The following is a 72,089-nucleotide window of genomic DNA, read 5'->3' as shown; positions in this document are numbered from 1 at the left end:
GAAGTTAATAACTAAAAATTATTAGATAATTTAATATATTTAACTAAATTATTATTATGTAATGATTTTTAATTATTAGTTTTATATAAAAATAGCTGCACATAAATTTCTATATTTCTGTAAAATATTTAAAGTAACTATTATAATAAAAATATATAACAACTAATTTAATACTAATTTTTAGTATTCATATAGAATGTTTTGTATAACTAAATATTTATATAAACTTTTTATAATTTTAATTCATACATTATTTTTCTTTTTGGCAACCGTTGTTTAATGAATTGATCTTTTTTCGAAGATGCTTCCATTATATAGAGATATTACTGTTGATCACATGCAAATGCGTTCAACTACCAACCGACTAAATTGCTCTCCAGCTCTTGCAAGCAAACTAGCCAGCTTGGAGAAGCACATGTGTCTTTCTATCATTTTTTATTTTTGATAATGTACAACGCATTATTACTAATGACGCATTTTCTAATGTAATAAATAATTTTTCCATTTTTGATATTATTGCGTAAGCGTCATCATGCATGGTTGAATCTCACCAATCAATAATATCTCTATTTATACCTGTGGGCTTTAATTTAACCATTGAATATCGGTGCATATATTTGGGGTTTCTTATGATTATGAAAGATACTCGCATTATCGTTATTATTAAGTAAATATAATTGAACTCTCTCATCCACCAACATTTCAAAAACAATATATAGAAAACTAATTAGTGGCGCAGTTAATTAAAATAAAAAAATTAATAAAAAATGTCTCATAAAAATCAATTCTAATTTCATCCTAACGCCATTAATAATACATAATTTAAAAAACAACCACATAAATCTTAGTTCTCTCTTTCCAAACGCAGCAACTTCTGTTTTAGTCATCTTTATCTTCCTAAATTTCGGATATTTTAATTTTGGATATATATATTTTTTTATTTTAGATTTTTTTACTAATTTTGAATGTTTTTTTTTCTTAAATTTTAGATTTTTTTATGTTTTAAATAATTTTTTTGGGTTTTAGAAATTTTTTTAAATAATTTTAGATGTTTTTATTTAATTTTTGAATGTTTTTTTAATATTTTTTTGATGTTAGATTTTAGAATTCTTAAAATGATTTGAATATTTATTTTTGTTAGGTTTTGAATGTTTTTTTAGCATTTTTTGGATTTTTTTTATTAAAAATTTTTATAATAATTTTAAAAATAATTTTAGAATTTTAAAATAAATATTAAAAATTTTAAAATGATTTTAGATGTTTTTTATTTAAATTTTAGATGTTTTATACGATAGTTTGAATTCATATTTTCTTTAAAAAAAAGTCAATTGACTATAATTAACTACATCTCTAATTAATTATCTAACGGGATTAAAAAACAAAATTTTACTAATTGATCACTTCGCATAAAGTGATCCATTATTAACAAAACTTGTATTAGTTAAGTTTTATATATATATATATATATATATATATATATATATATATATTTGAAACTCAATATGAATATTCATATATATGGTTTTGAACATGAATGGGAATGCGAGAAGATTAGGGTTTGAGTAGTTATATATTTTGGTACGTAATTTCTTTTAAACGTCATATAAGTTTGAAACTTCTTAATTTCTTTTGTTAAGTATATATTAGTATTCAATTATTTAAAAAAATTATTAACTTTTAATAAAGTTAGACGTCTAAATTTTTTAAATAAAATTTTATATACGTATTATTATTCGTTGTCACGATCGTCGTCTTCCTTTTTTATAGGCTTCTTTTTTTGATGTTGTTGTCACTGCTGTCACCTCTTTTTTTATTATTATTGTTTAATTTCTTTTTCTCTTTCTTTTTTTCTTTTTTTATATAAATTCAGTAAAATACTAAATATAAAAATTTTGATAAACAATACATAAATTTTAATATACATCATAAAAAATTAATACATAATATAAACAAAATTATGTGTTATTTGTATTCTATGTAAAAATTTATGTATTATATCTATAAATTAAATTTATGTGCTATGCGCAAAATTTTTTATGCTGTGTATAATAATTTATGTGATGTGTAATTAAATTTTTGTACTTTGTAATAAAATTTTTTGAGCTAATAAAAAAAAGTCACTATTAAATACAAATAAATAATAAATTACAAATTTTATTCAAGAACAATATGAGAATATTAAATAATGTATTCAAAAATTTCTAAAAATAACTTATTATTTTTATTTTTTAAAAATATTTTACTAAAAATTAATTGATTGATTTTTAAATTTTATCAAGTAATTAAAATTACTGACATGATATTATTAGAAAAAAATATCGTTTAAATTTAATATAAAAATTAATATCAACTTTTATATAATAAAAACAAATTGGTTGTACATTTTTTAATATAATAAATAATTTTTGATTTTTTGATATTATTGCATAAGCATCATCATGCATGGTTGAATCTCATCAATCAAAAATATCTATTTATACCTGTGGGCTTTAATTTAACCATTGAATATTGGTGCATACATTTTGGGTTTCTTCTCCCGGTTTTGTCCGCAGCATTCTTATCAACTTATGATTACGAAAGATATTTCTATTATCGTCGTTAAGTAAACTAAAAAAGTTCGATATACGATTGAACTCCCTCATCCACCAACATATCAAAAATTCCATTAGTTGATCATTTCGCATACAGTGATCCATTGACAAAACATGGATTAATTAATTAATCTTGTTGAATTGGCTTGAAATTGAACTAAGTCTAATATATATATTTGGAACTCAATACGAATATTCATGACTCTTTTAAGGTTCGAGAAGATTCGGGTTTGAGTAGTTTTATATTTGGTATTTCTTTTAACGAAAATTATATAGAACCAATTTCTTATCCGCCAAAAATAAAACAATTTAATTAATTATAATTAATTTTATTAATTTATAATTTAAAATATTTTTTAAATTATTATTAACCACATTCGAATTTAAATGGGAGATATGCTAGTGATATTCCAGAAAAAAATCACGGAACAGGCCATTGAGCCTTCGGTTTCACTACCCTCCTTCCCTCTCCAACTAGCGCCGTCTTCTTTTTCTCTTTCCCAAAAACATAGCCGCCTACCTCCTCCATCATCTTCACCCAATAACTCAAGTTGTGTCGCCGTCGTCACTCCTCCATCGTACTTGATCGCATCATATACCTATGTTCATTTGCAACAGTGAATATTATTTTGTATTTATTCAACTTTATTCTCTTCACATATTTACAGAAATTGTTTGCTTAAAACTAGCTAAAAGATACACCATTAAAGATAGGTTGAAACATGAAAGACTTCATAATAAAGGCGTTGACGCCTCTATAGCGAGTGAAGATTTTAAGTAGTTGAAATAATCTACCATAGTTTCAAGTGAATGAAGATTTGAGATCATGAACAATTATAAAAATATAGAAAAAAACATTCATTTAATATAAAAAAAAATAACCTAATGCTTAACAAAAGAAATATCCAGTTATACTTTGACAAAAATAATTAGATATCTATAAATATATATATATATATATATATATATATGAAATTCTTAAAGAAATCGTAACATTCACATTTGCAATACAAAAATTCAAAAAATATATAAAAAAATATCTATTTAGAATGAAAAAGAAACATTCTGATACTTAGTAGAAGAAATATCCTAATACCTAGCATAAATACTATCCACGTAGAGGTTTTAAATTCACCTAAAAGTATTTGACTGATTTTTAGCTAGTACTCCCTTAATTCTCTAACATTATTGTTCTTTTAAACGTCATGTAAATTGTAGTAACTCGATAATTTCTTTTGTTAAGTGTATATTAGTATTCAATTATCTTTAAAAAATATTATTTTTATTAATAAAATTAGGTTTTTTTAATAAACTAAATTTTTAACCAAATCTTTAAATGCTATTATTGTTGTTTAACTTCTTTTTCTCTTTTTTTCTCTTTATTTTTTTCATTATCATCACTTTTTTGTTTAATTTATTCTCTTTATTTATTTTTTTATTTTTTTATTATTATTATCTTCTTTTTTTTATATATGTTCAGTAAAGATATTAAGTACAAAAATTTTGATACACAATATATAAATTTTAGTTTGTTATATAAAAAAATTAGTACATAATATAAAATTTTTTTTGTACTATATTAGTAAATTTTTGTATTATATACAAAAATTATGTGCTATATCTATAAATTTATATACTATGTACAAAATTTTTTGTGTTACATATAAAAATTTATGTGATGTGTAATAAATTTATGTGTTTTATAATAAAATTTTTATGATAAAAAGGTACAAAGACAAAAAAATATGGACGAACACATTTTTTTTATTAAATTTGTACTAATTTAATTGAATTTAGCTGCTAAAACCACTTGTATATTTAATATCACCGTATTTTTATTTCTCTTTCTAGCTGCCCCTAAATAATGTAGCTAGGTGGTTACTAATAGCCAGTATATATGTTATACTATTGATATTTTCCAATTTATTGGATCACTAATTGATTAATCCACCCTACCATCTAACATTTTTAGCTAATTAATCATTTGTGACGGATTCATCATTATTAAAACCATAGCTTTCTTCTAAACTACATATTGGACATGTTCCATCTCTATATATATACCTCATATACTTTATCTAATTACCTTTCACAATACAAACCTAATTAATATCAACTAGGAACCAAAAAGATATTAACCAAAATCAGTTAAATATTTTTGGGTGAATTTAAAACTTTTATGAGTTAATATATATGAATGTTTCTTCTGCTAAGTATTAGAATGTTTCTTTTTTATATTAAATAGATGTTCTTTTATATATTTTTCGAATTTTTTTGTATTACAAATGTGAATGTCTCTATTTGTTTAAGAATTTCATAATTTTTTTTAAATTTTATAGATATTTAATTATTTTTGCTAAAATATAATTGGATATTTTTTTGTTAAGTATTATGATGTTTTTTTTTTATATTTCTGTAATTGTTTAATAACTCCTTTTGGCTAAGATCAAGTGTGTAGTTTACAGTCTCTTTAATCATTAAAACAACACCTAATATCCCAAAACGCAAAAAATAATATTGATATGAAATAGTAAACTCTTTTATTAATAACATAATTAATTAATACAACCATACAGCAAATTAAGATACATATATAAACAAAATAAAAAGAAAAAGAAACCACCAAATTCGCACAATAATGATTATTGATTCAACAAGGATTGAACAAAAAAAAAACGAGTAAACAATTATTATTCTTCCATGAGTTTATTGAGAGTGTGGTGATGGAGCAATATACACATGCATAGATTTAGTTAAGTAATTGGTTGGAATTAAGGGCACTTGCGCTTGCCACCGTGGGTGGTCAAACTAGCATAGCAAGGACACGCTTCTTGGTTGCCAGCAGTGTCCGGCGGCATACAATTGTAGTGCTGACAGTAAATTTCACAGGTTTTGCAGTAGAAGTTTGAACGAGATGATAACTAGTATCTTGCAGCACATGCTCCACTATAGAAGAGCGAGTCGCGGTGGGGAGACGGAGAGGACTTGACGGTGAGAGAGAGGGGTATGTGTGTGATTATTGGAGGTGGGTAGGTTAATATGAGAAAGAAGAGAAAGATTTTTATAGGTTTTAATTAGATTTAGTTAATCAATTTTAAATTTTAAAATTTAAAATTAATTAATTATTAATATAAATTAATATGATTTTATTTAATTTTTTACTATAACTTCTTGGTTACATATATTTTTCTAATTAATATATTTGATGTAGTCTTGTAACTAAATTAATTAATATAATTTGGTTATTTAACAACAATATTATTGAATTTGTCAGCACATGATTAAACCCGTTAATGCGTGTAAATGTGACACGGTGGCAGACCTACCTAACAATAATAAGAATAAGTTACGTACTCTTTGTTAGTTTGTAATAATAATAGTAAGAAAATGATTATAACCAGTCGCACGTAGCAGATAGTAACTAAAACCAGACGTGAAGGTAAATAAATGGATTGAAGGAAGATTCCATTGGCATATATGTGTTCACACTCACTATGGAAGATGCTTCTTCCACCCCCATTTCACACACAGATCTATGTGATGTGAGACCAAATCAAGTGACTTAGTTCATCAATTGGGTCCTACACGCTACAAATGACTAAGATCGTGACAACATTATAATTTTAATTTGGTCAACAAAGCCCACCTCTTCAGCTGCCATGCAAAATTATGTATGCACACATGTAAAAGCAAAATATTTTACGATAATATCAAAAAGACAAAAATACAATTTAAATTTATTTTATTTAATATTTATTAATTATTATTAAAATTAATAAATATTAAATAAAATAAATTTTGACTATTTATTATTATTTTTTTATTATTAAATATTTTTGAATATTCTATTCAATTTAATTAGAGATAAACGTTTAAAATTAAAAAAGAGAATATTTAGAGAATCAGCAGTATTTTTATTAAAATTTGGCCAGTATTTAATCAGCAAAAAAATTGAATAATTTTATACCATTAATAATAATAATAATAATAATTAATAGCTATAAATCATAAAATAAACAATTTTATTAAGAAAATCCTCACATACACTTCTTTATTAGTTGTTAAATATCTGATAATAAAATTAAAAAAAGGAGAACGATCCTATCCTAGTTGCCAAATCATCATATCCATGAGGAATTTTTTTAAAAAAATAAAAAAAATTAAAAAATGAAAAAGTCAATTTGCCTAGCTATCACCAAACTTCTCTTTGGCTTGCATCACACAAGTATAAATATCAAAGCCCCCCCACCTCACAAATCTCTCTCATCATTCCATTTTTACAATCTCCATCATAAAAAAAAAAAAAAAACACACACACACACACACACATAAATACTAAGCATATCCATTTACCTAGCCATAAATATATTAGTGATCATCATATATATTACAGATTATGGGAAACTGCTGCATGGTAGAATCTTCAGTGGAATGGGCAGGGGATGATTGGGGTTCATTGACAACATCAAGACATGGTAACCTGCATAATTCAAAGAAGAATAATAAGGTGCTTGATGAAGAACAAGATGGTGGGTTAGGAAACGTGGAGAAGGAGAAGCTTCTTATTGGTGCCTTAAGAGCTTCTTCTGATGAAAATGGAAAAGTCAAGATTATGATTTCCAAGAAGGAGCTTAAGAAGTTGTTGAGAGCACCCTCGTCATCACAACATCAAGGTTCTTCTTCTTCTTCTTCTTCTTCAGCAGAACAAGTTCTTGCTCGATTGATATATGCAAGAGATCACTATGATCAACATGATCTTCACCATAGGCACTGGAGGCCTGCACTTCAGAGCATTCCTGAAAATTAATTCACTCATTTCCGTGCAGTTTTTTTTTTTTTTTGTATAAATTCAATCAAAGAATGGCATTTTATTTATTTGTTTAATTATTTATTCTCCATGATTTTCAACTCTTATTTGCTTGCTTGTAATATAAATGTTGGGGAATTAATGTCTATTGTTGTACATTATTATTAATATTTTTCCATCATGAAAGGCTGATGATGAATGAAAGTGATGAATTATTTATTTTATTTTTATTTAATTTGTGTGAAACCGAGATTGTAAACGGAATATTATTTGGCCTTTGAGTATATATTACGGTAGCTAGGTTATCCTTATATTATATATGTTGATTTATTTTTCATGAATCACGACAAGAATAAATAAACTGTCCAGAAGCTACATATATAATATAATATATGGTATTTAATTTATTAACTTTTGCGTTGTTTTATATTATGCATTATGCAGGTTTCCAATCTCGGAAGGTGGCTACTATCGCCTACCAAATGCCCATATGCCTTTTCTTTTTCACTTCTTGTTTTAATTTAATAAATAAATAAATATAGAAAAAGTTTAGAGACCAGCAACTTTGTTAAATTTTGGCCAGCATGTTAGCAGTAAAGAAAAGTAAATTATTAGATGAAATTTCACACCAATCTCACACTATTAAAATCATCATTAATAACTATTTGATGATTATAAATCACAAAAATTGCTGGCCCTAGCATTGCTCATAAATATAATAGTATATTCTGTTTTAGCTATGCGCACTACATCACCGGATATACTTCTATTTGACACAAGATGTTATTGGAAAATTAAACATCATGTTAGATATATATTATGATTAATTATTAAAATTAGGTATTATATATATAATTAATTTTTTAATATATATTTTATATTAATAATTTATTTTAATATAAATTGCATAGTAATTGAAAAATACCTCGATTTGCCAAGACTCTATTTTTAATTTTTAGAACTCATTACAAGAAAAGAGAGCTATTTAAATACTTTATTTTTTAATATCATAATTAAATGTCAAAATTAATATATATTTTTGATAAATATTACAAATGTTAAATTTTCTATATTTTTTTGATGAATAATTTGACCATAGAAAATTACTTCTTAATTTTGACACTCATTTATTTTCAATTTACTCCACTATTTCTCTTCTTCTCCGGACTCTGTCAATTTTGACATCATACTGCTCTCAATTTGGGATTATATTACTCATTCTTTATCTTCAAATCTCAATTTATTCCTCAGTTTTAAGATATTATCTCATTTTTTGTTAAAAATTTTTGTTGAGAATATTTTATGGTCAATAAATATCACAATAAATAATATTTTTTACGGTTAATAAGAATCACAAAAAAATATATTCTCAAATTTTTTTAACAAATTATTTTTGACAGTCAATATTTATTAAAATAAAATTTAAAATTTTTTTACAATTATTTATATATTAAAAATATTATTTTTGACAAAATCTTTATTAATATATTTTTATAATTAAAATAATTTTAAAATTTATAATTTTGATAAATTTTAAAATTTTTTTTACATATATAATCCTCAAACATAATTTATATTGTTGTAATGACGTCTTGTGTTCCATCTCATCGAAGACAAAATCCATTATTGTCTTGACATATGCCACCGAAACTACAGGAGAATTGGAATGGGAGGTTGCTCATTTTGAACTGGGCTGAACTGGCCTTATTATTTAGATGCTTTCCGCGATTATTTATTTGCTCAGAAATTGGCTCTCTAATATTTATCATTGAATATTAATTTTTGCAGGTTGAGAGAGTGAACCATATTGTAATTACTTTGTCAGTACTCTTGGATTTTTTTTTTGTTTTTTTTAAGATCTAAGTTCAATTTTTTTGGTATTTTTTTTGTACTTTTGTGTTATTATTTTAATAAGATTTTTTGAGATTATTGAGAGTGAAAGAGAACAATCACAAAATAAAAAAAAGAAAAAAATAAAATTTTTATTTTTGTATAGAGTAAGATTTTAAACAATAATTTTTTATTCGTTCACTATTGAATTGGCTTAAAAAATTTTATTTTATTTGTTCTTTATTCTGAACGGCGAAAATTTTGATTGAACGTTTATAGAGAAAAAAATCTACTTCGAATAGCAACTTTGCTACTGGGTTTTTTTTCATCTTCTTATTATTCATTTCTAAACTTTGGTGCTTTAATATGTTGGCTAATTGTATGTACAATTTGTGCTTTATTTAAGACTCTCTTATATCTCATATTTGATTATAGTAGAGCTATTTCCTTGGTTTTGGTGACTCGTGATTTTTACCTCTCACGTTAAGGAAGTTTTCCATGTTAAAATATCGGTGTGTTCTTATTGTTGTTTTAGTTGATATATTTGTTTACTTATAGTTGTTGTCATTAGAGCTGACAATGGGTAGGGTAGGGTAGGGTAGGGTTTAGACTCTACCCTAACCCTACCCGTAAGTTGAAAACATTTTAAAAACTCTATCCTACCCTACTCGCGGGTTGAGAATCTCTCAACCCTAACCCTACCCGCACCCTAAAGTTCTAAACCCTACCCTATATGACCTTACTCGCAGAAACAAAAAAAAGTCAAATAAATATAAAATTCAATCGTTCCAAATTTCATACATATTAATAAAATATAGAAAACTAAATTCAAATTAAAATTAAAAACAATAAAATCTTAAAGAAATCCAACATAAAATTACAAATAATATAACCCTCAACTAGTTTAGTGATTATTTCAAATTTTTATAAAAAGAAGATTGTGAGTACAAGACTCACTTTCTTCACTACATACATAAATTTTACATATATATTATATAATATATTAAGGATACGGGTAGGGTATACTCTAAATTTGTACCCTACCCTACCCGCAGGAAAATTTGCACCTTACCCTACCCTACCCGCAGCGGGTAGGATAGACAACCCTACTCGAACGGGTTGGTCCGGGTTAAGTACCCGCGGGTAGGGTATATATTGCCAGTCCTAGTTGTCATATTGTATTGTGAGTACTTTTATATTAGTCTTGTATTGGATATTTGTGTTGTTTTCGCTACTAGACTCTTTCATACTGGTATCAAAGCTTTTTGGTATTTTTCTGAACTTGTGATTATGTAAATAATGAAAGCTAATACTAATATTAGTATGATAATCACTCTTAATAATCCTAATTATGATTTGTGAAAGTCAAAAATGGAAGATTTACTTTACATTAAAAATTTTTATGAACCAGTTTTGGGTACATAGATGCTTAATGATAAATCTGATGATGATTGGACGACTTTGTTGCATAAAAAAGTTTGTGGATATATTAGGCAATGGATTGACGATAATGTGTTAAACCATATTATTGGAGAGACACGTACTCGGATCCTTTGGATTAAGCTTGAACAGTTGTATGCTTGCAAAACTAAGAATAACAAAATATTTTTGATTCAGCAGTTATTGGCTTTGAAATATACAGATGGGACATCAATGACATATCACTTGAATAACTTCTAAAGAATAATGAATTAGTTATCTTCCATGATGAGTGTCAAATTTACGAAGAGGCTTAAGGATTGTTACTTCTTGGCTCTTTACCATATTCGTGGGATATTCTCAAAATTTTATTATCCAATTTTGCTCCTAATGGTATAATCTATGTGAATCTTGCCAAGAGCAGTGCTTTAAATGAAAAATGAGAAGAAAGTCACAAGATACATTGACTACACATTCAAGTGTTCTGGTTTCTGAGTCTAGGGAAAGAAACAAAAGTCGAGATCCTAAAAGTAGAGATTAAAGTATAAACAAGTCTCAAAGAAGGTATAAAAATATTGAGTGTCATCATTATGGTCAAAAGGGGTATGTAAAAAATTTTTATTGGCAGTTAAAGAAGGAGAAATCCAAGATAAGCAAAGACGATAGAATAAATAAAGATGATGGTAACAACGAAGACAAGGTTAATGTAACTGATGATGATTTTTTACTTGTTGAGGAGTTTGAATCTGTTAATTTTGTTGATAATTGTATTATTTAGGTGATTGACAATGATGCTTCTATTCATGTTACATCTAGGAGAAATTTGTTTATGTCTTATACTCCTAGTGATTTTGGTAATGTAAAAATGGCTCATCAAGGTATTACAAAATATACCAGTGTTTGATAGGTTTGCTTGGAAACCTCCAACGGTAGCTAGTTGACTTTGAAGTGTGTGAAACATGTTTCTAATATTCGGTTGAACTTTACTTTCTGTTGGTAAGTTGTGTGTTGAAGACTTGGATAACTCATTTTTCGTGATAGTTGGAAGCTCACCAAGGGGTTCTATGGTTGTTGCTAGAGGTACACGACACTCTACTCTTTATTTAACTCAAGTAAATATTGTGAAAGATGTTGTTGATGATACTAAGTTTGTTGACGGAACTGATTTATGGCATAAGAGATTATGTCATATGAGTAAGAAAGGCATGAATATGTTGTCAAAAAGAAATCTTTTACCTGGTTGCAAAGTTGCTTTACAAAAGTGCATCAATTACTTTGCTGAAAAATAAAATAGGGTTTCTTTCAAGAGTCATCCACCTTCAAAGAAGTCGAAGATACTTGACTTGGTACATTTTAATATACATGGGCTAATGAAGACAAGAACACTTGGAGGGTCTATCTATTTTGTAACTTTTATTGATGACCATTTTAGAAAATTATGGATTTACACTTTGAAGACCAAAAATCAAATTTTAAATGCGTTCAAACAATTTCAAGCTTTTGTTAAAATAGAAATTGGAAAGAAATTGAAATACATTCGTACTGATAATGGTGGTGAGTGCTCAGGTCCATTTGATGCTTATTGTAAAGAGCATGGTATAAGACATCAGAAAATTCTTCCGAAGACTCTTTAGTTGAATGACTTGACTGAAAGGATGAACAGAATATTGGTTGAAAGAGTCAGGAGCTTATTGTCACTGTCTGGATTGATAAAATTTTTTTGGGGTGAAATTTTGGGCACTGTTGTTCATGTTTTGAACCGGACACTATGTGTTCTTTTGCAATTTAAAGTGCCATAAAAAGTATGGTCAGGTAAAGATATTTTTTATGATCATTTAAGAGTATTTGGATGCAAAACTTTTGTTCATATTTCTAAAGATGAGATATCCAAGCTTGATGCAAAAATTAGGAAATGTATTTTTTTTTTGGCTATAGTATGGATGAGTTTGGTTATAGGTTTTTTGATCCTGTTAATAGGAAGGTGATTCGAAATAGAGATATTGTCTTTATTGAAGACTAAACATTGAATGATATTGATAATGCAGAGATGGTAATGGTTCATCCTAGTGATGATTTTTCTGACTTAGACATTACTCCTTCTATACCTATGATGGAAGATGGTAGAGTTGAAGCTCACAATAATGTGCATGATATAGGTGCAAGTGAAGATGAAATAGTTGATTCGACGCTTGATGAAGTTGGTGATGATGATCATGATGAACAACCAACTTTAAATATTTTTACAAATACACTTAGAAGGTCTACAAGTGAGAGAAATCCTTCGTCAAAACATTTTTCACATGAGTTTGTCTTGTTGACTGATGGGGGAAAAACTAAATGCTTTAGAAAGACTGTTGAAAATGGAAGCAAAGTTCAATAGCTTGAAGTTATGTAAAAATAAATAAAGTCTTTAGTTGAGAATGATACCTATAAGTTGGTGAAGCTACCTAAAGGAATGAGAATTTTGAAGAACAAATGGGTATTCAGAATCAAGAATAAAGGACACAATTCTAAATTTCGGTATAAAGTTAGATTGGTTGTTAGAGGATATAGTAAGAGAAAATGTGTTGATTATGAGGAGATTTTTTTTTCTATTGTGAGGATGTCATCCATTCGTACTGTACTTGGTTTAATAGCTTCTCTTGATTTGGAGATTGAGCAAATGGATGTGAAGATAACTTTTTTTAGGGCGATTTGAATAAGAAAATCTACATAGAGCAACAGAAGGACTTTGTTGTTAAAGGAAAGGAAGGCCTTGTGCGAAAGTTTAAGATGAGTCTTTATGCGTTAAAGCAAGCTCCAAGACAATGGTACAAGAAGTTTGAATCTGTTATGGGAGAGTATGGTTATCATAAGACAACTTCAGATCATTGTGTATTTGTGCAAAAATTTTTTGATAGTGATTTTATCATTTTTTTTTGTTTTATGTGGATGATATTTTGATTGTAGACAAGAATGTTTTGAGGATTAATGAGTTAAAAAAATAGTTGAGCAAGTTTTTTGCTATGAAGGACTTGGATCTTGTCAAACAGATTTTGAGTATGACTATTACTCGTTATAGAGATTTCAAGAAGTTTTATTTGTCACAAGAGAAATACATAAAGAAGGTACTTCAAAGGTTTGGCATGAATGATGGCAAATGTGTTGCTAATTCTTTTGCTCCTCATTTTAAGTTGAGTACCAAACAGTGTTCAATCACTGGCGAAGAGGAACAAGCAATGGATGAAATTCCTCAAGTCTCAGCGGTTGGAAGCTTGATATATGCTATGGTGTGCACTAGACCAGACATTGCTCATGCGGTTGGTATTGTGAGTCGTTTCCTCTCTAATCTAGGTAAAGAACATTAGAATGATGTTAAATGGATTATGAGATATTTCAAAAGTACAACTAACTTGAGTTTGAATTTTAGTGGTGAGAAACCTTTGCTAGTTGGCTTTACTGATGCAGACATGACAGGAGATATTGATTCTCAAAAGTCTATTTCAGATTATTTGGTCAGGTTTGCAGGAAAAGTTATTTCATGGCAGTCAAAGCTACACAAATGTGTTGCACTTTCTACCATAGATGCAGAGTTTATTGCAGCAACTGAAGCATGTAAATAGTTGTTATGGACGAAGAAGTTCCGTCAAGAGCTTGGTTTCAAGCAAGACCGTTATGTATTATTATGTGATAGTCAAAGTACTATTCATCTTGCTAAGAATTCTACTTTTCATGCAAGATCTAAACATATCGATGTTAGGTATCATTGGATACGAGATGTGTTAAATTTCAAGTTGTTGAAACTTGAAAAGTTCACACTGATGATAATGGTGCTGATGATATGATAACAAAAGCATTGCCAAGAGATAAGTTTAAAATATGTTGTTTGATCGCCGGTATGGTGAGGGCATCCACCTAGTCGAAAAGGAGGAGATTTGTTGGATTTTTTCTCTCTTTTATGAGGCTCAAGCCCAATTTTTTGGGGTGTCTTCTTGCACCCTTGTGTCACTATCTTAATCAGATTTTTTGGGGTCATTGAGAGTGAAAGAGAGCGGCCACAAAGTGAGAAAGGAGAGAAAAAAACAGAATTTTTGTTTTTTTTTGTTTTTGCAAAGCAGCAGATTTTAAACAGCAGTTTTTCATTTGTTCACCGTTGAATCGACTTGAAATTTGAACTGCAACTTCACCTCATCTTGTTCTTTATTCTGAACGATAGAGATTTCGATTGGAGGTCTGTAGAGGGAGAAATATGCTTCGAACAACAGTTCTGTTATTAGGTATTTTTTCATCTTCTTGTTACTCATTTATAAGTTTTGGTGCTTTGATGTGTTAGCTGGTTGTATGTCCGATTTGTGTTTTGTTTGAAACTCTCTCGTACCTTATTTGATTATAGTGGAATCATTTCTTTAGTTTGGTGACTCGTGATTTTTACCTTTCACATTAAAGGGTTTTTCATGTTAAAATATCAGTGTGTTCTTATTGTTACTTTAGTTGATATATTTGCTTGCTTATGATTGCTGTCATATTATATTATGAGTATTTTCATATTATTCTTATATTTGATATTTGTGTTGTTTTCGCCACTAGATTCTTTCAAGTATTTAGTTTAAAATATAACTTTATTTAACTAAATATTTTTAAAAAATTGACTGATATTAATTGATAAAAAGTTAAATTTTTAATTAAACTCTTTTAGGTAATATTACGACTCTAAAATTGATCCAATTTCAAGGCTAGTAATTATTTAGGTTACTATTCATGTTTTTCTAGTGCTAAGAGTTTATCAAGAATGAATTTAGTTTATTGTGAAGAAAATTATACAAGGAGAATAATCTTACAACTAATATTTGGTCAATCTCATTTTTTTAGCCAATTGTAAACTAAAGAAGACTTGGTTCTTTAGCTTATCGGGCTTTATTTTTATTATTTTAATAAGAAAGTGGATGTATTTTATTTTGGTATTTAATTAATTGATTTCAAGCCAACCATGTTGAGACTCTTTAGATGGTATGTCAACGTTTGGTCTAGCGATGGGGGTAAACCTATGAATAGATTTAGTCAAGACTTTTCAAGAAGAGAATATTTGAGTAGTGATTTCTTCTTTATTTCGATTTGTATCAAAATGTGGGGGTTCTTCGAAATGCAAGCATTGGCAATGGTCAAAACAGAACTTTATGCTATCTAAACACAATATTATGCCTTACGTAAATTTCACGCACTCCATCGTTTAAAAGTTCAATTTATTCCTTCCATATTTTGAGCATGTAATAATAATTTTTATTCTAATCAAGACAATTAATATTATTTTTTACACAACTCACTCGTTGCTATTTTGCATACCAGAACAACATGGGAACTAGCAAATCGTTCTTTATTCAACAACTATTTTGCTGAGAAGGGTGCTTATTCTAATAAAGATATAGTATACGCATGCAATTCAAGAGGAAATAGTTTGCAAAACATTCTAAGTTATTTTATTTTTGGTCAACAGAATAATATTATTCTTAGGATTGTGAAACGGATTAGTCCGGTCTATTTAGGACCAGTCTGTTTAAATCTGTGGGTTAAATGGACTGGACCGTTTAAGTCCACTTCATTTGCGGGTCATATTTTTTACTTTTAGGTCAAAAACCTTTAAAAAATAATGTTCTTTTAGTTGATGGGTCGGATCGAAAAAATATCGGCTTGAAGTGTTACTCTTTTTTGGAAAAATGTAAAAAAATAAATAAACGGACCACCCGTTTAGTCCGCCACTCAAGTAATGCACAAGGCGAGGTTCGAACTCTCGACACTTGCTTAAGCGGACGAGTGAGTTGACCACTCGACCAATCCAAGTTGATTTGGGTTTGGCCATTTTGACGGCCCTAATTTATTCGAAAATTTTTTTCTTCTTTTTGTTCTCGTCAATCTCACTATTTTTTGGACATTGAATTGCTGTTTATTTTGTCAAACATTTTACGAATTATTTTTTGGACTCGAACCATTTTATGATTTGTTATAATGCAATAACTCAGCGTTGGGCCCGGAACAGGTTTCTGATAAACTGGTTACCATATTGAAATTTGGGCTTGAAACTGGGCCTAGATCCATATGCTTATATGTTGTTGTGAAAATGCGTGTTGTTGTCTAATAGTTCATTGTATTCATTGATACCAATAAGAAAAAGAAAAATCTTAGTAAATGGAAGTGTTAGGACTTAGGAGTACGTAACGCATGTCATATTGTCATGGATTCCGTTGCAATTACAAAAGCAGTTAAAATTAAATGGAAGGAAGAGGCACTATAAATGTGAGCATCTACCAACTGCCACATGACCCACTAAGGTACCTCCAAAACAGCATGGAAACTGTTGAAAATAAATAAGTAAATGAAAAAAGGTGTTAGACTTAGAGCATTGAGAACATAATGAAAGGAAAAAAAGCAAAGCATGGTGTGAATGGGAAGAAAGGCGAAATGAAATGAAATGGTGGCGTAAATGCGGTAGCTAAACCCCAGTTGTATGTGTTGATTGCTAAATGCTAATGCTCTCTCTCTTTCATCTCTCACCAGTCACCAGTCACCAGTCACCAGTCACCAGACAGCTATTACTACTGAGTACTCACTGAGTACTCATGAACCAGCACACCACTGCACCACTCCTCACTCACTTTCTTCAACCTCTTTTTCCTCTTCTCCTTCCAATGTTGCTTCTCACACCTTGAATGCTTTTCTATTCACCCACCCATCATGCTAATCAACCTTCACCTCTTCTTCTTCTTCCTCTCTCTCTCTAGCTGTAAGTCCCTCTCTCTCTCTCTCTCTCTCTCTCTCTCTCTCTCTCTCTCTCTCTCTCTCTCTCTCTCTCTCTCTTAGGGCATGACTCTACAGGTTTCAAGTTTATTTACTTTATTATTGGAACCGGTTGTTAGTGTATATCATTTCTCTCAATTACCCATTCTTTCTCTGTTATTTTCCAATTATCAATTGAATCAGCTTGTATGCTCAAAACAGTGACCACAATTAGGGTTTAGTATTTGGTGAGGGGACTGCTACATTCACTGCATTGGGACTTTTACTTTCTACTTTGAACAAAACAAAGAACTGGTTGTTGATTTGTTTGCTTTGAACTTAGTAATTGCTTCTGCTTTTGCTGGCTAAGCTGATCATCTTCGTTAGTGGTTGTATACTTATATCACAATTCACTCATTCCTTTTGTATTATGATGAATTTTGTAAATTGTAGTATATATTACTCTGATCGATTAAACTGTGGTTTCGGGTTGGGAATGCTTGGAATATTATCAAAGGAGCTTCAGCCATTTAGCCTTTTCTATGAAGAATTCATCTTACAGGATACCGGTTAGGTTCAATTAATTAATGCTATTAGGGTTAGGAAATTCGGCATCACATTCACAATGGTTGACAAAACCCCTCTCTGCTCAACATTAGAGAGCTGGATATCTTGTTGACTCAATCAGTCATTCTCCTTCTTGTCCTCAGCTTAGCATTTAGTTGCATAGATCTTTAGAACTTCCTTGTTTTTAGGTGAAGCATACACTATTAGAGTCCCTAATTCGCTGCTGTTAGACTCGGTTGGCATTGCAATGGCTGATGGACATCCAAAATAAAATCAAATTGGTATCTGGACACTCCCAGTGGTACAAATCGCTCGCTCTGTTTGGTTTTATTTGTCACTGAAAATTTGTATCCATATGCATTAGTTTAAGGATGTACCAAATGTTTACCATGACATAAAAGGAAATTAAGATAGTAATAAATATTGAGCTTGCTACATGTTCTCAAATTTACGTGGCTTCTGGCTTATATGGTATGCCTTGATATATTAACTTGTTACTCTGGGCACAAGTTATATTGAGATGTATGAATTTTTATTCCAGCAAATAACACAATTTTTCATGAGTGATCTCTGAAAGAACGAGGACATGCACATGGTTAAATATTATCTCTTACTGGTGTTTTGGTACAGGTGCACATGAGTCCCATAGCAGTAGATTAGATCATCTTCAAAGTTCTGTACCTCAGGGCAACCATGTCGATTTTACGCTGCCCGAAATCTCACCTATTGGTGCTCCGCAGCCCTTTCTTCCTCTTCTTGCACCTTCACCGTTGGCTCCATTCACGAATACCTCTATCCCAAAGTTATCAGGTTCTTTTCTGTATAATAGTTGTGGCTTGTTTAGATTTCAATTGCTTGCATTTGGATTATCTCTCTCTTTTGTCTAACTGTCTCATTGCATGCATATTGCAGGACTCTGTGTTTTGAACTTCACAGCTGCTGAAAGTTTGATGAGTATGACAGCAATTGATTGCTGGGAGGTTTTTGCACCGTTTCTGGCTAATGTAATATGTTGTCCCCAGGTGGAAGCGACTCTCACGATTCTGGTTGGTCATTCCAGTAAACGTACCAATGTACTGGCCTTGAATGGGACCACTGCCAGGCACTGCCTTTCGGATGTGGAGCAGATTTTGATGGGCCAAGGTGCCAGTGCTAATCTGAGGCAGATATGTTCAATTGGTACTTCAAATTTCACTGAGGCATCTTGCCCAGTGAAAAATGTGGATGAGTTTCATGACATGGTGGATACTTCTAAACTCCTTACTGCCTGTGAGAAAGTTGATCCAGTGAAAGAATGTTGCTACCAAGTTTGTCAGAATGCTATATTGGAAGCTGCAACAACAATTGCTTCAAAAGGTCCTGATCTTATGGGCATAGATGCACTGCGTGTTCAAACTGAGAACTCAAGTCGGATCAATGATTGTAAGAATATTGTCCTTCGGTGGGTAGCTAGCAAGCTCGAACCTTTTCAAGCAAAGAAAGTTCTCAGAGGGCTGTCTAATTGCCATGCTAACAAAGGTCCCTTTTTTTTTGCTTAGCGAAAAATTTTAATAGTGATGGTCATCAAACGATAAGTTTAGCTGGCTCTGGGTGATTTTCAGTCGGTCTATGTTATATACATATGGGATGATACTTCTGTCCCTTACTACTGCATTCCTTTGCCTAAATCTTTACTTTGTCTCTTCACTGCAGTTTGTCCACTGGTTTTCCCTGACATGAAGCATGTTTCCAAGGGTTGTGGGGATGGGATAAGTAACAAGACAGCCTGCTGTCATGAAATGGAAAGCTATGTGTCTCACTTGCAAAAGCAGAGCTTCATCACAAACTTGCAAGCTTTGGATTGTGCAGATACTTTGGCAGCCAAATTAAAACGATCAAATATTACTGAAGATGTTTATAGCCTGTGTCACATAAGCCTCAAGGATTTTTCCCTCCAAGGTTACCTTTTCTTCTCTACTCCAGTACTCCTGTTTATATGCAACAAAATTACACTCAAGTTCCCATGATATATTATATCTGTTAGTAATATTTATTTCCTCTTTGTGCCTGTGCCTTTCAACTTGTGTGGAAACTGATGATGTGGATGCTTCAGTTGGAAACCAAGGTAACAACTACACTGAAACATTATTTCCAGATATATGAATCCCCTTAGTTTAGATTTTTGGTTGAGATATGACTTGCTGCATTGTTTTCCCTAAACAGCGGCTGGTTGTCTGTTGCCTAGCTTGCCTTCGGATGCTACATTTGATAGCACTTCTGGTATTAGTTTCCTTTGTGATCTAAATGACAATATCCCAGCTCCCTGGCCTTCCACCTCTCAGTCAACAACTTCATCATGCAATAAATGTATGTTTAGATAATAAATAACTTTGGGCAGCAACCTGCTATTTATATATTTATTTTTGCTGCTATTTCTTTGTGATCTTTTGATAATTCTACCTTCACTGGTACTGCAGCTGTCAACATCCCTGCTCTTCCTGCAGCAGCATCCGGTCAAATTTGTAAGAACCTGTTCAATTTCTGGTTTATCAGTAATATGCTAACTTCTTGTGATCGTTTAAGGTTTTGACTAGAATAATCGAATAAATGCTTGCCATAAACATTTAGGTTTTTAAAGAGATCTTAGTATCAGCTATATGTATCTTCACTAAAACATAAAGCAGATTAAAACCGTAACCTAATCTGATTTCTAAGATTTAAGAAGCAGTAGCGCCATATCTTATGCATGGAATGATATCAGCATCTCCATTAGTTTGGTGCTTGCTCCTGACTGATTTTAAATGATCTGCAGGTCTCTACAGCCGAAATGTGCTGCTTTTCCTGTTTGTTGCTTTATCATTTCTCCGTATGATAGTCGCGTAATTATAAATGCTGCTTCCTTATTCCTACAACAAGAAGGATTTTTTTTGGGCAGGCATTACGCCAAAGGTTAACAATGACCAGATTGATGAACTCAATCGAAGGTGAAGTCCAGCCAGTTTCTAATCTTGTTGATTCATGATTCTTATTTGCTTGTGTAATAAAATATTTGTATATAGGAAATTTAGAAATCATAGGTTATACACTGTAACTTATCGAGGTTGGTATGTAAGCCAGGATTGCATTTGGAGGCTTTTTGTAATCACCCTTTCTTAGCTATAGGCATTTCATTCAGGAAGAAGATTCTTAAACAGTTAAACCTATTAACTTGTTAAGATCTGTCCCAAACCCATCTCTTTCACAGCATGCCCCATTCTCAGTAATGAGATCTTGATCTTGTTTTTTTGTTCATGGTAAAGTTCATGCATATATACTCGCTAGCACTAATAAAACCTGAATAGCACTTCAAGTATACTGCAGAGCAGATCGAATAAACATTCCAAAACATGATAATCGTAATCCCCACATTAATTTGTATATTGTTTGCAACCGGATTTTTATGCCATTGGAATGCATCAATCCAAAGCCTTACCAAATTTATTTTTAAGCTATGTTAGTATTCATTTATTCGTTAAGTTCATTCTATTGGAGGTTCATTAGTTAAATTAGTATGCCTGTTACAATTTCAAGATATGTCTTCCAAAAAAATTGAAAGGTCAATTATCCAAGGTAAAATTAGGAGAGAAATTAACAAAAGTAAAAAGAAACTAAATATTTTTTGAGTGACAAATTAATCTCTATATTTACCCAAAAAGGAAGAAAGCTAATATGTCTCACAATATAAAAGTTTAGAAATTAACGGTTAATAAACAAATATCAGGGATTCATCGTTTCTGCGTGAAGCTTGAGAGAGAGAGAGAGAGAGAGAGAATAAAAAAAAAAAACATTGTACCTACGGGTATTTTGTGCCTAGGATTCTTTGTGCCTTTGATAGGTTTATTATGAATTCTAATTTCCAATTCTATTATATTCTATTCTTTTTTTTTTGTAAATCTGAGTGAATAATGAGATTTTGTCCTTCTTTAATGTTATAATTCTCTTTCATAATTCATCCTATGACATCACCTAAGGTGAGAGTTACGCAAAATCCAAAATTACTTGGAATAGAAGAGGAGGAGATTGTAGTATTGGAGGTGGAGGATGTGAGGGAAGGAGTCGAAATATGCTCTAAAAGCTTAATAGGGAGACTAATGGCAGATAGAGGGGTTAGCGGCTGGATAATGGAGGGAGGATTCAGAGTTATATGGAATCAACCTGAGGGATTTAGAGTCAAAGTTCATGGAGAAAACATATTCTAATTTTTCTTTTCTAAGGAAGCAGATGTGATAAGGGTGGAAAGGGGGATCTCCATGGTTTAAGAATTATATGATTCACCTTAGAAGATGGCAACCAGGTATGGAAGTGGAACAGGAGAACTTTACTCGAATTCTAGTATGGATCCAAATGTGGGAAATGCTTGAATTTTGCAAAACAATAACGGCGGCCCGGAGGATAGGTAAAAAACTAGGGGAGGTATTAGACGCTGATAAATTTTCCATGAGAGGCAAAGAGGACCGGATTATGAAAATAGGGGTTAATATGGATGTGACCAAGACACTACGTCAATCAATAAAAGTAGCTAGTTCGAATAATGCAGTTTTTGAAATTATACTGAAGTATGAAAAATTGGGGATCTATTGTGATTTTTGAGGTTACATCGGGCATGAAACAAGGAACTGCGAAGAGTACCTGAAATTGTCTGCCAATTAGCAAGAAATTAAATAGAGATGGAATAGAGAGTTGAAAGTAGACCAGATCAGGTGGAGAGTGGAAGAGCAAAAGGAGAACTCACACCCAACCCCACGTGGAAAGGAAACTGGCTTCTCTCAACCTCATAATACTATACCAGTAAGCCTTCTAAAAAACCTTTCTAACCTATCATTCAATGACCATAATACCAACTGTATCCAGAATCCACCAAATTCTCAAATACACCTAAACCAAACCAACATTCTAAAACCATCAGCTCAGTATCATATCTCAAATCCATAGAAAAATCAAAACATTATTCCATACACTAGAACAGAACCGGTGTCAGGAGGTATAGAAGGTTTGATACGGATAAAAGAAGTAGGGGTGTTTCACGTAGGCAGCACGGAGAGAGGTCTTAAAAGAAGTAGTAAACAACCAAAAATCAAACATTTGGCGAGAAATATGGAGGTGACGGAGGTAGGGAGTAAGATTGTTGGTGTTAATCGAACTTCGGAGCAACAAAATGAGTCTTTGAACGAAGAAGACTCTATTTCATCCACTAAATTTTATTCTGAAGGGCTTCAGGGTGCCATCCCAAAAGCGGCACTCCAAGGTTCATAAAGTTGATCATGTGGAACTGTCGGGATTTGGAAAACCCCTAACAGTTCACAGCATCAGAGGGTTATGTAGGACCCATTCCCCCGAAGTAGTATTCTTATGCGAGACCAAAAATACTACTTCGTTTGTGGAGAAACAAGGCAGAAAAGCAGTTTTTCAGAGGTTCTATTGTGTTGAACCAAGAGGAATAGCGGGAGGGCTGGTATTAATGTAGAAGGAAGGTGAAGATATTAATATTATTCAGCATGATGATTTTTTTTATTCATTTCACTTGGAGAGACAATGTGCAGAACAGAATTTGGGAGATTTTTGGAGTACATTTGCATAATGAGGAGGCCCAATGAAACGTCAAATACAATCAGATCTTAAGTATACTGGATACAGCTGGAGAAAGTATTCTGATTACTGGTGATTTTAATGTTATCTCAGCCTTTAGTAATAGGGGTGAACATGGGTAGCGGGTACCCGATTACTCGTCCGAACCCAAACCGAACCAATTAAATTGGTTTTGGAACCAACGGGTGATCGGGTCCAATCCGAACCAAACCGATTACCTTTGCTAGTAATTGGTTCAGGTATCGGTTCTGGGGGTGCGAAACCCGAACCAACCCACGAACCTGATCATATATTAATTAAATAGAAAAAATTAAAAAATATATGGCTTTTCTATTAGACAATGATTATTCACTATTAATATGTTTGGATTTTAATGAGTTTAGTTTTTAATATATTTGGTATTTAACATGTTTGGATTATTTCTATTGATGTTACATGTTTATTGTACTTGTTGAATTTTTAAGATAAAAATTTGATTTTTTTTAGGAATTTCAAAGTCATCGGGTACCCAATTACCCGAACCGAACCAATCCGTTCTTAATCGGTTTGGTTTGGTTCGGGTACATATACAAAAAATTGCAAATCCAAACCAAACCGAACCAATTACATTTTGATCAGTTCGGTTCTAATTTTACCATAAATCCGAACCAAACCAATCCGTGCTCACCCCTATTTAGTAAAAAAGAAGGAGGAAGAATGAAAACTATATCTTCTATTCAAGCTTTTTGAGACTTTATTAATGGAGGCAGTCTGGTTGATCTTGGATATGAAGGTAGTATGTTCACTTGGAGTAATAAACAGGCAGAAATTAACCTTATTCGAAAAAGATTGGATAGATGTTTGACCTCTATTCAGTGGAAACAGAATTACCCAAATGGCTCAGTGGTACACTTAGATGACACAGGATCTGACTATAGACCGTTTCTGATTTCCTCGTATAGAGGAGGTTTTAAAACAAAGAGAATGTTCAGATTTCAGAAAAGATGGTGTGATAGTGAAGAAGCTAGGCATGTAGTGGCAAATTCATGGCATATGGAGGTTGAAGGTTCTCCGATGTTTGTATTATTCAGTAAGCTTAAACAATGTAGACACAATTTGGTGGCATGGCACAAAAATTTGTCTACTAACTCGAAGAAAAATATTGCTGAATTGAACTCAAAGCTGAATGCAGAGAAGGATAAAGGTGCAGGGGCTGACACTATTATGATTCGGGTCTCAGAGGCGAAACTAGAAGATGAATATGAGAGGGAGGAAAAATTCTGGAAAGAAAAGGCCAGGGTGCAGTGGTTGTAGTGGGGTGATAAGAACACAATTTTTTCATGCCAAATTTCGTATGTGGAGCAGCAAAAACAAGTTGCACAAGTTGAAAAGTGATTCGAGTGAGGTTGGTACTCATCCAGAACAAATAGCTAGCAAATATTGCGCAGTAATATTTTGAAAACCTATTTACTACTTCTAAACCAAAGGAATCGACTGAGAAGCTGGAGGGGTTGAATAGAAGGGTAGATAACAATATCAATCGAAGGCTAACTAGAGCAATCTCGGATCAAGAAATCAAAGATGCAGTTTTTTCTATTAATCCTCTCGCAGCACCTGGAGAGGATGGATTCACTTCAAAATTCTATCAGTTTTTCTGGGACACTATTCAAAGGGATGTTCTTAATGCTGTTCATAGCTTCTTTGAAGGAGGGAAGATGCTCAGAGCCACAACTAGAAAATGGATTAATACAGACAGATTTAGTCTTTATTACAGACGGATTTTTGGTTACCGACGAAATTACCGACGGATTTTGTCACTCTTTAAAAGCCCCGTCGGAAATTATTTACCGACGGATTTTTTTTCCGTCGGAAAATTACAGACGGATTTTTACCAGTTACCAACGGATTTTCTCTCTGTAAATTCTCCCTCCATTTCCTGAAGGGGACGAACTTACAGACAGATTTTCAGACGGATTTTTCGTCTGTAATTACAGACGGATTTTCCGACGAATTTTTCGTCTGTAATTACAGACGAATTTTCCGACGGATTTTTCGTCTATAATTACAGACGGATTTTCCGTCCGTCTGTAATTTAAACTTTGGAAAATCATGATTACAGACAGAAAATCCGTCTGTAAATCCGTCAGTAAGGTAAAATAGAAATTTTTTTAATTTTTCTATTGGAAAATAAATACTTTAGATTTGTTTTCTAAATTTATTCCATCAAACACACTGTAAATTGAAAAAATGAAAGCCAAAAATCACATAGATAAACATAATATTCATTACATGATACCTATAAAATTGGATGTTATTTTTCAACACCATTATTCAATATCTCACTGTCTCGATAAAAAAATACCCCAAAATTTCTTTTAAACTACAACAGAGAAGGGCAGGACTTTCAGCCTAAATTTTAAAACTATTTTCTCATGCTCTCTTTAAAGTTTAAACTCTCTAATCTAATCTGAGTTACATGATTCTTTACTCCATGGTAGACTCTTGTGTGGCTGAAACTTGAAAGTATTTGTTCATCTAGTTCTTCTTCTTTGATTTGTTTACATTGGACTGAGCATATGCAATTCCCTGGTGTCAAAAAATAGGATATGGACAAATTTCAGAAGCCTAGCAATGTTTTATAGGATTAAAAAAAATCGAAGGAGGATAACAAAAACACAACTTTAAAATAGAACTGCAAGAGAGAGAGATGCTTGCATGCTCTTGAAGCACATTTAATTTGTTCTTCAGGAACACTCACATTTAAGAGAGATGCTTGCATGCTCTTCAATCATGGTCATGCACAGAATGCATAAAAACAAACATGCATACAAGTTATTTGTCAGATTGAGTGAGATCCAATTCTTAGGGAATGAGAGCAAATATCTCTGCATAGCAAACCTGAAAAGATTCAACCCAGATCACAAGTTAACTAGATAAGCTTTCTAGAAAAAGGGGGATATATACAAATTAATAATTTAAGGGACTAGCCATTGACCCTGAAGAAGGAATCTCAAGCATAATAACAGTTTGAAGTTATTTAATTCCATGCAGATGTATCATTTAGTTAGCTACTGCCAGCAACAGTTAATCGTAGATGCAACTGTGCCATAACAAACTATAAAAATTAATTCATGCATAAAACTCAATCATCACAATTAGCAAAAATTATTCCAATACCAAAATTATAAAATAAAAAGAGGTATTAAAGTCTGGTACACAAGCATCCCGCATAATGCAGGGTCCAAGCAAGGGGCATGCTCAAAGAAGAAAGGGAAAAAGATAAATTAATAATCAGTTGATACTTGATAGCATTACACAGGAAAGTATTGGAACACAGCAACAAACCTTATCAGCAGCTGCCTGCAATGTCAAATGATCTCCCCATTCTCCAGACCTGTTATAGTGGACAGAAGATGAATGAGTAAGTTGGAGGAAAAAAGCCCACTAAATATGACGACAAAGGTCACTCATTCTAGGGTAAATAATAAAGGTAATAAGTACAAAAAGCTCAAATAATAAAGGTAATAATAATAACAATCAATAGTGTAAATCAAAGAGGTGGTAGCCAGAGATACCAACATCAGCTGCAAAATGAACCAATATCGTGTTATTTTAGGAACTTGACCCTGAATAATTGGAGCATAGTAGTTTAGAGAAAGCATTCAAGTGCAAACGAACAGGCCCATTGCAAAACTAAAGCTATATATATATATATATATATATATATATATATATATGTATAGTATCTTTCACCGGATTTTGAATTCACAAGTCACATGAACCCACATATTAAAATATAAACATATACACACACATTAACAATATATAATGTAGTACCAGTAAAATAAAAATAAAAAAAAGGAAAAAAGAAAAGATGATTATGCCGCAATTACTAATTAAATAAGAGCAGGCAGGAGAATGTCAATGATGCGAAATATACAGTCAAAACCAAATAACAGAAAACTGCAAATAACTATTCCCTATTGAAAATTATTTTAGTTTACTTCCATTCACCAAATCATTCAGATATTTAGGCAGTGAAACAATTTTATCTACTGCACTAACCCCAACAGATGAAATAGACAATGACACTTCTGAATATCTTTTTCACAAAATTTGACACCAAGAATGCAAGCATAAGGTTTGTTAAAACATGAGAAAGACATACCCCTCCATTCTTGCTCTGTATAGGTCCATGAGAAGCCACAACATAAGGCTGGAAATAATTCGGCACTGACATGTTGGATGGAGAGAGACCATATTGTTGAAAGTAGGCAGGTATGGAAAGAGAGAAAAACAATGATAACCCAACAATGATGATATTCCGAGAGCTTCCAGCCTCACTATATTAGATTGCTTTCTCTAATCATTGCCAACTGAGACATTTGATTGAAAAGTTTATATATGAAAAAATATCTTAGCTGTAAAACTTAAATAATCAAAATTTAGCATAAGTACTGTCCTCAGCTGTAAACTATCAATCAGACTAAACTAGAAGTTTAAATCCACAAGCACGGTAGACACTTTGATATCTCCATATACAAACAAAAGGATGAAGAAATAAACAAGCCAGAATTTTCATCAGTGGTTTTAAATTGGGTATGCTAGTATGCTGCTTGCTTTGTTTTCAATTCCCAAAAACCACAATTTAGTAAGTTTCTTTATGATTAGTACTCGAATTTAAACTAACTAAACTTGCCAATATACAGGACCAAGTAAATAATTGGCAATTACAACCCAACTAAAAATAAGGATCATCTAGAAATCCATAGGGGAAAGAAATTTAAATTTTACAACACAACTTCAGAGTCTCTTAGGACAGAAAAAGCATACTCAATGCCCATGGTTGGTAACTAGTTTTACTTAAGACCCATGTTTTAATATCTTCAAAATAAAGAAAGTGAAAAGACAAGCATAATTCGGGGAAAAAAACACTTTCTCTTGAATTTTAATTGATGCTGCCCAGTTCAGTGCATGATTCTCAACAAACATGAAAGATATTTTTCAGTGATGTTACCTTCTCATTGATATTCCTGGCAACCTCAAGTGCCTTTGTGTAAGCTTCACCAGCAGGAACACAGTAGTTGGCAAGTCCTGCAGTAAATGGAATGGTACACAATGTGTTATGTGTTCAAAGATATTCTTGTACCTCCAAATTTTATTTTTCTAAAGAACACAGTGGAACATATACAATAATCCAATAATGAAAACAAAAAAGAGTGAGGTGAGTGATGTGTCACAAAATCTTAATACGACAAACATCTCATTCATTCTCTCATTTTCAACGTTATTAACATACAAATGCATGTTGAGAAAGGTTACTATAAAACAATACAATACACACTGTCCTGCAAGAGATATATATATAAAGCTGTTGTGTTGTATATGTATAAAGACAAATATCACTGTCCCTTTCTTTTTCATCAAAATGGCCAAACCATGTAAGTGGTGCTACCTTTTATTTAATTTTTAGAGAAAAAATGAAGAAATTAAACTATATAAGATAAAATAGGAAAGCTTTCATCAATGTGAAAATAAAAAAAGGAGCTAAAGTGGATTGTTGATCAAAAATTGTTCCTTGGTGCTCAAATCTAAGGAATCAGAATGGAGTTCTCAAGTGGAAAAGATGGAAGCAGATATCAGTACTTTCAAGTCTACACTGAACACCAAAGAACAAGAAATAAGGGAGCTTCAAACAGAACTTGAAAAATGTTTTTGTGCAATTGAAGAGAAACATATGGAACTCTTGATCTTTAAATCGCAACTTGCAGGGCTGACTCCAAATCATTTTTGGCAGAAACTGATAAAGCAGTTTGTATCAGTGAGAATGAAGATTTGCTTTGTCTCAGTACAGAGCATATGAGATTGAAACCATATAAGCACACATAAACACACCTAAGCATGATCAAAATGTTTATCGATAATCTCAATTTCAACATCACCAAGGGCCAAAGGAGCTGCCATGAGCAATGCAGTCAAGTATTGACTGCTAATTGATCCAGACTACTTCACCTACAAATAAGATGAATAAAAGCATTTGAAAAGGATCAAATAAACATCGGCTACAATATTTTTCTTCAGAGAAGTTATAATTAAAATACCATATCTATGTAAAGTTATTGAGAGTTTGTAAGTAACTTTAGAAAATTAAGCAATCCCATTTTGAAGGACAGTCCATGACTCAGTTCTCAATTTGACTGAAAAATTATAAAAGTGATGGATAAAGTTTGATAAGAAAAATCCTCATCCAACATTCCTCTCACTATTTAATTCAAGAACCAATCAGTGGCTTGTAATTGTCATTCTAAAATAGAAGAAAGATCATTCAGTATGTTTTATCCAATGCATGTTTTGTCCAATACCAGTATCCAATGCAAACATTAAGGACATAAGAAAATGACACTGAATCCCACACCTTTGCTTTCGGAGCGAGACGAGCCATGAGAGCTGCAGCAGCATTACCAGCATTGTTCTCCTCTATGAAACTGATGGTTGAATTGATATGGTGCCATGTAAGAAAATGGAACACACAAAAGCACCAGGGATGTAATGTCTGACAAAGAAAGCACATTAATACCAAAAGCAAGTTGAAAATTTTTAAAAAAATGTTACCTGATCTTCATCTGAATGAATGGAATCTGCTGCAGCAGAAGAAAACTTTACAACAAGATGATATATACATTAATCTATATATATATAGTACCAGTTGGTGGGAGAATATTGGAAGAAGATGATAAAAGGGCAAAGCATGCCTGAAGCAATCAAAGAGATACTTGTTGTTGAGGATCCACAAATATCATCATCAGATTCATCAAAAACCAAGGATAATTTCATTAGGGACTTTGATATAAAGTCTAATGTCATATTATATCACTCCCACAAGTAGAAGCAAAAGCACAATTTGGTTATTGCACTACATGAATTAGAAAGGAAGTAAAGAGACAAGCATAAAGGTTCATGAATCCTTCTATTTTCAATCAAGCAAATTCTAAAATCAAAGAAAGAAACAGTATCCTTCTTACAGAAGTAAAATAGTATTATGTTTCAATTTGATATTCAGAGCTTAATCAGAACAAAAAAGAGAAAGGAAAAGGAAAGCAAAGAGAACAAGGAAAGGGGATGCAATGAGAAAAGTGAATGGAATTGACTATGGACTAGCGAATTACCTGCATGCGCGAACAATAAGTGAGGAGAACATCCCAACTGATCCATCGCCAATGCCTAGCCTTTTCTGTTCTAGTGCAGCCACTTCGACTTTGTTCCTGAATATTTGATAGAATAATAATAAACACCCTGTATTGATCCTAGTAACCGCACAAAATTATTTTTTTAGTTAAAACTTAATTCATCCATCCTAAATTCCTAATTATACTTTCTTTGTAAGAGTGAGTTTGTTTTTTTTAGACCTGACAAGAAAGAAAGCAAGTATTAAGTATACTATGCACATTCTCTTCATGTCTCAGCTTTCTCTTCAATTTATCAACCTGTCAAATTTGAAAACATTAATTTACTCTATGTACTGAAAATTTATTTCACTAATAAATTATCACATACATCTTGTATCAAAGCCATTTTTCTTTCTTGATTTGATCGACGCCCATTTTTCTGTGCAGCCATTGCTTTGCTCCTTCTACTTTCCATCTTGTCCTACTTTGCACATTCAGAGATAGAATCTTTGAAAAGCAGCAAAAAGAAAGAACTAGCTTGAGTCTCTGATATGTTTCTTATGACAAGTAAAAGAACCAAGCTTCCACTTTCCAGATTCGGATAATATTCAAAAGAGGAAGAGAAATTCTATCTACATACTACAGTTAAAGTAGTTTAAGCATTGAAATCAAAACTCTTTTAGTGTATAGTGTATAATTGATTCTATCTTACAAATTGCCTAAACCTAGCTAAAACTGGCGTAGAAAAATTGAGCCCTAAGGTTTATCGGCGTAATTTAAACAATGCATACCTAAATCAGCGTAATTTAAACAGCTACAGGTAGATGCTCTGGTTCTCTTTGGAGCAGGAACGATTGGGATCGGGTCGAATTCCATCGATTCGCTTGCGACAGAGCGCGATAGAGCAGCGACGGTGATAGAGCAGCGACAGAAACAGAGCGTGACGACCTTGAGTCTGAAACGCCCGCGAGAGAAGCGATATACCGGAGAGATAGAGAGAGGTCGACGGCGAGACCATCCGTGAGAGAGGTGAGGCTCAGTGAGCTTGAGGGTGAGAATGGCGAGAGAAGAGCGAAGAAACTCAAAGGAGGGTTAGGGGTTCTTCGTCGCGGTTAGGGGTTCTTCGACGGAGGCATTGCAAGCGCCGGCGACCGGCAACGTTCTTCGTGGTGGTTAGGGGTTTTTCATGAGGCACAATGAAGAGACGGTTAGGGTACAGTGAGGCACAATGAAGACAGGTTAGGGTTAGCTAGGTTAATCGTCTTCCTGATGCACGATGAAGACGGTGTTCATCTTCATGGAATGCTTTGTAAATTGAGTCGAGAGAGAGAGAGAGGGGGTAGATTAGGTTAGAGTTATTTGTGAAAGGTGCTCGAGAGAGAGAGAGAGAGGGGGGTAGATTAGGTATAAGATTTTTTTTCCGGCGGAAAATTTTAAATTACAGACGGATTTTCCGTTTGTAATAATTTAATAAAACACGCGTTTTGTCAGCTTAATTACAGACGGAAAATCCGTCTGTAACCATTCTGCGAAAAAAATTAATTTTTTTGACGGAATTATAGACGGATTCTCTTTTCCGTCTGTAATTTATACTAATCTATTTTTTTTGTTTTCTGACAAAAAAATCCCTCTGAAATTCCGTCTGTATTTCAGTGGGATAAAATCCGTCGAAAATATCCGTCTGTAATAACTAGTTTTCTAGTAGTGAGCCTTCAATCATACACACGTATGCTTAATTTCTAAAGACCCCAACATTAGCAAAATGAACCAGATGAGGCCAATCAGTCTTAGTACTATTTTTTATAAAATTATCTCTAAAATTCTTGTGCATAGATTACAACATACTATGAACAGAATTATTAGCGATAATCAAAGTGCGTTTATAAAGGGCCGGCTCATTAGTGATAATGTATTGATTGCTCACGAATTTATGCACTTCTTGAAAAATAAGAGGTTTGGGGATGAACAACTAGCGTTGAAAGTAGATATGAGTAAAGCCTACGATCGGGTTGAATGGAAATTCGTTTGGGCTATTTTGGAGAAATTGGGTTTTTGTAGAAGGTGGGTGGAGTGGATGAAGGAATGTGTAACGACCGTTTCCTACTCTGTTGCTGTGGGAGGACAACCTCATAGTTATTTTAAGCCATGTAGGAGATTGCAACAAGGCGACCCCCTTTTCTCTTATCTATTCTTATTCTGTGCAGAGGGACTCTCCCATCTGCTCCACAGAGGAGAACAGAAAAATGATATCACTGGAATTCGTTTGAAGTACAGGTGTCCTTACATTACTAATCTATTCTTTGCAGATGACTCAACTATATTCGGTAAGGCAGCACCCCAAGTATGTGCTAACATAGCCAAGATCTTACAATCTTATAGTGAGGTGAGTGGACAAGTGGTTAATCTACAAAAGTCATCCTTATTTTTCAGCAAAAATACCAATCCTGAAATTCGAGAGACTTTATCTGATATTCTCAATATTCTCCATGTTGGGAACCAAAATAAATACTTGGGTCTGTCCTCAGTGATACAGAGATCGAAGAAAGCAACTTTCAATTATATTAAGGATCGGGTGGCGAAGAAATTACAACATTGAAAAAAATCTCTCTTATCAGCCAGCGGTAGAGAAACATTGGTTAAAGCCGTAGCCACTGCCATTTTGATATATACGTTGAGGTGTTTCAAGCTACCTGAGACTGTTATAAAGAAAATACAGCATATGATAATGAGATTCTGGTGGGGACAAAAGGAGAATGAAAGAAGATAACACTGGATTGGTTGGGATATAATCTATAGACCTCATACTCAAGGGGGGAATTTCAAGGAGTTAAAAGCCTTTAATCTAGCTATGCTAGGAAAACAAGCCTTTAATCTAGCTATGCTCACTCTCTATTGAGCAAAGTTCTAAAAAGCAGATACTTTAAATACACTTCCTTTTTAACGGCAGAGACAGGCTACAATCCGTTATGAGGGTGGCACAATATTTTGGAAGGGCGAAAAATTCTCGAAGAAGGCTGCCTATGGAGGATAGGATGAGGTGAAAAAGTCAGGGTCTTTGAGGATAGATGGTTAAAACAGGTGGATCCTAACTCAATTCACAACAATACTATTACCAACAACCAAATTGAATGGGTCTCACAGCTAATAGATCACAACAAACAATGGCGAAGAGACATTATAGAAGCAAAATTTCAACCAGACATTGCACAGATTATTCTACAAACTCTAATAAGCGAACGGGAAGATTTGCTAACCTGGCCAGCAGAGCGAAATGGACAATATTCTGTTCAATCTAGTTACACCTATGCCTTTAGAATGCTCCACGATCCACTGGAACTGCTACCTGAAATTTGTCAGCAGAATCAAATGTGGCGAGCTCTTGGGAGGATCCAATGCCCTCCCAAAGTAAAATAATTTCTCTGGCGTGCTCTTCACAATGGTCTCCCAGTACGGTGGAATTTGAACCACCGATTCCCAACAATTCTGCCACAATGCCCTAGATGCCCAAATCTTTCTAAATTGATGACCCACTGCTTGGCCGCTTACTCTCAATCAAGATAGGTATGGTGTTTGGCAAAGATCCAACCATCAGAAATGGCAGGAGATGATGATATATTCTGAAAATGGTGGGTGTATGTAAGTAGAAGGATAATGGGAGAAGATGGAAAAAACAGAAAAATAGCAAAAATGACTTTCACCCTCTGGCAAATCTAGAAAATGTGTAATATGAAGATTTTCGAAGACAAAAGCTTCTCACCTTTTGAAGTTTTCTTCGTAGCAGATAAGATGGAAGAGAAATTTGCTACAAAGACATCACATGACATCACATGGATGAAGTAACTAAAAGTTTTAGTCTCAGTTGTTTAAAATAAGTTAAGTGGGAATATCCTATTTTAGTTTTTTTTATTGTGCTGTCTAAAGTTAGACCAACTCTATTTATTGTTTAATCTTCCAATTAATAATATTATATTCTACTTTAAAAAAAAATATCAGGGATTAAAATTACTATTTGAGAACTACTTTCGAGTTTTCCTAAAACAAGAAAAAAGAACGCAAAGAACGGCGAATATGTTGAAAATTTCATGTCTTTGCTTTCTTCTCAACTTTACCCTTAAGTTGGAAGTTTGAACGAAGTATGAAGATAAGCATTCAGAACTTTGAAGTTTGAATTGTCACAGACTCACAGTAACTAGGTCTGGTCCCTTTCTAACGATCTACATCATACAGAATATAATTCATCTTTGAAGTGAGTTTTAGTTACATATTTCTAACAGTCAACACAGAAACAGAAAAATTCCAATAAGTCAATATATACATCTCAATGAAGTTATGAAACCACCAACACATCTATAATCATAAACCTGATAAACTAGATTCAATCCAACAATAATTAATAAATTTTAATAAACTTTAAGTTGGCAACGTAACATAAATTGATCGAATTGATTTAGAAATAAAACACACACTTCTTGTAGTGTAATTTAATCTGAGAAAGAGAACAAAATATATTCTAATTTTTCGTTTTGTTTCTTTGTGAAGCACGGTGGTTTTTGTGCATGATTGAACTCTATTCGATTTTTTGTATTTTACTATTTTGTGGTTACGCGTCACAATCTCATTAGTTATTACATACAAAAGAGACGTACGCAACAGGTTGGTGAGTTGCAATTCGCCACTGCTAGTGGATTTGCATGTGTTATGTGTACCAAAATTGAGAATAAAATTTTCTTTTCTTTTTTCTCAATTAATCTTATAAGAATTTTTATATATAATTTAAGATCATATTTTATAAGATCCAATTTTTCTAAAAAATATGACATCTTTGTATGAGAAAAATTTAGAATAATTTCTGACAATTATTTTAAAAGATAACAAGATCATGATAAAAAATACCAACCCGGTTCTTGAGCTTTATTTTTATAGGACTGATTAATCTTTGTAAAAAAAAATTCAAGCTAATCAGTCCAAAAAAATATTAGGATCAGATTGGGTGTTTTTTTTTAGAACTTCGTTCTTTCGAAATAATTATCAAAAGTCGGATGGGATATTCACTCTTTTTGTATTTAGGCACTCTATACACATATTTAATGTGTGTAGAGCACTCTATATATATTTTAAAAATTTAAACTTTTTAAAATGAGAAAATTAATAAAATAATAAAATAAAAAAATCAATTGTCATTAATTTTATAATTTTAATGAAATATGTATATTATTATTTTAATTTAAAAATAATTAATTTTTTATTTTATCACTTCACCAATATTTTTATTTTAAAATATCTTAGTTTATATTTTAATGAAAGATTTATTCATGTGAAAATAACTAGCTATAGACAGCTAAGAGTTATTAACAAAGTAAAGGACTAAGTACTGATATTCATCGACAAAACATTATTGAAAAAAAAAATCATTAGATTAACAATTTAAATACCTAATATTAAGAGGTGTTTGTGGTGTGCTTTAGATCGGTTTTGAGTTAAAATTTATTCAATTTAAATACTAATTTTACTTATAATGCTATTTGGATTGAATGATATTTTTAGAAAAATCCTAGTGAATTTGCGAATTTGTTAATTAAAAAAATTAAATATATATAACAAGTCTCAACATCAAATTTTAAATAATTAATAATAACATAAAAAATTTTAATAATATCTTAAAAATCAATGATAAGATAATAATAAAAATGAAATTATAGATTAGTTAAAATAAATAAATAAATTGTATTTTGAACATAAAATATTTATTAAATAATAATAATTTATGAATAATATAAAAATTTATAACAAATAAAATATATTATAAATAAAATTATAAATAATAAAATAATAATATTATACGCAATTTCAATTGAATTTAATCGGTTTAATTTAAAATTTGATCTCATTCATGTAATTTTCAAAAGATAAAATTCAATTAAATTCAAAATTAGTGTATTTTAATCGATTTTCGATTTAAATTAGATTGGATAAATAATTTAATTTAGATCAATTTAAATTTAAACATTTCAAATTAAAATCTATATGATCATAATGTGAAGTTCAGTTTAATAACTCAATATTATGAATTTCCTATTGAGAAAATCTAAGCGCCACAATTTTCATTTATTAATATATATATACACACTAATATTTAAATATTTTCCAAGCATATATACTTGCACAAATGAAGATCAACTTAAATTCGACATTAAAACTTAACAGGAAAAATTAAACCCACAAATGTGTCTCCAAAGTCCAACCGTTTATATAAGGCAGAGATATAGCATATCTGTCATGGGAGATCTTTTGGTGCTATAAATTTTTTATTTAAATTACTTAAAAATAGAAATAAGAAAATGTGAGACTCACCTTTTTATTTTTAAATTTTATGACAAAAAATTTAAGCATCATGGAAAGAACCGTCTATCATGTATGAATTGCACTCATCAATTTATCTTTTGCATCTATCATTAATTAATAGCTAAAATAGGACAGGTTGACAGTAAGTCAATTACACATTGTAAATCGGTTTTGTTATGTACTCGTGTTACTCGTGAGTAGAGGTAGCCATTTCTCATACTTGTTTCAAATCTTCTTAATATGAATAGTTTAAATATTATTTAAAATATATTAGTTTATATTTTTAATTTGTTTTAATTTAATTTAATATATTTTAATTTTATTTATTTAATTATTAAATTGAATCTTATATTTATAAATTTTAAGATTTTTTTATTTTAACCTAATAAAAGATTATAAATATTTCATAAACTAGGATAGTCATAGTATAAAATGATTTAGAGATTTTAAAATTTTTTTTAGTTTCGTGATAAAATTATGACGTGGACAATTAAATTTGAGGAGCCCCTCTCTTATTGCATTAAGAAATTAGGTAGAAGGTTGAGGAATTCTTTCGAATCAATTCTCCAACTATGGCGTTGACAAGCTAGGTTGAGGAATCTCTTTCTTGTTGCGTTAAAAAATTGGGTAGAAAGTATAATGATTCTCTTTGTACTCAATTTCAACCCATTCTTTTTGTTTTTATTTCAATTACAATTTATCTTTTCTATTCAATTTTAATTCTTATATTATTTATCCTGTTATTTCTTTATCATGTGGTATCAGAGCTCAGGTATTAGATTAATTCTTATTAATCTATATCTAATTTTCTTTTATCATAAAAAAAGTGTCTGTCGCGTCTTTCTTTAAGTTCTTGTGTTCTTATTTTTCATTTGCGTTTTATTATTGTTTAAAAAAACATAAAATGTAAAAAAAAGAGAAAAAAATACAAAAAAAGGAAAACAAAAACAAAAAGAAAAAATAATTATGTTCTTATAATTATTGTCCTTTTCATATACTACTTTTTTCACCTACACGATTTGAGGACGAATCTTTTTTGAAGAGGAGAAGAATGATACGTACTTCAAATGTTCGTGATATGAAAATTTTAAATGTTATTTAGAGGATATTAGTTTACATTTTTAGAATGTTTTAATTTAATTTGATATATTTTGATTTTGTTTATTTAATTACTAGATTGGGTTCATGGGTTTTAGGGTTTTCTTTGTTTTAATACCTCATAAACTAGGGTAGTCGTAGTATAGAATAATTTAGAGGTTTTAAAACCCTTTTTGGTTTCGTGATGAAACCATGGTGTGCACAATTGAGGTTGAAGAGTCCCTCTCTTGTTGCATCAGCGAATTGGTTAGAAAGTTGAGGAGTCCCTTCGAATCAATTCACAAACTATGACGTTCACAAGTTAGATTGAGGAGTCCCTTTCTTGTTGCGTCAAGAAATTGGGTAGAAGTAGAGTGATTCTCTTTGTACTCAATTTTAGTCTATCTTTTTTATTTTTATTTCAATTACAACTTATCTTTTCTATTTAATTTCAATTATTGTCTTGTTTAGCCTTTTATCTTTTTATCATTTGGTATCAAAGCTCAGGTATTAGATTAGTTCTTATTAATCTATATTTGTGCTTCTTTTATCATAAAAAAAAGTTCTGTCGCGTCTTTCTTTAAGTTCTTGTGTTCTTGTTTTGGTTTACGTTTCATTATTGTTTTGCATTATTGTTGATTTTATTGCTTAAAAAATAAAAAAATATATAGTGCAAAAAAAAGCAAAACGAAAAAAAAAAAGAAAAATATATGCAAAAAGTGAAAAAATTATCTTTCTTATAATTATTGTCCTTTTTATATACTAGTTTTTTACCTACAAGATTTGAGGACGAATCTTTTTTGAAGAGGAGGAGAATGATACGTGCTTCAAATGTTCGTGAGAGTTCAAGTGTTATTTAAAAGATATTAGTTTACATTTTTAGAATGTTTTAATTCAATTTGATATATTTTGATTTTATTTATTTAATTACTAGATTAGGTCTTATGTTTATGGGCTTTAAGATTTTCTTTGTTTTAACCTAATAAGAGACCATAAGTACCTCCTTAGCTTTTATAGCCGTAGTATTAAATGATTTAGAAGTTTGAAAACCACTTTTTGGTTTCGTGATGAAACCATGGTGTGGACAATTGAGGTTGAGAAGTCTCTCTCTTGTTGCATCGGAAAATTGAGTAGAAGGTTGAGGAGTCTCTTCGATTCAATTCTCGAACTATGGCGTTGACAAGTTAGGTTGAGGAGTCCCTTTCTTGTTGCGTCAAGAAATTGGGTAGAAGTAGAGTAATTCTCTTTGTACTCAATTTCAATCATTCCTTTTTGTTTCTATTTCAATTTCAATGTATTTTTTTATTCAGTTTAAATCTTTATTTTTTTGTTTATTTATTTCTTTATCAATTTCTCTCGGCGAGGAGATCATTTATACAAATTTACTCGTCGAAAAATAATTTTGGAGGTGATTTTCCTCCTGCGGAGACAAAAGACGGAAACCCGTATAAATAAATGGAGGTAAAAATGGAAATAAAAATTTTCGTCCCATAAAAACTCGTATAATACTCATATAAAGAAAATAACTAAACTGTCCTTAATATATATATATATATATATATATATATATATATATAAGTTTTATAATTAACAAAAAATCTAACAGTCACACTCTCCCTCTTCTCGGCAACCACCACAAATCTTATCAGAGGAGATTCACTCCCCCTTTTCCCGTCCGCCACCCTCTTTCCCTTCACCGCCGCGCTCTCCCTTTGCACTGCTTCTCCCTCTCAAAGCCGCTGGCATCGCAGTAGTCATTGCGTCACGCGCCTGAGGAGAAGAGAACCGTCGCTGCTTCATCACTGTCCCGAGGAGAGGGAGTTGTCTTCACGCTGCACGCCTGAAGACAAGGAGAACCGTCGCAGTTTTTGTTACAGTCCAAAGGAGAGTTGTCTTTATCGTCGCCGTTCATAAGAGAGCCACTTTCATCGTCGTCCAGAGAAGAGTCATCCTTTGTCGCCATTAGAGGAGAGTTGCTGCCGCTCACCTTCTTCCTCTCATTATGTCGCTCACTGCTTCCTACTCAAAGTTTTGCTGCCTCCGCCTTTGATCCACTCTCTGTTCTGCCATCGCTCACTAATTTTAATGTATGTTTTGATTTTAAATTGATGAAATTGTTATGATTTGAATTCTATTAATGTGAAATTAGATTTAGGTTAGAGTTTGAATTCTGTTAATGGATAAATTTAGATTTAGAGATAAATTTTGTTGTTGTAATATTGGATTTAAGGTTTGGAGTTTGAATTCTTACTAAAAATTTGGGACATTGAATTATAATCCTGAGTTTAGGATTTGGACTATTTTAAATGTTAATTATATTTTATTTTTTAATTTATCTATTTTTTTAATTTTTAATTTTTTTTAAAAATCTGCAAATATTCGCGGAGATCTCGATATCCGATAGATACAAAGTCCTCGTTATCCGGGATAGAAATAGGAATGGAATATGGGTGGCAGGTAGGGGTGGCAAACGGGCCTAAACCCGCCGGGCCGACCCGCGTAACCCGCCAAAAAAGGCGGACTGGGCTGGAAAATCGGGACCGCCAAATAACAAAAGCCCGCTTAACCCGCACCGCTTAAACCGCGAGGTTTGGCGGGGCGGGGCGGGCTTCCCCGCCGGGCTAAGGTTTTTTTTAGTGAGGGGGTATTTTTGCAATTTTTTGCCAAAACCTAACTTCCCCCAACCTAACTTACAAGAGTATGAAGATAAAAATTGAGTGTTTTGAATTATGTTTATGTTATTTTAGAGACAATATTTATAATTATATTTTGGATTATATTTATTTTGCTCTCGAGAGAATATTTATACTTATATTTTGAATAAAAATTTGGTTTATAATTATATTTTTTAGATATTTATAATTACAAAGACTTTAATGTTTGTTAATATAAAAAAATATAATTTTTTATGCCATTAGAAATTATTAAATTTATTAATATGGTTGTGAAATTATATATATTACTTAGTAGTTAATAGTAAAAAAAAAAGAGGAGCTTTGGCGGGCTTAGCCCGCCAGCCCGCCAGCCAGCAGTTAGGCGGGGCGGGCCAGCCCACCAAAGGGCGGGCTTTTGGCGGGGCGGGGCGGACTTCCCCGCTTGCCATCCCTAGTGGCAGGACGGGAAGAGAGGCATGTCCCTGACCTATGAGATTTTTTACCATCCCCTACTCGTACTAGTGCATTTAATTTTTTAGATATAGATAAAATTTTAGTGTAACAATTAATTATTGGATTTTGTGATATTTTTTAAAGTTATCGAGAATAATTCGTCCTCATAAATTAAAAAAAATGCTATAAAATCTAATAACTAAATATTACACCAAAATTTTTTTTAATATTCAAAAGAATTAGTCGTTACTAATGTTCTATAGGAGATAATAAACAAAAATATATAAAACATATTTTTATTTTTTTAAAAGATAAAGATAATAATTTTTGTTATGAAAATTGTATATTCTTATTCTTTTTAAAAAAATTAATAAAATTATATATATACATATGAATGATGCATCGCACGAGCAGCATGTGTGATCTCATTTATATTCCCCTTGTGTTTGTGATCTCTACTCTCCAGAGAGCACAGTAGAGCAGAGATAGATGGCGGAGTCCCAAAATAACAACCAACTGAATGAACATCTCTTAAACCGGGGCAGCCACCCTGCAGAGGCGGCACACACCGTGGAGTCTCGTCGCCTTGAAGAGGTGCTGTCAAACGCAGAGCTACCCTTGTGGAAGAGGCTTCCATCTGCCACGTGGATGGAGCTGAAGCTACTGTTCCCACTGGCGGGACCCGCCATACTGGTGTACTTCATCAACAACCTGATGTCCAACGCCACTCGTGCCTTTGCTGGCCACCTTGGCAATCTCGAGCTCGCAGCAGCAAACCTTGGCAACAGTGGAGTTCAACTCTTCGCTTATGGCCTTATGGTATACCCTACCACATACATACATCTTTAATTCTATGCTATATTTATGCTTCCCACTAATTAATTATCATTCTATGTACAAACAAAATTTAACTTTTCACAAATAAACTATATTATACATTCACTTCATGCCAGAACGAAATCTAAACAATAAATTAAAGTTTGTAGAATTTTAGATCTTACATCAAGTGTTATATACCTGAAAAGATTAAAGTGTTCAGTATAAACACTTGATGATTTTATATCTAAATTACATTTCTTTTCTAAAGAAAGAGAATGTTTCATCATATCGTCTAAATTATTGAGGGGAGGCCGTATCCACAATCGAGGGTTCTGATGGGAAAATGATCCTTCTTGTAATTCTTCGATATGCAGTTCATTATATACTTAATCATCATTTTTTTTTATATATATTTAAAAGAATATTAAAGAGTCAGCAAAATTTATTGTTTTTAGAGAATAATTAATTATTAATATTTAAAAATATAGACTAGAAGTATGCTATTGAATTAATAGACTAAAAAAATTAGATCGATAATTAAAAATACTAACAAAAAACAATAATTTTTACTGATTTTTGAGTTATATATATAGAGAGACTTTTTTAATTATATTATTTTTTCATTTTTTATTAATTATTTTAATAAAAAATAATATATACTAAAAATTATTCTCAAATTAACTATTATATATTTATATTTTATATATTATATATTAATATACATATTTTTTTAACTAAATAACTAATTTATTAGAATAATTAAATTTGTTATATAAAATAATTAAATTTATTTAAGCGAATAAGTAAATTTATTTACAGTAGCATAATAGTTGATATTAAATATATATTTTTTTCGTAATAATTGATTGGTAATTAATTTTTAGTTTATAAATAATAATAATAGTTTTTAAGTAACATATGATTTATTTATAAAAGTGGTACATATGTCATTAATTCCTGATTCCTCATTCCTCATTCATACATAGATGTCGTCCCCACGAAATTGGCTCTTTCCAAAAGTAGCTCTAACCAACTAATTATTTAAGGCAGCTTTAAATACATTGTACTACACTACTACTACTAGTACTCATCAATTATTAAGGAACTTAACCTGCGTGTGTTTATAGACACAAAACTGACAAAACTAATATGTTACAAAACTAATATGTTAAAAAATACTAAATTAATATATTTTATATTAATTTTAATAAAAAATATATATTTTATTTTTTATTTTATTATTTTTATTAATTTTTTATAATTATATTTTTATTATTATATTTTTATTTTAATTTTTTAAATAAAAAAATAAAAATAAATTAAATTTTTATAATTTATTTTAATTTATTATCAAATAAAATACAAAAATATAAAATTTTATATTTTTATTTTTAGTGTTTTGTTTTATCCGCTTCTCAAATGCAGCCATGCATGAGGCATATGAGAAATCGTATTTTTACTATACAACACTAGTAAGTCTAGTATATGTAGTCCAAGATGCTGCCATTTAATATTTATGGCTAGACTATTATGAACATAAATTTAATTTGTTCTGTCCAATTAAATACCAAGCTAGCCTCTGCCATTATTTATTCCCTACTGTACTAATAATTATTTCCCCTATGAGATATTAATTTGTTACATTTTTTCTTAGACAGAATGAATTAATAATGTGCATTTCAAATCACTCTTAAAATATAATTTACTCTGGTCTTTCCAATTAAAAGTAACACATAGCCCATATATCAGGAGAACAAGGAAACCAACTGACTGTAATATGCTCTACCTCTTTCCGTGAACACAAAAAATAAAAAATAAAAATAAAAATTTATATATAGTTATTTTTGTATAAAATTAATAATTAAAAATTATTAACTTTATAAAAGATTATAAGTAAATTTTTACTAAAATAAATTACTGACAAAATAAAAAAAGATAATAATACAGTTACCTAGATTTTTTTTAAAAAAGTATACGTTACCAAGAGAAAGTCTGCCAACTATTACCAACACGTGATAAATTAGGATTAAATCATGATTAACTTAGATGTGGTTTTATTTAGTAGATGGACTTCATGTCCAACCCAACTCAAGTTGGCAGATAAAAAGTTGGTAACGTAACACTACTTTTTTTTTTTTTTTTGAAAAAGGTTAGAATGCCATGAAATAGTATTTCTCTTTTTTCTTTACCCCACTAACAGAACTGTACCGTGGTTATTCATGCAGTTGGGTATGGGAAGTGCCGTAGAAACCTTATGTGGACAAGCCTACGGTGCCAACAAATACGAAATGTTAGGTATATACATGCAAAGAGCCACCATTGTATTAACCCTAACCGGAATCCCCTTAACACTGGTCTACATCTTCTGCAAACAAATCTTGCTCTTCATAGGAGAGCCACCATTACTGGCATCCGCCGCAGCAGTATTCGTCTACGGCTTAATCCCTCAGATCTACGCCTACGCCATCAACTTCCCCATTCAGAAGTTCCTACAAGCTCAAAGCATAGTCTCACCAAGCACATACATATCAGCGGTAACGCTGGTTCTTCACATGTTGCTGAGTTGGGTGGTGATCTACAAGCTAGGGTTTGGGCTAATTGGGGCTTCTTTGGTTCTGAGCCTGTCGTGGTGGATCATAGTGGTGGCGCAGTTTGTGTACATTGTGTGTGCACCCGAGTGTAGGCACACTTGGACTGGTTTTAGCGTTGAGGCGTTTAATGGGTTGTGGGAGTTTTTGAAGCTGTCGGCGGCGTCAGCGGTGATGCTGTGCTTGGAGACATGGTACTTTCAGGTTTTGGTGATCATCACTGGCCTTCTTGAGAACCCTCAGCTTGCTCTTGATGCAATCTCAGTCTGGTGAGTCCTGCTATGATCTATGTTTACTCTCTAGCTATGATCTATGTTTACTTTTTAAAAAAGACTTTAAAATTCACGTGCATCTATCTCGGTATGAAATTAATAGTTAAAAATTATAAAATGATAATTTAGTTATTTTATCAAATTATCGGAGAATTATAGTTATTAATTTTTTTTTTAAAATAACTACACATATAAACTTTTACCTAAACGACTGCTTAGTGAGTGGTGCATGCAGCATGGCAATAACAGGGCTGATGCTGCAGGGTGGAATTGGATTTAATGCGGCTGCAAGGTGAATAGTGCATATATATAGCATACGTACAAATAAATAAAGGTGGATACTCACACGATTCATTTTCACATAAAGATAGCATTGTGCACCTTAAATAAATTGATATGTCTGACTAAATATATTTGATTAACCATCGAAGAATTCATAATGTTATCTTCATATGAAGATGTCATCATGTGAGTATTCCTTGTGAGTATTCTAAGAAATAATAAATTGAAATGGTGCAGTGTTCGAGTAAGCAACGAGTTGGGGGCAGGGAATGGTCGAGCAGCAGCATTCTCAGTAGTAGTAGTGAACATAATATCGTTTGTGATAGCGGTGGTTGAAGCAGTAGTGGTGCTAGCACTTCGTAATGTAGTAAGCTACGCATTCACGGAGGGGGAAGCAGTGGCCAACGCAGTCTCGGACCTCTGTCCCTTCTTGGCAATCACTCTCGTTCTCAATGGCGTTCAACCCGTTCTTTCCGGTATAACTAACTAACTAACTAATTACTTTTCATATAACAAATAAGAGAGAAATCATGTTTATTGCGTGCGTGTTTGATTCACGTGATAGGAGTGGCGGTTGGGTGTGGGTGGCAGGCAGTTGTGGCATATATAAATGTGGGATGCTATTACGGGGTGGGGATCCCATTGGGTTGTCTCCTGGGCTTCAAGTTCGACTTTGGTGTTAAGGTATCACATTTCTAAGCCTCTAGGAAGAAAACACATACTAAAGATTATATCAATTTAATAAATTACACTAAATATAAGGAGACATACTAATTTTTTTTAAATAAATTATATTTTAATGCAATTTTTGGTAAGTCTACTTAGAAAATTAAAATTTGTATTTCTTTTAAATATTGAGATTTTACGCTCAGTGAAATTTTTTAAACAATTTTTTTTTATGAATGGCAAATGATTAAGAGAATGTTAAAATGATTTAGATATTAATATTTTCTTTTATATGTGTCTTGTGAATAATCTTTTAAATATAACAACAAAAATATAAAATTGATTTAGAGATTAATTTTTTATATATAGTTTTTAAATAGTTCTTTAAATATACCAACAAAAGAGTGGATTTAAATATATGAATCATTTCTCATTTATAAAAAAAAAATTATACTTTATCAAACTAAGATCACTTTTGAAAAGACAAAATATCATTTTTTTTTCAAAGATTGTTTTATAAAAACTTGATTTTTTGAGAATCAAAATTATTGTTTAGTCTAAAGAAAATCTATTATAGCTATAATAATGGTATAAGATTTACGAATTAAGAAAATAAAATTGTATAAAAATTGTCATTGATGATATATAGGGAATATGGTCTGGTATGATTGGGGGGACATTGATGCAGACGCTTATTTTATTGTGGATCACATTTCGCACTGATTGGGATCAAGAGGTATGTAATTAATTTAATATCATATTATTATTAAAAAAAATTTAAAAAGTCAGTATTTTTATTAAAATTTGGTCAATATTTAACCAATAAAATAAAAGTGAATAATATCACATCATTAAATATAATTTTATATTATTAAAAATATTATTAATAGCTAATTAATTATTACAAATTATAAAATTTGTTCACTCCCTGACACTATTCTTATTATAATGATATATTAATACTCTTGTTCGTTTAAAGTGTAGAAATTCAGATGACTTAGTTTACATTATTAGTTAATAGTAAAAATCCACATTTGACAAGATTTCATTTCATAAAATTTTAAATAAAGAAGATTCATTTTCAATGTATATTCATCTATGGTCTATATATGTAATATTATTGCAACCAATAAAATAGTCCATCCACTTATATTGACTAAAATCGACTAGCATATGAATTATTATTGCATGATATTTATAGCACGTGATACACTAATATTAAATTTGTCATCTTTTGATTTAGACTGTGGAGCGATACGTAGACTTTAATTTAGGATATATATATATAATTATTATCTAATTATGACATTATTAAAAATATTATATATATGAATATATGGTGTGAAATATGATGAATGCAGGTAAATACAGCCAAAAAACGACTGAACAAGTGGGAACAAAAAAAGAAAACTAAGAATCAAAGCTGATAAATATGTGGATGATACTAGCATACATATTGAATTCTTATGGTACGGTTCTTGGCCCAAATGTTAGTGGGATACTGTAATGAGTATAATTGGACCATACTAAAAATATTAGATCAATAGACCATTAAATTTTGTCATTTTGTACTATTTGAGTTGTACTTTTTTAATGTTTTTACTCTAATTCTACAAATAATATGTAGCTACTTATTTATAAATGCTTGTAATTAATCACAAAAAAATGCATGTAATTAATAAGATCCATTAAGCTTGAATTTTTTTGAAGTAACACCCATCAAATGTCATAAAAAAAGAAGAAGATGAAGCTGAAATAAAGCGCTTTTCAAATAATGTGGAGAGCATTCATACTCAAATTTATGATTTTTAATATTTTTTTAAAAAGAATATATAAACCTAACAATCAAATTTATGTTTAAATATATAAGTCGGACCTTAGGTTTTGTATTTCAAATAAAATTGAACCTCCAATTTATTTATCATCTTCATCACACCACAAATCGAATCCTAAATTTTGTATTGCAAATAAAAATTTATATCCATAAAAAGTTATAGCTCTATATCCGTGGCATAACACATATTAAGTTTCCATTACTAAAAAAATTAGCCGAAATAAAGTATTGGCACAATTAATATTTTACCAAGATTTTTGTTTCGGTGGTTTGGTAAATTAAGAAACTGATATTTTTAAAACTTTTAATGTAATCAATGTGCCTCCAGCAATATACTTCCGCTCTATTTTTGTGTAATGCCTTTGAAAAAATCAAGTTTTAAAAAATTTCAACAATAATATTTCTAATTCCTAAAGGGCATTTTAAAGAAGAGAACAAATTAAATGCTTTATTAACCTGTGCTAACTTGGATGATTCATAAAATTAATATTTTGATGTTGACAAAATTTTTAAATGGGCAGTATTTGATGGAAGTGGAGGATATATATAATTCAGCATGACACTTAAAAAGTATTAGCAGAGGCAAACCATTATCTTGTAACTCAAACAAATCTCAATTTGAATCATTCCCCACCTTCAAGGAAACGATCATTAGCCACATTGTTTTAGGATAGAAAGGAAGAGAAATTGGAATCATCATTACCCCAAAGGCAAGTTGTGCTTGAACTTTGAGAATTAAGGCATAAGGTTTGACATATGATTTTGCCTGCTATCAATGGTCACATGATGCATGGTTCACGAGCATATAAATAGCTATGTAAGACATTACTCATGACTATATATGCGAATGTAAATGTTTCAATGACCTTTTATTTAGGTAGCTAGGTCAGCCATAAAAATCCAAACCACCCCTCGTTTATGCCAAATTTTCGGTTTAGTACAATAACCAGAAGAGTTGAAGCTACAAGCAGAAAGCAGCACTATATTTGTCATCAAAGTGCATGAAGGCCAGATAGAATTAAGTATGACCTTCTTTGATAACCAAAAAGTGGGATAGTTTCTCACTTTCACTTTAAATGTGAACAACTGAAGACTATTCAAGTAGCCATCAATGAAAGTGAGAAACTATTCAATGAAGTAAGCCTTCTTTGTGAAAGCCAACTTTGTGGACAACCCTTTGAGAGGCCTCATTTTCAGCCTCCACGCGAACGCCTCCGGAAACTCTTTCAAAGCTTCCGGTATGGCCATCCTCAGCCTGCCGTGGCTATCCTCTGATCCGGGCGTCACTGAAACGTATCCAATGGAGATCGCTCCCCCATGAAAGAAAGTCGTCCGCATCAGAAAACTCATATATATCCCCCTGAAATAAGCTATATTATCGATAAATAATGAGAGAAATTTCCTATATGACAGCAGTATAAGAATAAGGTCGATAATCTATATTCTATAGAATAAGTATAATATATTAAAATTTAGATAAATAATTTAAAAATATAATATATTTTTATTTAATTGGTGATTATTCATATTATTCAAAAAAATCATTAATTATCTAACATTGTCCAATCTTATATGCTAATAAATCTTCCCTATACTATGTAGTGTGCTGATTAACATAACATTAGCTTAGCTTGTAGTTAATTAATAATTATTTTATGTTAATTTGTTCGGGCTCCTGGTATTATATATTAATTATTCATCAGTTGCTATATAACTTTTTGTATTTCTCTTCGCACACTTATAAAAATTATAAAATTACAAAATATTTAATTAAAAAATATTTGTCATTAACATTCTTTCAACAAGGCAAATGCAAAGCATCTAAGAATGATGTAGATAGACGTCTCATTAGGTTATTATACTTGTTTAATTTATAGTGAAAATTTAATGCAGTTGCCTTCCTGTAAAATTAAGGATTTGTTTGGATGAATTTTGAAAAAAAAATATTTTTTTAGTTATTCTTTTTAAGATCTTATGGAAAAATAAAAGTAATGTTATGTTTGAATATCTCATATAAAAAGATTTTTTTATGGATAAAGTATTAAATTAGTCTTCTACGTTTGGGTGTAATTTTATTTTGGTCCTTCAGATTTAAAGTGTCTTATTTGAATCTAAAAAAAATTTATTTAGCTTCAATTTAGTTCCACCATGAGGTCAAAGATAAATAATTAGCGAAATTTTCTATATGACAGCAGTATAAGAATGAGGTCGATAATCTATTTCCTATATGACGGCGAGATTTCCACTGAAGCTTATACTTATTCTCCAAATTATTAATCTTGGTAAAACGTGCATCCAATTACATACCGCCACCTCAGTAATTTTACCTTTCACATTAATCGCATATATAATCATAAAAAAAAATGAATATAATTACACGACTATATAAAACGTTTTACACCGCTGGAATTCGCGGTATGTCAAGCAAGATTCTTCGCTTTGCATCGAATTAAACTGCATGCTCCACTGCTTGTGCGGGCCCCGTCAATTCCTTTGAGTTTCATTTTTGCGAACGTACTCTCCAAACGAGATACTTAATGCATTAGCTACAGTATTGCACGGGTCGATATACGCAGCGCCTAGTATCCATTGTTTACGGCTAGGACTACTAGGGTATCTAATCCCAGTGCATCAAAATTAAACTCAAAAAAATATAACCCACTTAATAATATATATATTTTGGGGTCAGGATGAATTTTAATTTGTTTATTTTTTTATCCGTACTATAAGAAAAAGGTCGTAAATTTTATTTGGTTACATGGCTGGTTGAGTTAATTGGGGAACTTATAAGTTGAAAAGTAGGCCCAAGCCCGTGATGTGTGAGGCCATACCCATACCCATGTTCTATATATATTGGATCGGGGTACTAACACTAGCACCACCAGTAGGGTTTGCTGAGGCCGTCATTTCAAATTGACCAAAAAAAAAAAGGCCGTAACAGCAAGCGAGGCAATTGGAGCTGATCAGTTGAAGAAGAATGGCCGTCGGAAAAAACAAGCGCATCTCCAAGGGAAAGAAGGGTGGCAAAAAGAAGGCGTATGTGTCCCATTCTCTTCTCTCTCTCTCTTAAACAATCTTTTGAGTTTCCTGAATTTGAATTTATTTGTTTCCATGGGTTTTGCAGCGCCGATCCCTTTGCCAAGAAGGATTGGTACGATATCAAGGCTCCTTCCGTCTTCCAGGTCAAGAATGTGGGCAAAACCCTTGTTACTCGCACTCAGGGCAACAAGGTCTTTGTTTATTCTCTTTTCTTTTATTTATTTTAATTTTAGATTTAATTTATAATCCTCTTTATATTAATTGATTCATGGAATTTAGTAGTTTAGACATGTTTCATTTTTTCTCTATTGTTGAATGATTGTTCAATTGGATAGTTGGATCCATTGTTTTATGTACACTGCTTGTGAATCTTTAGAATATATTTATTAGTATTTATGTTGTTGATATTTTAATGGTTTGTGCGAATGATAGATTGCTTCTGAAGGACTCAAACATAGAGTGTTTGAGGTCTCACTTGCTGATCTTCAAGGGGATGAGGACCACGCCTTCCGGAAGATTAGACTGAGAGCAGAAGATGTACAAGGAAGGAATGTGCTCACAAATTTCTGGGTATGTTATATTGCTTAGCCTCCTTTAACCTATTTATTATCTTGTATGGTTGTAAGCTGATTGAAACTTTTCCTTTAAAATCTGCAGGGAATGGATTTTACTACTGACAAGCTGAGGTCGCTTGTCAAAAAATGGCAAACTTTGATTGAAGCTTTCGTGGATGTGAAGACCACAGATAATTATATTTTGAGGCTTTTCTTTATTGGGTTTACCAAAAGACGGTATAACCAAATGAAAAGAACCTCTTATGCCCAATCAGGGCAAATTCGGCAGGTGTGTTAAGTAATATGGCATTAAGCTATGTTTATTCTGTGTTAATTTGAAACGTTTTCTCTATATAATTACATCCATTTTTATGAGTTATTGAAGATAATATTAATAGGAGTTTAAGGGGTGTGTACTAGACAGTTTTTTCTTAGTAATAATTTGTTGGGACATGGTATTTGAATTATTGCTATAACCTCAAATTGTTCACCAAACTTGACAATTCATTTGGCCCTTTTGATGGTTTTGGAGGTTTATAACATACATATGAACACAGGTTTGCATATTACTAATGTTGTGTGCCCTTATTTGTCTCCTCAGATTCGCAGGAAGATGAGGGAGATCATGACCAAGCAGGCAACATCCTGTGATCTCAAGGAGTTGGTCCGTAAGTTTATCCCAGAAATGATTGGGAAAGAGATCGAGAAGGCTACTTCTAACATTTACCCTCTTCAAAATGGGTTTATCAGGAAAGTTAAGATCCTGAAAGCCCCAAAATTTGATATGGGGAAATTGATGGAGGTATTATGTCCCTTCTGAGGATGTCATATTTTTTCACATAGGTGAGTTTTAAACCTGATCAGTATACTGATTGTATGATGCAGGTCCACGGTGGTGACTATGCTGAAGATATTGGTGACAAAGTGGACAGGTCTGTTGATGAACCAATGGCCGAGGCTGGGGCTGAAGTTGTTGGCGTTTAAGTGATAATGGATTTTAGTTTGTTTTAGCACTTTAGGTTTATTTACCAGTTTTGTTTTGACAACGAGAATCATAATTTTGCTTTCAATGTAAATTTTCGATTTTGGGTCTTCAAGATTTTGTTTTTGGTAAAAGGGTCTGCAAGATTTAATTATTGGATCTTATTTACATTGACTTCCAACTATCCATTTGTTGGTTGGAAAAGACAAAAAGTTCTAAATTTTCGATTTTGGGCCTTAAGAAGTGGTTGATTAATTTATTTTAAAATAAGATATGAAGTGTTACGGATATTGTTGCCAGTATTAATTCTTATAGTTGTTGGCTAAATTTAAATTAAAATTAAAATCCTAAATTCGACGAAATGAGAGCAGGGTTATTCAGTTTTAAAATTCCCATGAATTGCAAATTATTTACTCCGATCCTGTAACTAGGTAATTATCTGTATTTGTGAAATAAAAATAAAAGTCAGTGATGAAGATCGGATAAGAGGACACTTAACATGAAAGTGTCTCTGCTCTTCCCCTTACGAACCAGATATTTCCTAAGGACACCCTCCCTTTAAAAACTGGCCTTCTCCAAGAGTCCAAGACTCTCTAAAATCTAAGGTATTGTTTGTTTTGAAATACTAATATTTTTGTTTAAAAAAATATGGGGAGCCAATATAATTGATGTACAATGTATATAATAAAAATATTTTTGTAATTAAAACTAAATGATAATTAAATTAATTAATTATTATTTATTTTTAATTTTAAATTCAATCCAAATAAGAATTTCATACCGTAAACAATGTAAATTTGAAAACTGCCAATTTTCTTCCCTATTTGTACGGATTTGCTTCTTGGATATTCTCATCTTTTTTCAACGGTGTCCTCCCGCAACCCCGCAACAGTCGTCATCGTGCATAGCCTCGAAAGACGCCGCCATACGCATTGCGAAGGACCGAGCGACACCATCGCGCAGCATAACTGCCTTCCTCTCCCCGTGTGAACGGAATTGTTCTTCCCCAGTGTCATCCTCTCTCACCGTGCTGCGCCGCCACTCACAACACGTACAATTTCCAATTTCTCTTTTTTTGTGTGTGTTGAAATTTCTCTTTTTTTTCTATTTGAGTCGTGAATTTTTTTAGGTATGATTGTTTTAATGCAAAATAATTGATCTTTTTAATTTATTGATTTCGATTAAAAAATGTTGATGCTTAGGGGATTGGCATCTAGCTGTTGAAACAGTGCATGTGTATAATTGTGTGTAAAGATGTATTAGGTAACAAATATATAAAATAACGATTTTGATGCATTCTAATTCTTCGTTGGATAATTACTTATTGATAAGATTATGTTATTTGTGCAAGGAAATATGATTTTTGTTGTCATTCTTGAAAAAAGAAAAAAAAATTGATTTATTAACTAGATTTGTTATTTTTATTGCGCTTCTTTTCAGATAGTTTGGGTTGCTTACTAGTTGCTATTATTGGAATTGGTATTTATTTAAGCATGTAAGTGGTGATGAGAAATAAATCTCTTGAAGGAGAAAGAAAAACTGGCCTTGCCATCATATGATATGTTTTGAAATTTACTGTTTCTTTTCAATGGAGTCACTGAAATCAGTGTAGTATGCACATATATGCATCTGTAATAGTAGGTTAGTTGCATATTATATACTTAACTTGTGTCAGAATTGTAATTTGACCGATAAAATTTTAGAATTGCTATTTGATATTTTCTGCATATTTTTAAGATTAAATATCTTTCAATTTATTTTATTGTCATATTTAGTATATTTTCATCTAAATACAGGAATGACTGCGTTGAAGTCACTTAATATTTTAAATACAGGAGCTATCAGTAAAAATACTACCATTTTTTCTTCAAGTCCAAAAATTTTAAAAATTGGGGTGTTGTTTATTTTAAAATCTGTCATTGAAAGATCAGTGAAAGTCACAGCCATCTTTTGGATAGAGATTGAGATACATCATGTACTATACTTTAAACCATGTAAATAAGACGGATGTTTATTTTACTATAATTACGAATGGTTTTACCCCTTCTAAAGTGGATGGTTATTTTGGGTATATTATTTATAGTACAATTTATTATCCTGGTGTATTAATGTAAACAAAAAAATTATATAAAAAAACTAAAATAACTAGGTTGGTTGATGGTTATTTTCTTTCTAATTTAGGTGTTTAATTGATTGGATTGAATTTAACATAATTTTGTCTGATCAGAAAGCTTTGTTAAAAATATTGTGTGCAGGGAGTCTCTTATAATTTAAAATTTTAAACTAAGACGGATGTTCATTTTAGTATAATTGTAGATGGTTCTTTTTAATTCTAAAGTAGATGGTTACTTTGGATATACCATTTGTAGTATAATTTATGATCCTATTGTGTTGATGTAAACAAAAAATTAAAAGAGAAACTAAAATAAGTCGAATGTTCATTTTTTAACTCATATTGAACCAAATAAATAGCTCATTGTACATATTGTACATATATTCCATTAGCTCCCTATCGAAATTCTTTTTGTTTCTATCATCAAAATTTCAGTATTTCAGTATCTCTAAAAAATAAGGACAAAGGAGACTAAAATTTTTAGAGATGGAGACTGAAATTTTAATAACATTTTATATTTAAAATACCTTCCTTTTAAATAATTAATTCTAATTTTACCCTTTGTGTAAATTAAATTAAAATTTTATTCTTATTTCAATTTCTGTCTTTCACTTTGTACCAAACAGAATACTAAAATTTATTTCAATTTCTATATTTTTGTCTCTATCTCTCAATTTCAATCTTTTTGTTTCTATCCTTCACCAAACACGATGTAAATTTTTAACATCACATGACAAGCTCTCAATTATATATATGTAATATATATATATTGTTAACTAATTATATATATTAGTATATTATACATAAAATAATTATATGTAAATAACTCCTTATGTATAATATGTATTACATTATAATAATATAGAATACCTGTATTATAATAAATTAATAGCAAGTAGTGTTTAAAATAATAAATTAATAATAATAACAATAATAATAATATAGAATGACTGTATCATATACGAATATGTAATAAACTTATAATAAATATGGGATAAATTAAAAATAAATTAATCTATTTAAAAATTAAACTGATCTAAATAAAATAAAATTATAATTTTTTTAATAAAATTTTATTCTTTCATGTTTTTTATGCACTTTTTCAACTATGAAATGAAGATTATTAAAATAATTTTTTTAAATGAATATGAAATACAAATTTTTAACAAATTATACCATTATGTATATCAAAAAGAAAATTTAAAATTTACTGTAGTTACAATAACTGATTATTTTAGTTGTATGAAGTATTATGGAATAAATTTAAAAATATTAAAATTTTAAATATAATACTGAATGTAATTTTTATATAATATAATTATTGACTTGATATATATGTTATTAATTATAATTTATTAACTTTTTGTTATATCATATTTTAATTTATTTTATGTTTAATTTGATTCTCTCATATAAAATTTATGGTTTCATCACTGTATGCAATGGTATGTTAACAAGTGGAATGTATGTATGTAGGAGTAAATTCAGTTTTAAACTCTTTTTTCTACCACTTGGGGGATAGTATTGAAAATAGATTATGTATGAAGGTTATGATTTTATGAATGTTAATTGTTGCGTTTGGTGTAGTCGAAAAATGTGGGTTGGTGTGATTTTTTTTTTTTTCAAAAATAATTAAGCTTCTATTTGAACTAGATTTAGAATCTTTATTTTCTTTATATTAATACAAATGGGGAGCTCATTTGCTGACGTGGCGCTTGTACATTGAATCTAGGAATTTATTTGCTTATATGTCGTTACTAGAAATTTTTAGATTTATATTTATAAATTATAAATTATTTTTGCTCAAGTTGTTAATTTTCAAATTTTAAATTTGGGTTGTTTTATTTAGGTTGTTATTTTTTAAATTTTAAATTGTTTTATTTGTTTGGGTTATTTTACTTAGGTTGTTATTTTTTAAATTTCAAATTTGATTAACTTTAATTTAAATTTAAATTAAAGTCAATCAAATTTAAAAAATTTTAGTTATGAGTCAACTATAAAAGTATAAGTTATGAGAGATGTAAAGCACCACAATTTGAAGTACATCAATCCCTTTCTTTACATATATTCAAAATCAATCTACTTACTCCAATGGCTGGTATTCACAAAATTGCAGGCATCAATCATACTATCGACAATTTATGTGTATGTATACGAGTGATACGGTTATAGACACTACCAAATTACGGAAATTCTCCATTGCCATACTCAACTGAGATGGTTTGGCTCGATGAAGACGTGAGTTTTCTACTAATATTTTTCTATTTTATTTTAAATTTATATTATTTATATTTTAAATTTATTTGTTTATTCCTATCTAATCGTTCTTTGATTTTTGTTTATCAATTCTATTTTATTTTATTTTGCATGTTTTGTAGTCTTTGATAAGGAGGCAAAACAAGTTTTGGAAAAGAGTTGTGTAGAGATACTTGATTCATTCTTATTGGTAAGTTCTAACCAATATTTATTTCTAAAAACATTAGTGAAGATATTTTGAATGGTAATTTTTATATTATTTATTATTAATATATTATGTAATACCCTACAGAAAGGAGATCTATCGGATACACCTACATTTTTTCTCAACCTAATTGATAAGAACTTTCTCTTCATCGTTGAAGTTCAAATATCTGATGATCCACATTTTTCATCTTCTTATAAAGTTAAGAAGATAACTGATAATGTGGACTTAATAAATAAATTCAAAAATGCTCACCCTATTCAAATTGTGAGTATAATTATAAGTGTACTTTCTATTAAAAATCAGTTTATTCTTTGCTTCCTTGGTCATTAGTAGTATCTAATTTATAAATAATAATTAATAATTAATTATAATTTTAGAATGTTGACTACACCGGTAGTTTGTTTCTAATTTCAAAGGCATCCTGAATCATTGAAGGGGAGAAAGTAGAAGGTGCTAAGGTATTTGTTCAAAAAATACATTTTTTGTTTGTTTGTTCTCTCAAAATTAGATCTTAATTTTATTAAAAAAATATTAGTGAGATAAAATCAAAGGTTAGAAAGAAGTCTTTAATTTAACGTGGTAAAAGTACATAATTTGTTGCTTGAATTCTCCAATGAAGTTACGGCCAATGGTAAATCTTAGGGTTGAAAAATGCTATTACACCAACTAAGCGACTATTATCGAAGTCGGAAGATTCGAAAGTGGAAGGAGATACCTCAACTTGCAAGAAGATCAAGATTGAGAATGAAACTTGAGAATTTAGATGCACATATTTTGGAATCCCTTTTAGAGTCTATCTAATAGAATAATGTCAAGTATATGTTTGTTTTGGTAGAAACATTGTCTTTTCTTGAGTTGTTATTTTTCTTTTAGTTATTTTCGATTTTTATGTTTGGAATTTAGAATTTTTTAAAATATAAATTGAAGTTATTTGGTTATTACTTGTGGTTTTATTTTTTAATGATTTCCACCGTTGATATTATGATAATTTCTAATTTAATATTTAATGTCGTAAAGTTATAAATTTCTTTTTTGAATTATTGTTGATACAATTAAGTTAGTTATTAATTTTTAATGTGTACTTATTTAAAAAAATAATTATAATTTTTAATTAAAGTATTATGTTTAGAAATTTAAATTTAAATTTAAATATACTTTTTTTTGAATTTTTAAGTAAGTAATTGAGTTTGAGAATACTTTTTAAAAATTTATATAATTTATAAGTTATTATGCTAATTACAAAGGATTATAATAAAATAAATAAAATTATCAGTCTTATTAAGATGTGAGGTTATTTATACTGTTTAAAAAAAATCTTTATCTTTATAACAATACAAATAGAAAGTTTTTATGCTGATGTGGTAGTCATACATTGAGTTTGAAAATTTATTTGCTTAAGTGGCAGTCACTGAAAAATTTTAAAATTTTATTATAAATTATAATTTATTATTTGCTTACGTTGTTACCTTTTAAATTTTTAAATACGCTTTCTTAGGTTGTTGGGTATTTAGTTTTTAATATTATTGAACTAATAATTTGCTTAGGTATCATCACTAAAAATTTTTAAAATGTTATTTATAAATTATAATTTATTATTTGCTTAAGTTGTTACTTTTTAAATTATAATATTAAAGCAAATAGAATTACCAATCTTATTAAAATGTAAGGTTATTTATACTATTTAAAAAAATTAATTTGACATTTTCTATACTTAATTCTATTTCTAATGTTGTTTCGACAAAATTGAATTAATTTAGAAAATTTTATTTAAAAATTTAAAATTTGTACTAGCTAATTAAAAAACTCTATTTAAAAATTTAAAATTTGAAATTCTAATACTAATTTCTAATTAAGTGACTTCTTAAGTGTTTCGATTTTTAAATTTAAATTTTTTTATTTGCCACATTTATAAATTTTCTCTTTACTCAATTTACACTGTTATCTTTTAAGTTGTTTTTACAGAATAGAAATACTTTCATTTTTTTCTCTCTTTTTAAATACTTTTTCTAAATTTACGTAATTTATAAGGTTATTAATTTTTAAATTGTATTTAATTTTATTTTTTTTATCGACAAATAATAGGATTGATACTATTTATGACGAAACTAATAAAATCATTCTTAAATTAACAAATTCCTATATTCTTGATGAACAATGAACATTTAATTAAAAAATTTTATTTAAAAATTTAAAATTTGTACTAGCTAATTAGCAAACTCTACTTAAAAATTTAAAATTTAAAATTCTAATACTAATTCCTAATTAAGTGACTTCTTAACCGTATCGATTTTTAAATTTAATTTTTTTATTTGTCACATTTATAAATGTTCTCTTTACTCCATTTACATTGTTATTTTTTATATTGTCTCTATACAACAATAGAAGTACTTTCATCTTTTTCTCTCTTTTTAATTATAAGCTATTCATTTTCAATTTTATTATTTAAAGAGAAATTTAACTATTAGTTGAATTTATTGACTGTGAGATTAAACTTATTATTATTTGTGAAAAGTTTTTTACTAGAATTTTGATATTAGAACTCATTTATCTAATAAAATAAAATATTTTGTGATTAAAATATATTTATAACTAAACTTTTCGACAAAAAAATATTTGGAAAAAGTAATTTAGAGTATTATGACAATTCTCTCGATAAAATGCTTAACAGATTTTTTAAATAAATAAAATAAATCAAATATTTTCTTATTTTAAAAAATATATATTTTTATATTATATTACACATTTCATAAGCGTATCTTTATCTTTATATTTATCTTTATCTTTATAGCAATAGCAATATAAATAGGGAGCTCTTCTTATGCTGATGTGGTCCTCATACATTGAGTTTAGGAATTTATTTGCTTAAATGCCGATACTAGAAACTTTTAAAATTTTATTTATAAATTATAACATATTTTATTTACCTAGATTGTTACCTTTTGAATTTTTAAATACACTTTCTTAGATTGTTGGGTATTTAAATTTTAATATTGTTGAACTAATAATTTGCTTAGGTGTCATCACTAAAATTTTTTAAAATATTATTTATAAATTATAATTTATTATTTGCTTAAGTTGTTACTTTTTAAATTTAAAATAATCTTTCCTCTAGACCGAATACAAATGAGGAGACTTTTTGCTGACGTGACACTCGAGATTATTTTCTTAAATATCGTTATTAGAAATTTTTGTAATTTTATTTATAAATTAATAGATTATTTGGTTAAATTGTTAGATAATAATAAGGATTTAGTTTTTGAGTTTATTAGGTAGTTAGATATTTAAATCTTAATATTATTAAACTAATTTAAAAAAATTAATAAATTATTTGGTTAGATTATTAGATATCAATAAAGATTTAATTTTCGAATTTATTAACAAGATAGTTAGATATTTAAATCTTAATATTATTGAACTAATTTAAACAAAATTATTTATAAATTATTTTAAAATTAAGACGGTTGTTTAATAATGAAATAAACAATTTAAAAGTAATAACAAAACAACAAAAAGCAAGTAATAGTAAGAAACGAGTTCGAAAATAAAATAATAAGAGCTTAAATTTGAAAACAGAAACAAAACGTCATCTTTAGAAGAGGTTGTTATTTTTAAAACTTAGTTATTTTTTTAAGTTGTTTTGATTAGGTTGTTATTTTTTAAATTTTAAGTTATTTTGCTTAGGTGGTTATTTTTTAAATTTTAAGTTATTTGCTTAGTTTGTTATTTTTAAAATTTTAAGTTATTTACAGATTACTCTTTTAAATCATAAATTACTCTTTAGAAAAAATATATACCTCAGTTAAGAGGGCTCATGTGACTCGATTCATGAATTTGCTAAGAGAAATCGATGATGGATAATCAATTATTATTTTTTAAATATAAACACTTAACACATAATAGATGAGTAAAATAAAATTTATAAATTTTAATATTAACTTCATTGTAAGTCTATATATTTGAATTTATTTATTTTAGTATTTTGTATTTAAATTATTATTTTAATTTTATTTTGTTAAAAATTTTTTATAATATTAATTTTGTTTTACTTGAAGGATTTTTATTTATTAAAAAATTATTTTTTAAATAAATATTTTTTATCTTTTTATTTAAAATATTATTATTGATATGTTAATATTAAAAATATAAAAAATAAACATACTTTTAAAAAAATACTTTACGTCGTTTTATCTTATAAAATAAAATAATTAATTAATTATTAATTGTTAAATTGTAACTATATCTTTAATAAAATATAATTTATAAATTGTGTTTAATTTTTTTTTAATTTGTTAATTTTTAATTTTTAAAATATAAAATATATATGTATATAATTATTATAATTTTTGTTGTTGTTATTTTTTAAGTTATAATTAGTTTTTTTAATATAAATATTTACACGTATTAAATGAGTAAAACGAAATCTAAAAATTTTAATATTGATTTCAATGCAAATTTATTTATTTAGATTTATTTCAAGATTTATTCTATAAATTTAGATTTATTTATTTTAGTATTCTCTATTTAGATTGTTATTTTAATTTTATTTTGTTATAAACATTTTTGTAATATTAATTTTTTTTGTGCTGGAAGAATTTTAATTTATCGAGAAAAAATTATTTTTGGTGAACAAATATTTTTTTATTTAAAATATTATTATTGGTATGTTAATATTAAAAATATAAAAGATAAAACATATTTAAAAAAATGTATTATAAGATCAAATAATTTTATGATTGTGGGTATTTATTTACACGGGAGGCTATATGGAGAACTTTGGCTTATGATATTCAATTATGAGATTAATCTTTTATTTACCTAGAAAATAAAATATCATCTTTAAAGACAATGACAATCTTGAGAAAATCATTAATTAAGAGAAAGAGAAATGTACGATGTTCTTAATATGGATGGGAGGCCAACAAAAAATTTGAAGCAGGTCAAACTTTAACGTATGCTGAGTTTCCAAATCAATTTGTTTATAAAATAGAATAAAGGGAATGATATCGAGAGAGTATTTTATCGGGAGATTAAACTATGTTCCATCGGGTACATCTGATATCTATTATATGAGAATTTTGTTAATTATTCAAAAAAAAATTACATAACATATGAGTCTATTATGATAGTTAATGGGATTACATATTCTAACTTCCAAGATATTTTCTATTTTATGGGATAGAAAATTCATTGGGATAGAAAATTCATTGCAGCTATTAACGAGGTCTGGTCATCAATTGAGAAAACTGTTTGTGATGCTATTAATATCTAACAGTGTTAACAAACTAAAATATATTTAGAATGCAATTTAGACATTATTGGTTGACGGGATACTATATATGAGGAGAAAAACATTGAAACCAAGGTATTTCACTATGTGGTCAATCATTATCACATGTAGGACTTTACTTGCCAAAATCAGTGTTTATCAATGGGCAATTTTACGTTATTTTGTCAAGAATTAAGAGTCGCAATGGTTTGAACATTATAATTTTAAATAAAGACAGTAATCCAAACTCATCAACAACAAACGTCGCGTTCAACAAAGTTTTTAATAATATTTAGATAAAAAAATAGTATGTTCATTTTAGTAACATGTTATGATTTGCACTTTTATACAAATATTTGTTGTAGATATAATTAATTTATTAACTATACTTTCATACTTGAAATAAAATGTGTAACAAGAAGCACAACAACATATGCCAATTACCTTTCTAATGAGGTTAGTAAAATACTAGGTTGTTGATAAATTTTTATTAGTCTTATAATATACAGTTTAGTGTAAAATTAACATGTTATTATTACAGTTATATAGTTATATATGTTCTTATTTTTTCAGGTCTCTTTTTTTTTTTGGCTCAAGAATATTATAGACTTCAAACTGTTTCATTTGTATTTTACTTTAAATAAAGATAAAATAACATATTAAATACGTTTATTATATAATGACAATGATAATGTTGTACTAAACTTGAAAAATTTATAATTATAAAATATTTTTTTATTTATTATGTGAAATTAAAATATAAGTCTGTGCATCGCAGGAGTTTAACACTAGTTGTATATAAAGCGCAAAATATTCATGCTATCAATTTTTATATATAATATAAACAGATAATATTAAAGGAGTTTCCGTTTTATAATTAATTTTAAAATAATTTATATAACTTTTAAAACAAAAAAATTATTGTAATAAATTCTATGGGATAATATAACAATAATAGTATAATAAAAATTAACTATGTTAATCTAATATATATATTAAAGTATTTGTTTAAATGGGATTTTTTGATAGAGTATAAAAAAAGTTTTTCCTATTTGATTTTGATAAATGAATTAGATGTAAATAAAAAAATTAATAAATAAATATTAAATACAAAAATAATATATTTATTGACACTCAAATAAAGCTTTGATTCGTATAAATTCTATTCCATTAAAAATATTTTTTATTATTGAATAAAATTCTACAATAATTTATATGTTTTTAAAAGCGTAATATGTATGGACTATGATATAGATAAAATATTAAAATGACAAATATTAATGCATTTCAGAGGAAGTACAGAGTGCAACGTTCCTTAAATTCTAAACCTTAAAGTTTAAATTCTAAATTCTAAATTTTAAATTATAAATTTTAAAACTCAAAATTTAAAATATTAAATTATAAATTCTAAACTCTAAATTTTAAAATTTAAATCTAAGTCATTAAAATAAAATATAATAAATTAAAAATTGATATTTGTTTAAAATGTTTATTTCCTTATTTATGTGCATATAAAATACAATATATATATATATATATAAGTTATTTTTAATATATATTTTATATTTTAATATATATTTTTTATTTATTTCAGAGTGTGTTCATCTTTAGACACTCAAAGCACTTAAATTTGATTTTGGGAATTGAGGTATGTGCCTCTTTAGGATCCCATAACTTAGAAGATGTTGGTACTAAGGTGGATAGGCCTGCTGTTGAACCATGACTGAGGCTGCTCCTGAAGTTGTGGGTGCTTAAGTGATAAATGGGTTTTAGTTTGTTTTATGAATGCTCTTATTTTTACTAGTATTACACTGACATCCAATTTATCCATTTGTTGGTTGGAAAAGGACAAAATAAATTTGTGCAATCTGTTGCTATGTTTTATCTTTACACACTATGCAGATTATCTAAATTTTCGTGAAGATTACTTTGAATTTAAGCTAATCTAATGATACAATCTATTGTTATTGCTGTAAAAGTTTTAAACTTATATTGTTTATTTATAGAAATTTAAATTCATTGTTATTAGTTTTTACATCATATAATTATAAATAGTTGAGTAAATACTAAATAATGACTCAATTTCATAACCCCTTTTTTTGGGATTTTTTTTAATAAATTAAAAAAATTTTAAAAAAATAATTGAGTAAATTATTTTTTCTTGTAATTTAGGAAAAATTCGCCATACTTCGGACAAATTTCTTATAAATTATAAAATTTACCACATCCGAGAAACTTCACTTCGAATTTTTCATAAATAAATGACCGACTCAAATTCTTAAACTTCACGATAGACAATGACAACTATTATTATAGTCTCCAGAGTACATAGAAGTACACATGGGAATAAGTCGTTTTGTTTTAAAAATAATGATTTTTTTAATTTATAATAGAAAAAATTAAACGAGTATATTTTTTAAAAATTAAAGTGTTGGAAAATATCATTTCTACTGTACCATTGATAAATATAGCTTATTTTTGTATATTTTTATGTATTTATATGTACTCTTGAAAACCATGATAATAACTTAGGAATTTGAGTTTCGTTCTCCTCGGAGTGAAAATTATTCTTGTGGAAATTAAAATTTGTTTTTTTTTTGAAAATATATTTTGCTTTTATTTAGTAGTTACTCGTAATTTTTACAAAGAAGATACATGCAAAAGTTTATAAAACTTTATTGTAATTATAACAAATGACATAAAAATTCATTTAAACATAATTGATAAATAAATAGAAAAGTCTAGGGCCAGCAGTTTTAATAAGATATCTAAATATAAATTTATTTTTATTTTTATAACAAATCTTTTAAAAAAATAATTTTTTTTTTTAAATCTCAGGATATTTATTATATAAATTAGAACTTTTGTATAGTTTGAAGATTTTTTAGTCTTTTATCTTAAAGAATTTTTTTAATCTTAATGGTAATTTAATTTTTTTTATTATTACTATAGAATTTTCAAAATAGAGAATTTGAGGATACAAAGAGTTTACTGGTTGCAAAGATAGAAAAAAATTGTATAAATCAAAATCCATTTAGATGAATTTATAAGTTGAAAGGGAAAGTAATGTAGTAATTTGTCATATAATTCATCATCATAAATTGTTAGTTGTTATTTTCACGGTAATTTATCATGTAAGAGTTGTTATTATTTGAAATGCATTGATAATATCGTCAAGTAACTTTATATTCTATATTTTTAGTCCATGAAATTAGTAAAAAAAAATCAACCAAAGTCACACTTCGCTTATTAGATTGCATAGAGAAGATTTGTATAAATCAAAATTCATTTAGATGAATTTATAAGTGAAAATGGGAAGTAATGTAGTAATTTGATCATGTTCCATCGTATTTTCATGAATGATTAGTTGTTAACTTCATGTTAATTTACCATATAAGAGTTATTATCATTTTAAATGCATTGATAGTGTTGTCATGTAATCTTGCATTCTATATTTCTATTCCATGAAATCAGCGGAAAGAAAGTCAACTAAAGCCACACTTGAGTTAGATTATGAAGATTTTTTTATAATAAATAAAAAAATATTTTTTAAAAATATTATTTTAATTTTAGATATCAGCCTATTTTTTTTTATAATTTAAAAAAGTTCGCCACACACAATAACAATCATTATTCTCTAGAATATATAAGAATACATAAGAACAAGAATAAATCATATTTTTTTTTTAAAAATAATAATTTTTTAATTTATAATAGAAAAATTTTTTGTTGAATATAATTTATTTCTATATTTCTGTGTATTTTAACAAAAAAATTTTAGAAATGGCGGGTTCGACGTGAGATTTGTATAGCTACGAACGGCATGCAAATCGAAACACCATATCTTAAGTTATGGTTGAATGAAGTTGAAGATGAATAGTATTTTGGAAACCCTCACCTCTCTTCTTCTCACTCACGTTGCTGCTGCTGTGATGAAAGTGGTTGAATTTGTCACTTAAGTGGCTTTATATATGTTGGGTTTAGACCTAACTTGGATTCGGTTCAATTCGTTAGTATTTTTGACCCGTTTAGCCTAACTTTGGACCAAACTTTTAAAATTAGCGCCTTTTTTTAACTTTAATTTATTCCTAAAATTGTTTACTGTTTTTATCATTCTCTCACAGTACCGGATAAATTTAAGCCGGTACTGGTGGCTAATTTACCGAGTACCGGCTTAAATTTATCCGGTATGCATTTTTAGGTAATTTTCTGCAAAAAATTATATTTTTCAACTTAGAAAAATCTACTGAGTCCAAATATCATATATATATTTTCTAATTAATATTCTAAATTTTTGGATCCTATTTTGGACAATTAAATTAATTAATTAAGCGGTTAATTAATTGCGGTACTTACGGTCTACTTTAACTCCCGCTGAAACCACGCTCCATTGATCTCTCTCTTGTCATCAACTAAACTTCTGCTTATTTTGAGTTCTCTAATCTATCTTCCTTATTCTTGCGCCTAGATTATTCTTCAAGAACCGCAGCAGTCATGTCATCAAAAGAAAGATAATCAGTCAAAACATTATTAGTTAAGTTAATGATAAGCTGACCATATGAATCTGGTAGACTTTGAAGTAAGAGTTCTGCACGTTCGTTTTTTTGCTATGGTGTATTCCAACAATGAAAGTTGGAAAAATAGCGTATTTGGATTGTTGATATGATCCATTGTGGATGTGGACTCACTCATTCGAAGAGTATGTCTTCTCTTCAAGAATATCTTATTGTGAAGTGACTTGACTTCATATAATTTGGTGAGAGTATCCCAAATTTTTTTGCTGTATTTTTCTTTGCTATACTTGATAAAATTGAGTCAGCTAGTGCCAAGTGTAAGTTTGCAATAGCATTGTTATCCATCTCCTTTCATTTTTCATCTATAATTTCAGTGGGTCTACCTTCAGTTGCTGCCACACAATTATCTTTTCTCATAATGGCTTTTCTTCAATTTCTATATGGAAAAATTACTCCCACTGAATTTTGAAATTTCATATTTTGCCGCCATTTTTTTTAGACAGTAACTCGCAGCAGAAAAAAATATATTAATCAGCAACCTTTGGCTCTAATACCACCGTTAGGTACCAGACAAATGACACAACAAAATATAGAGATAAAAATTAACGCCATAATTTGGGAATTGAATCGAAGGGACTCCTCAATCTTCTGCCCAATTTTCTGATGCAACAAGAGAAGAACTCCTCAACCTCAATTGTCCACATCATAGTTTTATCACGAAACAAAAAAAAGAGTTTTCAAACCTCTAAATCATTCTGTATATATTACGACTACAATAGTTAAGGAGGTCACTACAAAAAAAAAGGCCTATGGTCACGGTAAAAAATCGTGACCAAAGCTAGTGAAAAGGGTGACCATAGATCTATGGTCACGGTTTTGGACCTATGGTCACGGTTTTTTACCGTGGCTTATTCCACTGTAGCCATAGGTCTATGGTCACGGTTTTCTTACCTATGTTTATGGTCACGGTTACAATTTTCAAATTCTGACACTTTAGGCCATGGTTTTTAACCGTGACCATAGCCTCTATGGTCACCCTTCCTTAAAACCGTGACCATAGCCTTATCTTTGGTTACGGTTTTGGCCGTGACCATAAAGCCTATGGTCACCCCTCCTTAAAACCGTTACCATAGCCATATCTATGGTCACGGTTTTGGCCGTGATCATAGCCTATATGGTCACCTTTCCTTAAAATCGTGACCATAGCCTCTATGGTCACCCCTCCTCAAAACCGTGACCATAGCCTTATCTATGGTCACGGTTTTGGCCGTGACCATAGAACCTATGGTCACCCCTCCTTAAAACCGTTACCATAGCCATATCTATGGTCACGGTTTTTGCCGTGACCATAGCCTCTATGGTCACCCCTCCTCAAAACCGTGACCATAGCATCTATGGTCATCCTTCCTTAAAACCGTGATCATAGCCTTATCTATGGTCACGGTTTTGGCTGTGACCATAGGTTATCTATGGTCACCCTTTTTTTAAAATGGTGACCATATCTTGTTTTGTTTTATGAGCTTTATTTTTTTTAAAGCATAATCACATCTCAAAATAATGATAATCACAAAATAAATCTAAGAACAAGAAATGTAAATCATAAAAGTTTCATTATAAATTAGATATGTTTAATTTTTGGTCTAAACAACAGAAATTAAAAAAGAGTGCAATGTATCCAATTACATATAATACCGAGTAAAGTCTCTTTTCAAAGTAAGTAAAATTAATTTCATATAATCTATGAACTAACATTCTACGGTAAAAAGTAAGTAAAATTGAACACCATGAATATGACAAAGAATTTATTACTATATACCCTTTGTTTTTGTTGAGTCTTGAAAACTCAAGACATGAATGTAAAACTTGACAATGATCTAGTTATACCTTTTATGTTGTTTGAACTGATATTAGAGGCCAAAAACTCACCATGTCCAACTTTGTTTCTCAATTTCTCTGTCCCTTTCATTCACCAATCTGCACATAGTGCTGTAATGTGGAACTGAGATAACTGTTCATCTAATCAGCATATCCAATTAGTGGCTCTCAAATAAGTACTACCAATAATGTCATGGCCAAACACCTTTCCATAACTAACTAACTAACTAACCTTGAGATACGAGACTTCGAGAACTTTCAAATAGAAGCACTTCTTGCAAAGAAGGTCAACGCCAATATCAGAAATCTCAAAGCACCACTTCAAGCTGAGGCGCTCTAATCTGCTGCAACCAACAGCGATCCTGGCCAACCCAATATCACTGACACCTAAGCACAAACAATTGAAAAAACTTAGCTAATTACAAAAACTAAACTAATTAAATTGAAAAGAAAAGAAAAGCAAGAAAACAAACTTACTTGGAATTCTCAATGGAATGAGTAACTGGGTGAGTCACGAAGAGCTTTGAGAGCTCTTGAAAAAACAAAAAAGGACAAAACAAAAGAAAAAAAACGAAAAAAAAAACACAAAACAAAAAATTCAATCCAAAGCAAAAGGACCATCCACAATCTCAGCTATCCATAACAAGTTAACAACAGAGAATTACTATATACTAACAAATGAACCTTAAAAATTAATGAAACTGTGAAACCATGCATGAATTTGAACAAAAGAAAACCACAGTTATTATTAATTTTAAAAAATACCGAAACAATTGAAAAAGTGTGAAAAGATATTAACCTTTTTTTCCAGGTAGCTGAACGCGATTGAGGTGAGGGATGCGGCAGTGAGGGGTTGAGAGAGAGAGAGAGCCAGCGATGAGTGAGGGTTTGGGAGAGTGGGAGTTGAGAGAGTGCCATATCACAGAGTTTTAAAAGCTTACACCTTGCCCTAAAATAAGCCAGTTTTGAATCAGACTTGAAAACTTTCAAAGTCCAGGGGTTTCAAATTGAGATTTTACTTTCTAGTCAAAAGGGGTTTACCAGATCGAAAGAATCCTGTAGCAAACGGGATTGATTCCACTTCCTTGCTGTTAAGTACGTCCCTCTTATCTCTTGCCGATTCTGAACTATAGGAGCTTGGCAATGCAGTTGATCTTCTTGCAGCTGAGAGCGCGTCAGATAGTGAGAGTTCAGAGAGGGAGAGATGTCGTTCAGAGAGGGATGGTGAAGGTGAATAGTGGAACTTACGAGGGAAAGGGGTAATTTTGGGGGGGGGGGGGGGAGGGTGGGGGGATTTTTTTTGGAACGACGTCGTTCTGGACTTCTGGGGTTAGGGATTGAAAATTTTTTTTAAAAATGTGATTTTCGAAAATGGGGGGTGGAAAACGACGCCGTTTTGGACAGGGTACTTTATGCCTCTATGGTCATCATTTTTTAAAAAACCGTGACCATATATCCTTTTAGGTCACCCTTTTTAAAAACCGTGACCATAGACCCTTTTAGGCCACCGTCCAAAACCAGACCATAGACACCTTTAAGTCACCCTCTAAAACCGTGATCATAGATCCTTTTAGGCCACCCCCAAAAATCGTTACCATAGACCACTTTAGGCCACCCCCAAAACCGTGACTATAGACCCTTTTAGGTCACCTTTTTTGAAAAACCGTGACCATAGACTCTTTTTTGTCACTGTAAAAAATCGTGACCATAGACCCCTTTAGGTCACCCCCCAAACCGTGACCATAGACCCTTTTAGGCCACCATCCAAAATCGTGACCATAGACCACTTTAGGCCACCCCCCAAAACCGTGACCATATACCCTTTTAGGCCACTCCCCAAAGCCATGATCATAGACCACTTTAGGTCACTCCCCAAAATCGTGACCATAGACCCTTTTAGGTCACCCTTTTTTGAAAAACTGTGACCAGAGACCCTTTTTTGTTATTATAAAAAACCGTGACCATAGACTCCTTTAGGTCATCCCCAAAACCGTGACCATAGACATTTTTAGGTTACCCCCAAAAACCATGACCATAGACCACTTTAGGTCACCCCTAAAACCGTGACTTAAACCCTTTTTGGTCACCCTTTTTTAAAAAATCATGACCATAAACCTTTTTTGGTCACTATAAAAAATCATGATTATAGACCCTTTTAGGCCACTCTTTTTTAAAAAACTGTGACCATAAACACTCTATAGTCACTCTTTTTCTGAAAACCGTGACCATAATTTTTTTTGTCACGGTTTATAGTTACGGTTTTTTATCGTGACAAAAAAAACCGTGACCATAAACCCAAAATGTTGTAGTGGATATTTATAATCTCTTATTAGATTAAAACAAAGAAAATCTTAAAACTCATAAACATAAGTCCCAATATAATAATTAAATAAACAAAAATAAAAATATATCAAATTAAATTAAAACATTTTAAATATTTAAACTAATATCTTCTAAATAACACTTGAACTCTCCATATCACGAGCATTTGAAGAACTTCGACGATGAACTATTCCTTGTTCTTGGGCTTCCTCGTCTTTCTCTTGTTCTCCAATTCCAATGCCTTCCTCTTCAGTGTTTCTGTTGGGTCATCACGCCGCCGAAGCGTCCGCATCAATCTCTGTCTAATCACGTTCATTCTTCATCTAGTCAATCACAACAACGTACACCCAATTTCTTCTTCTTGCTCCTTTCTTTACAACTCCAAGTAAAAAGACAAGATTGCCCTTGGTTCTCTCAGATAATTACACTTTGCAACTTACAAACTTGCCTGTTTCTACTTGGATTGAGTTCATCATATTATGGGTATTTGAATAAATAACCATTTTGAACTTTGAAATATTACTATTTTGACAAATGATGAGTTTCAAAAGATGCAGAAGATAAAATCATTTGGTAAACTAGATCCTGTTTGATAAACTAAACTAAATATTTAACGTACTTAACTTATGAAGTCGTAATAACGATTAAATATTATTATTATTATTATTATTATTATTATTATTATGAGAGGAAATTAAAGGCCCTGAAGAGGAGTGGTTGCTGGCGTGGTGGTGGTGGTGGTCAGAGGAGAAGAGGTGAAGGAGGAGGTCAGCGAAGGCAGCGAGGATGTAGTTATGAGTGTGTGGGTGGTTGAGAGAAAGGTAGCACAATAGAAGCTGCTGCAGATACTCGCAGTCTTGTGTGTCCCTGGAATGAACCATTTCCTGCATGGAACGCCGGAAATCCATGTAGGGGTCGAGGGAGTGCTTGGTGACTCCCACTCCTCCCTCAATTACATGCTGATCAATGATGGAGTTGGATTGGCTTGGTGAAGAGAAGAAGAAGCGCTTTGAGGAGATCACGGATGGCAAGTGAGGTGGTAACTCATCATCACATGTGTCAGAGTCTGCTGAAGACGAGTAGAGCAAGTTGTCGTCTTCCTCCATGCTTGATTGGTGTTGTTGTTTGGTGAAGCAGAGGTGAAGGCGGCGTTTAGAGAAAAACTTGGACATTCTGATATTCATTATTTAAAGAGTCAGTTTCACAAAACCACGGATTTTGAACTTTAAAATTATGGAAGTCTTTACAGGGATTGTTGTTCAA

At 30.3% G+C, this 72,089-nt stretch overlaps 6 protein-coding genes and 1 long non-coding RNA gene across 28 annotated transcripts; 4 read left to right on the top strand and 3 right to left on the bottom strand.

Annotated features, from left to right (window-relative positions):
- The first annotated feature begins 6,846 nt into the window (after positions 1–6,846).
- LOC112795910 (uncharacterized) lies at positions 6,847–7,622 on the top strand. Its single transcript, XM_025838121.3, has one exon. It carries the CDS (start codon positions 6,988–6,990, stop codon positions 7,396–7,398), a length of 411 nt encoding a protein of 136 aa, XP_025693906.1. The 5' UTR covers positions 6,847–6,987; the 3' UTR covers positions 7,399–7,622.
- Positions 7,623–17,014: 9,392 nt separating this feature from the next.
- LOC112795908 (uncharacterized GPI-anchored protein At1g61900) lies at positions 17,015–21,231 on the top strand. 2 transcript variants are annotated; one of them, XM_025838105.3, is made up of 8 exons: positions 17,015–17,401; positions 18,592–18,771; positions 18,874–19,479; positions 19,654–19,899; positions 20,054–20,065; positions 20,164–20,307; positions 20,418–20,462; positions 20,753–21,231. In XM_025838105.3, the coding sequence occupies exons 1-8, from the start codon at positions 17,353–17,355 to the stop codon at positions 20,821–20,823; spliced, it is 1,353 nt and encodes a 450-aa protein (XP_025693890.1). In that variant the 5' UTR covers positions 17,015–17,352; the 3' UTR covers positions 20,824–21,231. The 2 variants fall into 2 exon arrangements, with proteins under 2 accessions (XP_025693890.1, XP_072090978.1); XM_072234877.1 differs by lacking the exon at positions 20,054–20,065.
- A 4,552-nt stretch (positions 21,232–25,783) lies between these two features.
- Positions 25,784–32,092, bottom strand: LOC112795909 (uncharacterized). Of its 19 annotated transcripts, none has more exons than XR_011880871.1 (10): positions 31,502–32,092; positions 31,099–31,217; positions 30,951–31,028; positions 30,711–30,806; positions 29,960–30,097; positions 28,562–28,638; positions 27,713–27,920; positions 26,890–26,938; positions 26,303–26,442; positions 25,784–26,130 (listed from the first exon to the last, which is right to left on the bottom strand). XR_011880871.1 is itself a non-coding variant. In XM_025838120.2 (9 exons), the coding sequence occupies exons 3-9, from the start codon at positions 30,998–31,000 to the stop codon at positions 26,080–26,082; spliced, it is 438 nt and encodes a 145-aa protein (XP_025693905.1). In that variant the 5' UTR covers positions 31,001–31,028; positions 31,099–31,217; positions 31,502–32,092; the 3' UTR covers positions 25,784–26,079. The 19 variants fall into 19 exon arrangements, 14 of the variants coding, with proteins under 14 accessions (XP_025693905.1, XP_072090983.1, XP_072090981.1 ...); XR_011880872.1 differs by having other exon boundaries at positions 26,374–26,442; XR_011880873.1 differs by lacking the exon at positions 26,303–26,442.
- A 9,457-nt stretch (positions 32,093–41,549) lies between these two features.
- On the top strand, positions 41,550–47,505 carry LOC112795906 (protein DETOXIFICATION 40). 2 transcript variants are annotated; one of them, XM_025838103.2, is made up of 7 exons: positions 41,550–42,055; positions 44,281–44,912; positions 45,151–45,207; positions 45,435–45,673; positions 45,763–45,881; positions 46,513–46,599; positions 47,225–47,505. In XM_025838103.2, the coding sequence occupies exons 1-7, from the start codon at positions 41,726–41,728 to the stop codon at positions 47,288–47,290; spliced, it is 1,530 nt and encodes a 509-aa protein (XP_025693888.1). In that variant the 5' UTR covers positions 41,550–41,725; the 3' UTR covers positions 47,291–47,505. The 2 variants fall into 2 exon arrangements, with proteins under 2 accessions (XP_025693888.1, XP_025693889.1); XM_025838104.2 differs by lacking the exon at positions 45,151–45,207.
- Positions 47,506–50,564: 3,059 nt separating this feature from the next.
- LOC112795905 (small ribosomal subunit protein eS1y) lies at positions 50,565–52,560 on the top strand. The gene is made up of 6 exons (XM_025838102.3): positions 50,565–50,733; positions 50,822–50,927; positions 51,169–51,306; positions 51,394–51,579; positions 51,892–52,092; positions 52,176–52,560. The coding sequence occupies exons 1-6, from the start codon at positions 50,675–50,677 to the stop codon at positions 52,272–52,274; spliced, it is 789 nt and encodes a 262-aa protein (XP_025693887.1). The 5' UTR covers positions 50,565–50,674; the 3' UTR covers positions 52,275–52,560.
- Positions 52,561–68,226: 15,666 nt separating this feature from the next.
- LOC112795904 (uncharacterized) lies at positions 68,227–69,739 on the bottom strand. Of its 2 annotated transcripts, XR_011880869.1 has the most exons (5): positions 69,546–69,685; positions 69,304–69,453; positions 68,982–69,036; positions 68,737–68,891; positions 68,227–68,637 (listed from the first exon to the last, which is right to left on the bottom strand). It is a non-coding gene; the product is annotated as an uncharacterized lncRNA (long non-coding RNA). The 2 variants fall into 2 exon arrangements; XR_011880868.1 differs by lacking the exon at positions 68,982–69,036 and having other exon boundaries at positions 68,227–68,645; positions 69,546–69,739.
- Positions 69,740–71,470: 1,731 nt separating this feature from the next.
- LOC112794162 (transcription repressor OFP16-like) lies at positions 71,471–71,932 on the bottom strand. The gene has a single exon (XM_025836282.3). It carries the CDS (start codon positions 71,930–71,932, stop codon positions 71,471–71,473), a length of 462 nt encoding a protein of 153 aa, XP_025692067.2.
- Between the last annotated feature and the right edge of the window lie 157 nt (positions 71,933–72,089).

This window comes from Arachis hypogaea, chromosome 4, assembly GCF_003086295.3.
Source record: "Arachis hypogaea cultivar Tifrunner chromosome 4, arahy.Tifrunner.gnm2.J5K5, whole genome shotgun sequence".
In the NCBI taxonomy this organism is placed as follows: Eukaryota; Viridiplantae; Streptophyta; class Magnoliopsida; order Fabales; family Fabaceae; genus Arachis; species Arachis hypogaea.
The sequence above is the reverse complement of the archived record's forward strand: the minus strand, read 5'-3'. Positions and strand labels throughout refer to the sequence as shown.

What these genes read in the sequence shown, in the direction of transcription:
- LOC112795910 (XM_025838121.3), top strand. Translation starts at nt 6,988, where the DNA reads ATGGGAAACTGCTGCATGGTAGAATCTTCAGTGGAATGGGCAGGGGAT.
- LOC112795908 (XM_025838105.3), top strand. Translation starts at nt 17,353, where the DNA reads ATGCTAATCAACCTTCACCTCTTCTTCTTCTTCCTCTCTCTCTCTAGC. An exon ending in CTCTATCCCAAAGTTATCAG is followed by an intron (nt 18,772 to 18,873) that starts GTTCTTTTCTGT and finishes TGCATATTGCAG; the next exon opens with GACTCTGTGTTTTGAACTTC. An exon ending in AACTTCATCATGCAATAAAT is followed by an intron (nt 20,308 to 20,417) that starts GTATGTTTAGAT and finishes CTGGTACTGCAG; the next exon opens with CTGTCAACATCCCTGCTCTT.
- LOC112795909 (XM_025838113.2), bottom strand. Translation starts at nt 31,185, where the DNA reads ATGGAAAGTAGAAGGAGCAAAGCAATGGCTGCACAGAAAAATGGGCGT. An exon ending in GTCTCGCTCCGAAAGCAAAG is followed by an intron (nt 28,639 to 29,959) that starts GTGTGGGATTCA and finishes CATTTACTGCAG; the next exon opens with GACTTGCCAACTACTGTGTT. An exon ending in CCAGGAATATCAATGAGAAG is followed by an intron (nt 26,939 to 28,561) that starts GTAACATCACTG and finishes CCACTATAACAG; the next exon opens with GTCTGGAGAATGGGGAGATC.
- LOC112795906 (XM_025838103.2), top strand. Translation starts at nt 41,726, where the DNA reads ATGGCGGAGTCCCAAAATAACAACCAACTGAATGAACATCTCTTAAAC. An exon ending in TCTTCGCTTATGGCCTTATG is followed by an intron (nt 42,056 to 44,280) that starts GTATACCCTACC and finishes TTATTCATGCAG; the next exon opens with TTGGGTATGGGAAGTGCCGT. An exon ending in AGTTCGACTTTGGTGTTAAG is followed by an intron (nt 45,882 to 46,512) that starts GTATCACATTTC and finishes GATGATATATAG; the next exon opens with GGAATATGGTCTGGTATGAT.
- LOC112795905 (XM_025838102.3), top strand. Translation starts at nt 50,675, where the DNA reads ATGGCCGTCGGAAAAAACAAGCGCATCTCCAAGGGAAAGAAGGGTGGC. An exon ending in ATGTGCTCACAAATTTCTGG is followed by an intron (nt 51,307 to 51,393) that starts GTATGTTATATT and finishes TAAAATCTGCAG; the next exon opens with GGAATGGATTTTACTACTGA. An exon ending in ATATGGGGAAATTGATGGAG is followed by an intron (nt 52,093 to 52,175) that starts GTATTATGTCCC and finishes TGTATGATGCAG; the next exon opens with GTCCACGGTGGTGACTATGC.
- LOC112794162 (XM_025836282.3), bottom strand. Translation starts at nt 71,932, where the DNA reads ATGGAGGAAGACGACAACTTGCTCTACTCGTCTTCAGCAGACTCTGAC.